The 72,089-nt window shown below is 43.7% G+C and overlaps 1 protein-coding gene across 2 annotated transcripts; it reads right to left on the bottom strand.

Annotated features, from left to right (window-relative positions):
* Positions 1 to 18,402: 18,402 nt before the first annotated feature.
* LOC147632699 (initiation factor 4F subunit (DUF1350)) lies at positions 18,403 to 62,632 on the bottom strand. 2 transcript variants are annotated; one of them, XM_086807526.1, is made up of 10 exons: positions 62,209 to 62,632; positions 52,315 to 52,518; positions 52,171 to 52,228; positions 46,818 to 46,880; positions 46,506 to 46,581; positions 32,795 to 32,907; positions 32,512 to 32,601; positions 32,197 to 32,328; positions 19,207 to 19,356; positions 18,403 to 19,111 (listed from the first exon to the last, which is right to left on the bottom strand). In XM_086807526.1, the coding sequence occupies exons 1-9, from the start codon at positions 62,574 to 62,576 to the stop codon at positions 19,225 to 19,227; spliced, it is 1,236 nt and encodes a 411-aa protein (XP_086663652.1). In that variant the 5' UTR covers positions 62,577 to 62,632; the 3' UTR covers positions 18,403 to 19,111; positions 19,207 to 19,224. The 2 variants fall into 2 exon arrangements, with proteins under 2 accessions (XP_086663652.1, XP_086663653.1); XM_086807527.1 differs by having other exon boundaries at positions 52,315 to 52,438; positions 62,209 to 62,590.
* Positions 62,633 to 72,089: the final 9,457 nt, after the last annotated feature.

Below are 72,089 nucleotides of genomic sequence, written 5' to 3'. Positions count from 1 at the left end.
GCTCTCCTTCGCCAGCTCCTTCACAGCTGCAGCCGCCCGCTGCTTCATCGGCCACCTCCGCGCTCTTGCCTTCTTCACCGCCGTCAACGCTGTAGTCGCCTGCTCACCCCACGTCACAACATTGCAGCCTCCTTCACTTCTACACCCTGCCAGCCGCCGCCGCCTTGGCTTCTTCGCCGGCCACTCTACAGCAGCAGCCGCCCTCCTTGCGGCCACTTAGCGACTGCGCACCTTCTCGTCTCCTTCACACCTCCCTGCTGTGGGTAGTGCATTATGCATTATGTAATATTGCATTAAGCACAAGTTTAATGCACAATAAATAAGCTCACACATAATGCATTGAGCTTAATGTATTATTCAAATTTTGTTTCTAATCTATGAACAAAACATGAACACAATGATGAAAACAACCATGGAAAGCATATACATAAATGAGAAAACATTAGCGGGAGTAGATCTCAACCGCACAAGTAATTACTAATCTACTTTTTCTCTTCTAATCACTAGCTCCGAGATTCCACACTCATGCTAACCCTAAACCTAAAAACAAAAAGAAATAGTGGTAGTAATGCAAGCTTCTCAACCGGTTTTGCGTCTTCTCCCACCCAGCAGTCAGCGGCGCCAATGGAGAGACGGAGAACTCTCTCACTTGTAGCATGAGTAGTATGATCCGTGTGTAGCTCAATCCAATGGGCTTTGCATCCCTTTCGGAGCTAGGGATTCAAACTGTACCGGTGCACAAAAGCTTATCCACGAATGGAGAAAATGCTATGAACACTACTACCTTGACATAGACTTTACACACACAAACGCAATCTTGCCATAACTCATTCACTCATCATCCCACTCATTCATGCATCCAATACAAGAAAAAAGCTAAGCTAATGCATACACAAGCTCAAAGCATCCTTCATTCTCAAGCTCTTACTTCCCTAGCATGCACACAAACCTTGAAGCTTAATGGAACTTGAAATAAACATACATTCTCATTCACTACTCAAGCCATGCTTTGCCCATGGATAAGCTACAAGCTATGGAGAAGCTTAAGCTTGAATCCACTACCACACAAAGCCTAATAGAGAATCCACAAGCATCAACAAAGAAGCATGCACACTAGAGAAGAGAGATGAGAAGAGAGAAAAAACATCATCTCATTGCATTGAATAGAAGAACATTGCTCATACAATAGTGTAGATGGGGAGAGAGAAGAGCTTGCACCTCTATGAACAAGAGGGAGAGCTAGTCTCAAGAGAGCTCAAATATGACTTTAGCCCAATGTGTCCCTAAGCTCTTAAATGAGCCACTTTTTGTACTAAAACTGCTAAAACTCCCAAAACTTCCCATGTGGGATTATTCTTAAGTCCACTCCCACACTCATCTACAACTTGGAACTCTTTACAAGAGCCCTAAATAAGAATGTCAAGTCTCTTGTTTTCCTGCTTGCATCTTTGTGTTGCATCCTTGCATTGATCACCACTCGTCACGCAAGAGAAGGAATTGGAAATTAGGATTTAACTGGATAATTAGAGAATTATGATCAGTAACACTATGGTTTCATTAAATGATTGTTTTAAAGATTGTTGAATCTATGAAAAAGGCAAGTTCATATTGGGTGTGTAACTGGTGTGACTAGTTTTATGTTTGCATGAATATTTGGCTAGGGGGCTTGGGAACTCTTTCCCTGGTACCAGGACAAAACCTAACCAAATTCCTAATTGGATCCCATCACTACAGTGGTTGGGAGGTTGGCTAACCCATCACTACAGTAGTTGGGAGGTTGGCTAACCCATGGGACTGGATGGGGTTAGACTGGACTGATGGATCCGTAAATCGAGACTCAATTTTTTAATAGTACGATAGATGAAGTAAATCTTAGAAAAAAATTGTTCTATGGAAAAGAATCAACAGTTGTGCCTCTCGATGAGGAAAAAAACGTTGGTCTCTATGATCCAAGTACAATCTTTTCCCTGATTTGACTATGGGACTTACGGGTTTGGTCATATCAGTTCAGTTAGTTCAGGCTTTTGACTATGTTAGAGAAAAGTTATCCTAGAGGAATTGCCCGTGCTTTCCGGGCAAGGGAAGTTTTTCCGAGTTCGATTTTGGAAGAACTGATGGATTAGTCTCTTGTTTGGATATCCATGGGTGAGGCCCCGAGTGTGGGACCCTGTCCCGTGCAAGAAGTGTTGCTTCTGCTGCTAGCACCCGTGAATTCGTTGTAAGGTGGGGACAGGGATCTCACATACACAGTAGTAGGTGCCTAAGGGTCAACTTGTAAATCAGCTCTACAAGGACGAGAAGGGCATCAATAAGGAATCAACAAGAAAGGTTTAAAGAGAAGACATGGGACAGAAATGGTCTTCACAGGTAAGTTGGTGGTACTTTAAACAAAATAGCACTCCACGAAGCCTTCATAAGCAATGGGTTTGAAAGGACTTGCTAATGGCACAAGGTTATTACCAGGGCAATAGAACAATATGGGTTTGAAAGGACTTGCTAATGGCACAAGGTTATTACCAAGGCAATAGAACAATATAGCTGCCCAAAATCCACCCAGTGGCCCCCGTTACAAACACCTGCAAATACAAAGAGAGGGGCAATAAAGGCATTCAGAACCAACTCCCAACTAAATGCTAGAAGTGCACAAACACTGGTGTGGAGGAAGAACCCAATCCAATAGGATGGGTTAAATATAACAAAACCGATACATATAACTACCTCGATCAAGGAGTTGGACAAGGACATTAAAAAGAAGAAAAAGAAGGTGCAATAAGCATTAGGAATTTTTTGGACCCAAAGAGGGCCTCTTGGATTAACTTTTGAGGAATGGACCAATTGGAAGAGGGCTGGGTGCACATTTTTTACTTCTTTGACCCTAGGGGGCCTAGGCTTTGGTTTGCTAATGGGCCTAATTACTACTCTTGTCCCCTTGCCTCTTGGGCCCAAACTTAGAGGTCCATCCACCTAGAATCGTGCAGATTAAAAACCCTAAAAATTAAAAAATTTTAATTTTTTTCCCAAAAGTGTGTTTTTCCTCTCAAACTTCCCCCCAACATACTCTAGGTTTGGAAAGCTCATTTTGAACCTCTTTCTTCCTCTTCTAAGCTCTCCATTGCTGCAAAACTCCATCCCTCTCAAGCTCTCCCTCCTTCTCAAGCTCCCTCCCTCTCAATCTCCCTCTCTCTCTCTCTCTCTCTCTCTCTCTCTCTCTCTCTCTCTCTCTCTCTCAAGATCCCTCCCTCTCAAGCTCTCCCTCCTTCTCAAGCTCCCTCCCTCTCAATCTCCCTCCCTCTCTCTCTCTCAAGATCCCTCCCTCTCCACCATTGCTGCAGAAACTCTATCCCTCTTTAGTCTACCCTAGGTTCAGGAAGCGTATTCTCAAACTCTAACCCTCTTTTAAGCTTTCCATTGCTGCACTGAAAACCCTGAACTTTCTCTCCTCTCCACTCTTCTATTGTAAAGCAAGCTTTTCTTTTCCCTTCTTCTCTTTTCTTACCACTATGGCCTCTTCTAGTAATGTGAGAAGACCTCGGGAGAGAAGGTGGAAGAGCTTGTGCTGCATAACACAAGAGATGAGAATGGAGTTTGGGCTCCAACAAGATTCAGGGTTGGGGCTTGGGTCTACATGCAGCCAAGCTCTAAGGGACCACATCAAGTGCGTCAACTGGGGAATATGCTACATCATTGGAAGGGGCAGCTACAAGGCTTCAAGCATACTAAGAAGGAAGGACTGGTTGCCATAGTGCAACATGTGTATATCCTTGGAGACCTGTACATTCAAGGCCAACGACCAAGGTTTCCTTCAAATTATCAGTGTAACATAAACACAGCTTTAACAACATGCTAATATTGGATTTTTTGTTTCAAATTTTCTTATGATTCTCCATTTTCTTATGTCTCTCTGCAGATATTTTCCCCTCTAATTATGTTGAGGAACAACCACTCCAAAGCCTTACTAGAGTTTTCTATGCTATGCATGAAAAACGAGGTTTATTTGGCAAGCTAGAAGAGATCCCCAACCCCTCTCTTAACAATCCCAAATGGCCCAAACCTGATGCTTAAAGTTTAAGATGGTAAGTGATATTAAGACATCACTCAAGTTTTCAAAGGCATCTAGGACAGTAGGGCTAAATTGGTTTTGTCCTTTACATGTTTTTGTGCACATGTTCAATTCCATGCCAATGCACCAAACAAAAACAATGTATATTTGTAAGGAGGTACGGTCTGACCTCATTCAAGGATTACTAGAAGAGGGTTGGGAGGTTAATGAGGGGTCACATCAAGGTGATGTGTACAAGTGCAATGTAGTAGATTCTACAGTGTCTTTCAGGTTCTTGAAGGCACGCTCTATTTTGTACATGCATCTGTACTACCAAAGATGGATGCAAAAGCACGGGACATGGATCCCACTTCAAGCCTCAGAAGAAGAAATTATGCCTATTGAGGTAGCTCTGTGATGATGCAAAATGGATGGATTGAGCGAGTACTACCCACTTTGACAACTTCTGTGAGTTCCTCTCCACCACCCTGTGGGTGGGCAAGAGCGAGCTCTTTGTCATGTTCTCTCGTGAAGTCGACTTTGAAAAGTCGCTCGCCCTTGCGTCCCAACAACATTATGAGATGCAAATTGCATACATGGAGCAATACTTGGCTCCCCACTCCATCTCCTTTCCCCATTGCCCAATGATCAATGGGTGCCTGTTGAGCTGCTTAAGTACATTCAACAATATGCCCGCCCCTACATCTAGCGCCTTGAATGCTTCATCGACGTCTGCATCCCCGCAGGAGTTTACTGTACCTTCAATAAACAGGAGGTGAAGAGGTTGGGGAAGGGAAATTTAGAAACTAGGTTCCTCTCGTGGCTCGCCACTTTTGCGTTCCTCATCAACGACGATGAGGATTCGGATGAGGAGGTAGAGATGCCTGCATTGCAGTTGGCAGGGTATTTGAGGGATGACAAGGAAGTGAAGGCAATAGAAACGAGTGCTGGTGTAGAAGAGCAGCTTGCATCAGAGCACTTTCCAGAGGGTGCACAATCTGCAACTAAACAGCCCACTGTAGTAGAAGATGCGGGGCCATCTTCCCCAGACAAGGAGAGCAAGGTGCTGCCAGAGCTTGAGATCAATCTCTTGAGCACCACTGTGGGAGAAGGTGAAGAATACTTATTTCTTCATGACCTTGAAAAGATAGCTGGCTTTATCTTATAAACTACTGTTTCTCACAATTAGTGTGCTCAACTTCATTATAAATGCATCAGAAATGATCCTGAGTGGCTAGGGGAGAAGTCCTAGAACAGTGCGAATTTTGAGCCTACATCGCCGTTTTGCAGAGGCTAAATTCGCACTGTTTTGGCACAGCTTCCTCAGTCCTCCAAGAGCATTTTTGATGCCTTGGGTGTGACAAACTGGCACATGATAGGCACTTCATATTAAACAAACATGATGACACCAAGACATTGTAAGAGAAACTTAAAATTTTAATTATCAGAAGGTTACAAATGAAAGCCAGATAGGCTTGTTTACAAAGGGGGGTTTGAAACAAAAGAGTTGCTTCAAAAAAAAGGTTAACATCTAAGATCTCTAGATCGTGTCTCACTCGCCTCGAATGCACCGAGCTAGTTGCATGTCCTTGGTGGCAGATATGGTAATCCTCTTTGCATGTATTGCAAGGAGGTTGGTGTCTTCAAAAAGCCCAACAAGGTAAGCCTCGGAGGCTTCTTGCAATGCTTCAAGGGCAATCCCCTACACACGGAACTATGTTCTATATCGTTGGAGAATCTCCTTCACTATGCGAGCGAAAGGGGCTCTTCTTATCAGCAACTCAGTGTTCCTCTGATAAAACTTGATTTCTTGTAGAGCCCTATGCCCTTGGTGCATCCTTCTCCTTGGAGCTCTTTGTGTTGTGTTAGTGCGTTTGGCGAGGTTGCGACTTCCTTGGCTTGAAGATCTTGACCTTTCTACGCTTGCGCGCACTTGCAGGAACCTCCTCTTGGTCTCTCTCATAGTCTGAATCCTCCTCCTCCTGTTGGCTGTGGTACCTGTGTAGTATCAAGTTCCTCCCGGGTAGGTAGGGGACGCTGTCCTGGTAGTAGGGTCTTGCCACCTATGGTGCTGTGCAATGTAGGAATGTTTTCACCAACCCAGTCGAACTGCTCATCATCATCGGCCTCTCTGTCTTGATCTCTGGGGTGGCTGCATTGTGGGGTCTTCTTCACACGCTTGCTCCCACTAGAAGAGCTTGCATGTGTGTACGCTGGTGTTGTTGTGGGAGGAGGGTTGGACTCTGGTGATCCCATTGGGCATGTCCTAGAATTCAAGGGGTCACTCTCTTCCGTGGTGTCGCCAGTATGTGGTCGTTGGGTGCCTTGCACTGTGTTTTGTGAAGGCATGGTAACACGTGCGGTGTTCTTGGTGCGTGCCATATCCATGTACGACTATGCTAACGTGGTGATGTGCTGGTGTCCTTACGTGGGTGTCTACGTAGATCTTGAGCTCAAGCTCTCTAAAAAGTGAAATGAAAATGAAGTGAGAGAAGGAACTATTAATAGTTTTTTTTAAGGGAAAAAAACCTAACTAAACTTATTTTCTTAGCCTTATTACATCTATATTTATTCTGGTGTGTGCACAACCCAACGCCTCCCTTGTCTCCTCATTCGTGCACGCCAAGCACCATGCCTATGGGGAGAATTGGTCTGCAACCATTCAAGCCAAGCATGACTTTTTGCAGAGTTGCGTGCCTCTTATGCAAGCTTAGATTGTTGGGCCCGCTCCCTAACCAATACCCTTCCAAAGGTTGTGCGATAAAACCAATTGAGCATCTCTTGTAGATAGTTTGTACGTGTTCCTCCTGCAGAAACTCCACCTCCATGTCTTGTATTTTTGAAATAAACCCCTCTTGCTTTATAATGTGATTTCTCCATCCCTTGGATACTCCACATGTCGAGCGATCCATACTTGTTCATGAAATACGCACCATGCGCATAAACTATGTGCTGTACACACGACAATAGAATTTATTTAGAAAAAGTCAAGGTTAAAACACAAGTTTATTTTTTTACTGTACAACTTACCATATAGTGTGTTACTTTACTCTCTCCCCAAGCACACTTTTGGTGAATTCTATGATATGTTGTTGGAATGATGCTCGTTCTTGGGCAGTTGTGCTACTTTGATTCATAATGTGAACCATGTTATTGAAATTTATCCAAAGCTGTTTGCGCATATTTACAAGAGCTGGCATTGGGGACAATCTACATTTGTGGTGATTGCACACACAGGTCTCTCTAGAGTCCCCAAGTCTTCTTTGAATTCTCTATGTTTGCTGGCTTCTCCAAAAATCTCCTTGCCTTTGATCTAGTCATGGAGACCTTTTGAGCAACCTCGTATGACATACCAGAGGCCTGCTTATTCACTTCAATTTTCACATTTCTGCCATGGCAGCCCAGAGAATTTAAAAGATTCTCTAATTTACCAAGGGCTGCAACTTTCCTCTCTTGTGTAGGCATTGTGAATGCATAATCGATATGGCACTTAAGCAATCGATCAAAGATTCTCATGAATGCATGAAGTGTGCAAAAGTGAATATTCTTTAGTGAAAAATTAATGATGGGGCTCCAATTTGAATTCCTGTTTAGTTCTCCTAGCATATCACAAGACATGACACCTTCCACCCATCTTGCATTTGGTTGTTCCTCATCTTCATCATCAGTTGACTCGGTTGGATCTACTGCATCTTCTTGTTGATTCTTCTCATTCTTGGGACCTTTCGAGAGGGATCCTTCCCAATAGAACCAACCTTCTGTATACCTTTTTCATTTGTCTTTTTCTGCCTAGGAATATCAATCTGAGCATTGCAGTATGGACAAGGCCATCTTGATGTCGCGCCTTGAGCACAACCCATCATGCATTTAATTGTCTTCAAATCTCCCCCAAGATGCCAATCCACCTTGAACTTTCCTATGTTTTCTACATCTAAAAGTTGATCATCAATTTGCTTTTTTGATTACATCTGTTATCCAGGGAGTCCTTTCAAACATCCATGTCAATACCTCATGTGTCTCCTTCGGTACCTCAAATGCACCAAGCCACCAGACCTCTTTCTCATATTGCACACTAAAACTTGGTTTGGTAGTCTTTTCCCATGCACAGATCATGGCCTCATTCATAAGCATAATGCTCATACGTTCTAGCTTCTGACCTTTCACAATTTGGCACTCATCTAGCTTGAGCACAAATGAAAGTGTGCTCCCCAAAACTGTAAATAAACGGTAGTTTACAATATTCAAAACAAAATAATCATCTTCATTTTTTACTAAAAAACATGAATAGTAGTAATTGCAAGTTCTCACATTCTGGTGATAGATCATAGAACTTCACCATAGCTTGTTGTAGTCTCTCAATATGAACAAAGATGTTATTGTAAACATCATAGTGAAATTTTGTACTTGTTGTCTTGATTTTCTTTCTGCTTGACCCTGTGTCTAATGTTAATGTGCCCTTAACGTGATAAAACTGTCCTATAGCTCGCTGCACATCATCATTATTGTACGCTTGACATTGTGAATCACCTTAAGTGTAGGAAATAAAGTGCCAGTGATTTCTTGTCTTAGAAATGCATCTTTTACAACCTGACCGATTGCTTGGTACCCTTTCATGCTGATTCGAGCCGCATCACAAGCATGTTGAATTAATGAAGAATCGATGGAGGTGGTAATCTTGCTCACTACATTGCTGACAACAGCTTGTCGTATTTTAGGATGATGAGGGTCAGTAATAATTGAGAGAATATCCTTGGTATTCAGAATGGCTTTGACCAAATCCTTCCATCCCTCTTCATTAGAACCACACACCTCTTATTATAGAAAATTCCTAGTAGAACACAAATCATGACTATTTTATTTAAATCATTGAGTGCATAATGAAAGTTTATGTTACTTTGTTGTACGAATCCTTTTCTTCCGTGCTCCACCTTTAAACACAAGAGATTCTAATGTCTTTTTGCATTCATGAGCACCATTTGGCATTGTTTTGAGTCGTTTGATAAGTTCCTCTAGCCTTTGAATCTTTGCATCCTTCTCCACATTCTCTGCGAGGATCTCTTTCATTTTATCTGATGATGTTTTAAGTCCTTTTTGACATTGTAAAAGGCTGAATTGTGATGCTTGCAATTGAGATTGGAGAATATGGGTTTGCCAAGCTCCACTTGTAGTCAATCTTCTGCAGTATCCTAACAAGCCAAGCTCTCCTTCACCAACAAATTGCATAAAAGATGATAAATTGCGGAAAGGAGGGTTTGCTCTTAATGGAGAGCCAACTGGATAGAGATGCCCATCAACCCAAAGATCTACATTTTTCTCCTTAGCTATCTTACGAGCTTGGACAAATTGTGCATCAGTAGGATGGGTTTTTTTAGAGCTGCCATACTCTTCAGGAATACGAATATGTAAATCAACCTTTCATTTTCTAGCTTCACAAGGGGCTACACACACAGCTTGCAAAGGCTCCATAGCTAAGCAAAGGAAGAAGCTAAAGCAGAGAGATCCTCATAGGGGGGAGAGAGAGAGAGAGAGAGAGAGAGAGAGAGAGAGAGAGAGAGAGAGAGAGGGAGGGAGTGAGAGAGACTGTTAAAACTTTGCTGTTTTACAGGTTTAACACAAATCCGTTTTTCTAGGTAGAAAATGATATTTTTGATATACAAATATACTAACATGGATTTTTTCATCAATAAATTACATTTATGAGAAAATTTAAAAAATAATAATTTTTAAGATCCCCACAATTTTGGGATCTAACAGTTAGTTATGTTTATGGGGTTGTGGAGACTTGACAGTTAGTTATGGATGTACTGACTCTCAAATTACAAGCTTTTTGGAGGGAAAATTTTATTTTCATCATACCTATTGGTTGGGTGGTGTTTTTTCACCTCAAAATGTAAAAAAATAAAAAATAAAAAATTTTCACTTTTTGGGGTCCACCTAAATACGAGAATGTTTTGCTGATGTGGAATAGAGATATGGTGGGAGTTAATGAGAAAGGAGATTTCAAACTGATAAGAAAGATTCAATTTATAGAGAGTGAAGATAAAAAATTCAAAAAGTAAGAGAGAAAGTATGAGAAAAGTCAAAAAGTAAGAGAGAGAGTATGACAATATTCTCTTTAAAAAGTGAAACTAGGGAGGTATGGCTGATGTGGCAAGGTAAAAAATAGGGGTCATCATAGTCTTTGTCTCCCTTAAGCCCAACTTTTTAAGCTCTAATCCCTTAAAATTAGGAATCCTTAGGAGGCCCTTTTTGGGTCCAAAAAATTCCTAATGGTAGACATCGATAAAAACCCCAATCTCCACAGGACTCAGTAGAGACACTCCTCAGTTGGGTAGAAGGAAGGATCAAGCACTCTCACATGGAGTTAAAACGCCAACAACACCTGCCTAGAAGTGCTAAAGTACCACCTTGGTTTCCATGGAAATAAAAAGATGAAGATATCCATTACTCAAAAAATGGATACAAGGTAAAAATGAGTATCATTCACTTCATCCAATCTTTGAATGCATGGTTGAGTGTCTGAGCATGAATATAAATATAGGGTATCAATCTTTCACACACATGGTCTAAAAAGGTTCACGTCGTGATACAAAATACTTCACGTCGTGAACTAGTCCTAAAGGCTTCACGCCGTGAACTGTTCTTAAAGGGTTCATGCCGTGAACTGGTCTTAAAGGCATCACACTGTGAACTAGTCCAAAAGGCTTCACGCCGCCATGAAACGGCTACTTTTTCTAGACCAAACGTAGGAAGAAACATGGCATTCTTCATTAAGGCAGCCGCCAGTCCAACGGCTCCGCCATAAAATCAAAATTCCTCCCTTTTTTCGTCATTTTACATTCGCCGTTTCACCGGTTTATCCCACGGGATTACCCTTCGGCCTGCACTTTCACAAAATTCTACCATTTCATGTAACTAACTTTCACGGAACTGAACTTCACGGAACTACCCCAGTTCATGGAACTGAAATTCACGGGTTTATCCCATTTTAATGGGATTACCCTTCACGGGATTCCACCATTTCACGTAACTAACTTTCATGGAACTACCCCAGTTCATGGAACTAAACTTCATGGGTTTATCCCATTTCACGAGATTACCCTTCACGGCTTGCACTTTCACGAAATTCCACCATTTCACGTAACTAACTTTCACGGAACTACCCCAGTTCATGGAATTGAACTTCACGGGTTTATCCCATTTCACGAGACTACCCTTCACGGCCTGCACTTTCACAAATTTCCCCTTCACAGCCTTAACACCTACACTTTCATGGTGCTTAACCCAATCACGAGAATTTGGACCCTATCATGTCACAACACTTGTACCCCGTTAATTGCTCACACCACTAACACACGTCCCATCAAAATTAACCTTGATACTGTCAAAGAAAAAAAAAAGAAAAAGAAAAGAAAAGAAAACAACAAGGCGAGGCACATGCCCCCACCAGTCTAGGGATTGACCTTTTTCTCAATGTACAGATGTCAACCTTAGCAACATTCGACCTGGAAGCTGCAGAGACCCCCACGGTGACATAACCCAGTGCAATGGGATCCCCAATGAGCAGAAAGAAAAGACCAACATGGGGCCTAAAGCTAAGCTACCTGGGTCAATACTCCCAAGCAATCCATGGCACGATAATCATCAAAGAACTCCACACGGTGCATGGAAAGGTGGCATTATAGTACCACAGCCTTGAGCGCCTCCAGATTTTGGAAGATGCCGAAGTCAAGGACAAGCTGGAGAAGGTGGGCCTTGAGCAGATGGCACAGATTCTCCCGCGAAACATAGACACAGAGCTATGTGCAGAGTACATAAAGACATACAACAAGGCCACCAAGAGGGGGACAGTTACTAAAGCAGATGGCACCACGGAGGAGCAAGTATTGATCACAAAGGACTTGATACGTAAGGCTCTGCAGCTACTACCGCACCAGTAAAAATACACCCACAACTATGAAAAGATGCCCCTAGATGCAATGCTGAAGAAGAGCTTGTACAACTCTAATGAAGCAGAATACGAAAATATCAGGGATGAAGTTACAAAAAAAGCATGCAGGGCAATGTCACTAATAATGCAAGTGAAGCCAATGGACAAGTACAATAGGGCACCACTAAACAGAATAGCCAAGGTGCATGAGAAAAAGGAGGATGACTGGGCCTACTACATCCAGAGAGAGATGGAGAGTTATCTAAAGGCCCATCAGTTGAAAATCTGCAACCCGTACCTAATAACACAAGTACTAAGTCAGGTGGCCCAGAGGCAAATCTAGAACCAGAAGAAAGAATGCAACTGGCACTCCTGACATAACAACCAACACTGACTGCTGCAGGGATGTAGGAAGGACAAGCTATGCTCATGGAGACTAAAGAGATAATGAAGGAGATCAAGTGAGGAAGGAAAAAGAAGATTGAAAAAAAGATGAGGGGAATCATACCAGATGTCGCTGAAGAAACACAGAGGATTAAGGTCGAGCTAGCTCAAGAAATAAATTCGTAGCAAGAAGTACTAGGGTAGCAGGAAGAAAATATCAACGAGGCAACACATCAAGAGAGGACGGAAGTACAACACCTCACTCCTCCTCAAAGCTCGGCACAATTAATCTTCAAGAATCTATCTCCCCTAAAGAATTCCGCAATGTCACACACACCTGTGGGGTTGCAAACAGTCTAAACCAGAAGTATTGCCAGCAGTAGAGCCCCAAGGACTCGAAGAAGCTACATCGCTCCTAGTGCAACTCACAGAAGAGCCAGTGGATATAGGAAAACGACCACAAGCTGAAGATACACATAGTCCTAGCAAAAGGAGACGTTTGGAGAATGAGGAGGTGATACCAAAAACATCCTTCCTACATAATTTGGATTATGAAAGATTCTTTCATAATTTGGATTATGAAAGATTCTTTCAAGAAACTGTGGAGGCAATGGACAAGCTCTTGAATTTGCCACAAGCTAGACTAGAAGGGGCCGCACCAACAAGCGCTTTCCTTTGGGAGCAAGAACAACGGGTATAGCAGTGCCATCTCCTCACGACCCACATGCTTCATGATCGCAATGCCACACTATCGAATCAAGTTCATGAGGCAACCAACCAAGTATAGACATTACAAGAACACCTCACACAATGGCAGAAGCAACCCATAAGGATGTCATCCTAAAAAGCTTAAAGGCGACCGATGAGGAGGAGCCGGAAGCCATATACCAAGCACTAGAAACAATAATCTGGTTATAAGCCAAACAATTGTGCAAAGGATTAAAGAGAATATAGATTTGAAAGCGTGGCTGGAGCAACCAACTTTAGAAGGAAGTCACACATAACTAGGAGCAAGCAGCTATCCATGCTCAGCAGCTATAGGAGCTCAAGCACACCTCCCTAGCCAAGGAAGAAGAGCTACAAAGCCAACTCCATACCCTATCCTTAACTCTCAAGAAAGCAGAAAATAGAGTGAGCCAATTACAACAAGAAAGAGAACAGATCAACAAACATTAGAGCACTCAATGACACCATCAACACCAATCAGTCTGATATGCAAAGAATGATGATTACACACCAAGAAACTATGGTGCAAGTCACACAAGAGCTATAAGAAAGTCAAAAATTAGCTGTAGAAAGACTTCAAAGGATTCCAGAGGCTCGGGGAAGAGAGGCTACTGCTAGGCGAGCACAAGAAGAAGCAACAAGGCGCTTTGAGGAGTTGGATGCTGCCAGGTTGGTCAGTGAAACATCTATTTCAAACCTTCTCAGCACCAAGGACTCGCGCATCCAAGAGTTGGAACGCGAACTGGCCATCCAAGAGCGAAGTCAACGACAAGAACCCACAGACGAGATGCGCCCACTCCTTGAGCGAGCCTCGGAGATAGGTCAGTTGTCGCCAGTAAATCGTCAGGCCCCTTCTCAAACTCTGACTCTCTTTTTGTCTACACTAACCCTCTCTTTGCTTTAGTATGATATAAACCTATCTGAGGACCTCAGCCTAGGAAAACTAACACTCATTAAACAAAACACAAAACATGATGCTGATCCCACCATCATCATGGAAATTTTTCGGGGGGACGTAGTACTAATTGATCCTCAAGATATTTACTTTTATCCCTTGCACCCAATTGTACTCAACCTTCGTACTTGGTGTTGGGTGCTATAGAACTCCGAAATCCTAGAAACAGCGTCGATAAATTAGACCTCTTTATTCCAAATGATATTCCTGACACACCGGCCAACTACGAGGTTGCAGTCCAAAGTTATCAAAATGGATCATAAGTCATGGGTGGCTAGAGGTATATAATACTCACCAGCACTTAAATCTATGTGAATCCTCTTTATATCATCCTTTTGGTATTCTAAAACTATATCATAATATCTACAAACATCTAGAAGCAATGTTAATCAGCGTCCTTTATACTTTTGATAAAACACATATTAAGTATCCCAACATAAATCCGGAGGATATAACTGAGCTCCAAGACTTTATGAATCTCCACAAACCTAGCCACCCACCCCCAAGTTCAAGCCATGGTCAGGAAGAAACTTCAAGTTCATCATTTAATCCTACTTACCCCGTATATTCTAATGTCGCCAGTAAATTACTTAATCCATATCCAAATGCTCCGCCTACTAACAAATCTCAAGCGGATTGTATTTTTTCTACTCTTCCTTCTCAACTCTTAGAATTTCCCACTAACACTCTTGCCCCCGCCGAGGAGGTACCGACGCCTGACTTGTCTCCCCTACGGCAAACTTAGGAGGTATGTCACACTCTCCCACAAGACACCATTGAATCTTTTACTAATGATACTATTCTTGAGTCCTTGTCTCTTGCAGAGTACGAAGGATTCATACGAGCTGAAAATCCGTTGCTAAAACCAAAACTCATGTTCAAGGTGCAAATAACCCTTTGAACCAACTCGGTGGATTTTACCAGAAGCATACTCAGATGTCACACCGACGAAGCAACCTATGTACCGTACCCTCTCCGAGCACCTAGACCGGAATTAGAAGAGCTCTTGCCTTTGGCTGGAGAGGGCACTTTATGGTTTAACGTGGCACAATACACCAAGCTAGCAAATCCACAATTGGCCGATCTGTTGGAAATAAGAATTGTGGCATTTATAATCAGTTATTACTACTTCCGCAGGCGGAGGAAGGCTCATCTAGTCCACACAAGGGGGGGTTATACAGCAATTATCACAGATGATGCCAACCCCAAGCTGGAGGATTTCGGGATATAGCCAGATTGGAGAAAAGAGTACCTCACAATTCCGGAATATAGCCATGAATATATGTGTGCGCCACTAACTCAAAGAGTAGATCCCTTATACATGCCACTGAAGAGAAGATGGACACCTTTGGAGTTTCAAGAGGCAAAGCAACGGGATTCACATGTATGTTATAACTTCTCCATCTTCATGCCAGCCACAGTTACAGATATAGGAGAGCAAAGGAAGCATATGCTAAATTGGATACAGGCATGGTGCCGTATCCCGGACCCGATAATTATGGCCAGCAGTCAATTCCCAAAATTGCTCATCGTCCTGATAGATCAACCCAAGGAAAGGTATGATGGATATGGTGCTGATCAGCTACAGTTCGATATGAATCAAGGACCAAGTGACAGAGGCATGATGTTGTATTATCATCACCTAAGGCGTCTACAAGCCTATATGCATGTCACATTCGAAGACATGGTCGACACTGGGTTCTAGAGATCACACGCCGCATTCAGAAGAACCCTAAAAAAGCTTCAGTCACACCATAACTTCAATCGTCAACGAGTTCAACGACCTTGTCTTTTGACCTCGGTAACAGGTTCTGAGGATAGAACCTACATCAGGTAGGGAGGAATGTTAGTCCCATTTTGGATTAACAAATATGCTCCTCCATTTGAGGACATTAATAAGTGTCATGCAAAGGCACTATAAAAGTTATACATTATGAGATATTGGCCACCCAAGGCCTTAGTTAAGTATGTTTTGGACGCTCAAGTGTAAATAAGGACCAATTGTATATAAGACATTTTCTCATAATGAATGAACACAATCCCTCTTTGTGCTATTGAAAGCTCTTGCTTTTGTCTTGAGAGAGAGCATTCGAGCACTTGTGCCTCCTCCATTCTTGTATGTTGCATGCTTATGTTGAGGAGTGAGAGAGAGTGATTGCCTTATGTGGTGGTGAGCAACTCTACGGTGACAGCGTGGAGGTGGAGCTTGGAGACCTCATGGGACACAAGTTCGAAGCATTGGTAAGTGCCGTACGATAGTTGTGTTCTATTGCTCTTCCCTAAGGTGAATGCATTGAGTTCCCTCTTGGAGATGTGGTAGCCCATGACATCAACTGGTCAAGCAAGAAACAACCCACAATTGCACTTTCATTAACAGAAGTTGATTACAAAGGGACAATCAATGTGACATGTGAAATCATATGGTTGAGAAAAATTCTTAAAGACATTGCATTGAAATTACAGATCCCCCTGAAGTCTTGTGATAATTTGTCCAACATTTATCTTGCCAACAATCTAGTTTTGGACGCCATGGAAAAACATATTGAGATTCACTATCATTTCATAAGGGAGAAGATCATGGATAGAGAAGTGGACCTTAGTCATTGCTTTACACACCAACAAGATGCACACATATTCACATAACCCCTCAACCATGACAAATTCAGTATGCTAAAAAAGAAGCTTGGTGTTCAGCAATTACACTATTGTACTTGAGGGGGGGTGTTCAAGTTAAATACTTTCACTAGCCTTTAGCACATGGTAGGATCTTAGATTGAGGTTCAACTCTGACCACATCTTTTTTTCCTTCACATTTACTCACTTGTGGTAACATGGTAAATCACCTATACCTAAATCTGTGGCTAATTAATTGCTCACTAAAATTATAGAAAGGAAACTCCTACATTCCAACAAGCTGCAAACTACACGAACACCCACTTTTAAACAGCTAATCTCTCTCGACTCGTGTCGAATTTGAAGATGGTCAAAACTAGAAAGTTGTAGCCAATGCATGGCAAAGACAAGTTGGATTGACACCCGATGCATGAATCCCATGAAGTGGTTAAATCCAACTGCTGGATTCATATCTATTAACTTATTGTTTAATCCCCTTCAGTTAGCCATGGCTCGATTATGTTGATTGCTTCTTGATGGATTGGTGTACAATTCTCAAACATACACTATTTTTGGGTTTTATATATGTTGATTTGTTTGCTTTTTTTTTTCAATTTTACTAAAGTATTTAGACTTAATGAATTTTCAAATGTTTTGGGAATTGCTTCAGGGTTGGCAAGGCTCAATAAGCACAAGGGTTACTGAGATGCTACTGGCCTGAGTTTTCGAGTACCCTTTCTCCTGAGATGATTGCATGGAGTTGAGGTTCACGTGTGGTGTTTACGCACTTGGGTTCTTCAGTGCTTCAGCCCTTGATGTTTTCTAGTGAAATTCCCACATTCGTGAGAATTGCCAATATTCGTAATCCCATTTGATGTTTCCCTCTCAAGGCACAACCTTATCAAGGAGAGAATCAACTAATTTAGGGATTCCTTCTACCATTCATTTCGAGCCGGCTCCCCTCCTGCTGAAGGAAGGGTGGGATGATTCCTCATGAGTTTGAGGAGCACCCTTTGTGAGGCTGACGACGAGGACAAGCTCTAGCGAGGTGCCCCATCTGTCTGCAAATGAAGCACTATCCTTGGAGACATGATTACTCACCCCACCACAAAAACAAACCCCCATGGAGAGGCTTGGGAGTGCAACGACTTGTGGGAGAGCCTCCCCGGAGGCTATGCATACCCAGATAGACCAACTGCCATGGCTACCACTGAGATGGCAATCTCAAGGGACTTCAAAACTTGTTCAATCGACTGAATGAGGGGGTGGCCTTTCGGAGGCCTGGACTGTGACAGGGAAGCCGGATGCACCTGCAAGGGGTTGGATGCAGGATCGAAGCCATAGTGCCATCAACCAAAAAACGCTAGCCCTTCGTATTGCAATGGGGCTTTGTTGCAACACACCATCAACTGCTTTGGGTGAATCAAACTCCACCTGCGAGTAGCCGTGCCCAAGAAAATGAATGTTGGTGATTTTTTCAGGCTCGCCAATGAGGACTGCCTAGAGCTATCCCTTAACCTTGTCTTCAGCAGAAGGCAGGCCAAAAAATTGTACTTCTTTCCTGCCTTCTCTTTTCTTTCCACTATCTTCACTAATAGAACAGTTTACTCTTGAAGATATATGAAAGAGATCCATTTACAAAGTGCTTCTAGTGTTGGTGACAAAACACCTCCATGGCCATTATATTCCCCTTTTATGGCAATGAAGCATGCATATAATCACACCCCATGCACAGACACATGCAAAGACTCGAGATTTCATCAATCATAAAATCAATTATCTTTTTTTTGAAGGGGAAATTTGAAGTACAAGTGCACTTTGAAACATGCACACATCCACTATCCTATCTCACATCATAAATGATAAGATCATCTTGTGGCCCTGCTTTTGTCAAATGGCTTGGGACTCTTCATCCTCACCATACAAAGAAAAAGAGCTTATGGATACAACTGATCTGAGGGGGGTTAGATGAATCCAAATTCAGCCATCGTGCTCCATAGACTATCCCAGAAAATCATAAGAAATGTCTTCTTGAAAACAGCAAAGCAACAATTTGGTCCTAATTTTGTAGTCTTTGCTCTTCCATAAACATCCACAGGGCTACCAAATCATCAAGGCCAGTATTATTATAGCGAGGAAGTTTAAATGCTAAAAAAGGATGGCTGAATGATATGCTTGCTTTGTTGCAAGGCCAATGATTTTCTGCATAGGCTGCTAAACACATCAAGTTAACTTGAGAATAAAATACATTTACTTTGCACAAATATTATTCAGGCGGGGCCTTCACTTACCAGACCCTTCATGTCACGTGTTTGATACAGCGAAGGTCTATGACCCATCATTTTGCATGTCTAGACTCTACTCTGAAATAAGTACACACGGCCCTCGTGCAATTTACTTTAATTCAGATCTCTTTTATCAACAAGAGAGGCCAGCACCCCTGCCATTTTTCAAGACATCATATCTGAGAAGAACAATACAAGGGATGGTTAACGTTAGATCACTCCACAGACAGTACTATCTGGTATATACAAGACCTGTTTTCTCAGACATCGGTACCTCTATTTCAGCTCAGCTCTATAGAAAGGTTTCAAACCAGCTCGATACACTGGCTACCGTTTCACGAATTTCGGACAATGCAATGTTTCGAAAAACCTGGCCAGCGGCATCAAATGGGGTATACACTTTCCCAGCCTCCCATTTTATATCCTGCACAACAATAACACGTACATGTGTTTGAGTCAGACGGTGCTAGATATTTTTAAAAAAAATTGCACAAAGCAAAGAAAGATCCTTGAGATCTCCACTCTGATCCTACAGGCTACCATATGTAGCAGCAGATTGCACTCACAGATCCTTACAGGAGAACCCTACTCAGCAGCTAGAGAAAAATCTGAGCAAAGGATTTGGATCCATGTACCAAAGCTTGTTACGGCACCTATGAAGGCAACCCTGGACTTGATTAGATCTTGAGAGAGCTAGTCACGCCTTGCCCAAGGGGAGGATGATTTTGTTGGATATTCGGTGTTGTATGTGTGTGAACACTCACTCATGTGTGAGAGTGAGTGTATGAACCCACTCTTAGTGTGGTTAGGATAATATCTAGATATTATCATAAGCAGTGATGTCATTCAGATGAGCCTCTAAGGCTATTAAAGTATTGTACTTGATGAAGCTTTATATCAATCAACCATCATTGAGTCGTGCAGTACTTTCTCTCACTTGACCTTGTCATATCTTCTCTCTCTACAGTCGCCATAGTTCTCTCTCTTTCTCTTGTGCACAGCTTGTGACCACCATGTAAAATAACAGCTTCGATACTCAATACTATTATTGCACGTATGGTCTTCCTTGGAACAGACATCACAAGAACCTTCCAAGAGATCTGGAATACAAGAGACATGCCTTCCTCGGTTTCTGCTTGCCTTATTCACCTAATTCCTAAAGGGGAAGACAGTATCTGTGCTAGAAAGGCCTTTAAAGGCCATCTGTGCATTAGTGTAGCTGGATGGATCTCTGTCCCACATGCTCATCACAAATAAAATCATTCCACAAAAAGGGCTGTCTATCAATCTCTGTCTGTGTTGCATGACTCCCAATCCTAGTTGGAGCGTGTGGGTTCAGACACTAGAGGCCAAGAACAGAGAGGAGGGCATCTTGTTATTTGCCTTAGTGAAGGCTCACCTGGTTTGCCTTAGTGAAGACCCACCTGGTTCTCCCTCAACATGCTTCATCACATATGCTGATATATTAGGAGGTCGTCCCAAGGTGGACCCCATGGAAGAAGGTGGCCTTCGCCTATGTGGATCAGTACACCCCACACCACCCTTGAGCTTTAGGAGTGTGCTTTAGGAGTATCAGTCTTCCAAGCAACACAAGTTTTGGAAGCAGATCAATGATAATTGGGAATCAGCCTCCTGAGATGTCTTACGCATGACGGCGAGTAGCATCAGCAAGAAGCTCTGCACCCAATCTGTGGCGAGCACTTGATTCAAACAACCATGTTAAAAAGCCAAACAAGTTTGGTAGAAGTTCGACAGAGCAGTTTCTTCTGAATGCTCTCCAGTAGTGGTGCAAACTGCTGCATAAGAGTGAAATGCACACCCACTTGGTAACCCAAGTACCTGGTGGTAGTGATCTTACGAATCTAAGTCTAGGGTGGCTGTTCAGCATCTGAGATAAAAAATCGAATGGATTTGTCGCTTGAATGATAGCATTGGGAACAAGCGAGAAGATGTCAGCAGCCAAGTGCAGGCCTGCAATGGTAAAGATTTCTGCATGTAGTTCATCTGCAAACTCACAATCCATCAGCTCGTGCTTTCCCTGATAGACTAACCAAGGCCAGCATTACCCACCTTAGTTGCACCTTGTAGGCAATCTCTTGGTGGCTCTAGTGATGCCCTATGTACCATGGTATGTGTTTTGTAGGGCTAGATATAGTCATTTAGGACTATAGTACTTTCAGTGTTTGTTCCACTTGGGACACGTGGCACTACTAGTACACTATGTACTAGGGTTCCTATATCTTGTATTTTGGTTCATTCTTTTCTCACTTCAGTACATTGACATTTTCAGCTCACTAGTGTTCTCACACTCTCTTCTTCCGGTTCTCCGATCCTACAGTGGTATTAGAGCAGGCTTTGCCTACCTCTCCCCGCCAGTTTCAGCCTTCCCGAGCCTCACCATTGCTCATTGGAGCTGATTTCAGCTGGTTTTCTTGCTTGCTGCTGCTCGAAATTCAGATTTCTCGACTCCCTCGGCCATTTTGAGCTCTTTTGTCGCGGGAAATCTCATTTTTCAGTCAGTTTCCAGCTGGGCGACTACTCTTGGAGCTGTTTCCAGCAGTTTCAACCACTATTCTTGGCATTTCTCGGCATTCAGTGGCTGTTCCAACCCGGCATAACTCTCTAGAACAGGCGCCTACAAATCGCGACTACTCTAGAGGCATTTCCCGGCAATTTTGAGCTTGTTTTCAGCAGTTCTTGGCATTTGAAGCTTGCTCCAGCCAGCCGCCAGCCATTTCCAGCCTTGTGACAGCTCGAAACTGCTCTTTCAGTCCTTCAAAACAGTCGCCTACCTCCTCCTCAGCTGGGCGACTCATTTTGGCACCTGAATCGGGAAGAAATCAGCTGAAATTGCAATTTCTCGGTGATTTTCTGCAATTTTAACAGTTTCTGCCTGTCAAACCCTAATTTTCAGACAGGAAATTTGGGGCTTTTACAGTTTTGACAGTTTCTGACTGTCAAACCCTAATTTTCAGACAGGAAATTTGGGGCTTTTACAGTTTTGACAGTTTCTGATTGCCAAACCCTAATTTTCAGACAGAAAACTTGGGGCTTTTGCCACATTTGCTGTTTTTTGCAGTGAACATTGCCTTTCACAGTCATATTTGGGTCAGATCTGCATTTGCCCTTTGATTTGGGTCAGAAATTTGCAGATATTTGCTGTCTTTTTGGGACAGCTAGCTTTTTGCAGTGATAGCCTTGAAGTTTTTTGGGTTTTTCAAGTCTTTTACAGGTTATTACATTTGCAATGGCTAGGAACACTCAAGAATTATTTGGAGTTCTTCGTGAAGAAGATAAGTTGGATGGCACCAACTATCCGATGTGGTCTTATCTCATGAAACATATTCTTGTTGCAAAGCATTTGTGGAATATTGTTTCTGGGGCTGATCTGAGGCCAGCCAATGCTTCAGTTGTTTCTACTTCTGGTCCTTCTGCAGGTGGTACTCCTCTTGATGCCTCTTCCTCTAGCACTCCTGTTGCTCCACTTCCAACTCAAGAACAGTCTAGATGGGATGCCAGAGATGCAAATGCACATTCATGCATTGCTTTATCATGCAAGAGACTCATTATTCCACATATCCGGTCCTGCAGGACAGCCAAGGATGCTTGGGATAAATTGGCTTCTCTCTATCAGATACGCAATGAAGCTCGTGTTGCATATTTGAGAAGGCAATTGCAGGAGGTAAATATGAATGAAGGTGAGTCAATGGATGCATATTTGACTAAGGTTCAGGACCTCATGGAACAGCTTGTCAACATTGATGAGGTGGTGCCAAATTCACAGCTTGTCAATACTACATTGAATGGGCTGCCAGATACTTATCAAGGGTTTGCTACAACCCTTCGATTAGTGGCCATGGGTAATCCAGACCACTACTCTTTTGATCAGCTAGTTACTTTGCTTTTGCAGGAAGAGCAAAGTAGAGCTAACAGACAAGCCATTATTCCTGATCATGCATTTGCTTCACAGCAGACAGGAAGAGGCAAGGCTTCCAAGCCCATGGGCAAGCCAAAATCTGCACCAAGCAGCTGTAATTCCTCTCATGCATCTACAAATACAGCAGATAAGGGAAAGAAGAAAAGATGCAACTATTGTCGCAAGCCTGGACATGATATTTCAGAATGCAGGAAGCGCATTGCTTCGGAGAAAAAGAAAGCAGGATTGACAGTTAAATCCCATGAGCCAGCAGATGCTTCACATGCACATGCTCTTCAGGATGATTGGGCATGGGCGACATGTCCATTGCTCTTTTGATCCATCCAAAGCTGATGCACTTTTTACTACCAATGATGCTCAGTCCTGGTATTTTGATAGTGGTGCTTCCAAGCATGTCACATCTTGCAGACAGTTGTTTCATTCTCTTGCTGATGCACCTCGAGGGGGGACTGTTACATGTGCCAATAATGCTTCATATGCTGTAAAAGGAGTTGGAAATGTACAGCTTACATCTATTTCCAGCCATCCTGTCACTCTGACAAATGTTCTTTTTGTGCCTGGCATTGAAGTCAACTTGATTTCAATTTCAGCAATTGCTACTTCAGGTTTCAGAGTAATTTTTGATGGCTACAGATGCTTAGTATATGATCTTCGAGATGACAATGCCATAGTTCTCACTGGCACTTTGCAAAAGGGGCTTTATCACCTTGATCATCATTCAGCTGCACTTTCAATTGAAGCATTGGCTATTTCAGATTCACAACTTGCTGAAACTCATCTTTGGCATGAGAGAATGGGCCATCTCAATTATAGGGCTCTTGCAAAGCTCCATTCACAACAGATGGCAAATGATGTACCTCAGACTCACACAGTTTCCAAACATGTGTGTGAGGGCTGTCTTTTGGGTAAGATGCATAGATTTCCTTTTCAAAAGAATTGTCCAAAACTCTCACAAAGGACATTGCAGCTAGTGCACAGTGATGTCTGTGGCCCAATGAGGACAAATGCCATTGGAGGATACAAGTACTTCATGACTCTCATTGATGATTTCACAAGGTATTGCTGGGTATATCCTTTAAAGGTCAAATCTGAAGTTTTCTCATGCTTTCAGAGATGGCTGCATATGGTTGAGAATGAATCAAGATGCAAGCTTGTCACCCTCAACACAGATAGGGGGGGTGAGTATATGTCAAAGGAGTTTGATGCATTTCTATCCTCACGGGGTATTATTCATTCATGCACTACTCCTTACACTCCTCAGCATAATCCTGTTTCTGAAAGGAAAAACAGGTCCACAATGGAGATGGCCAGATGCATGCTTAAGGCCAAGTCTTTGCCCAATAAGTTTTGGCTTGATGCAGTAATGTGTGCCAACTATGTGCTGAATAGATCACCTACACGGGCATTGCAGACAGTTACACCTTATGAAGCATGGAAAGGCAGGAAGCCTTCACTTTCACACATGAGAGTTTTTGGGTCTCTTGCATATGTTCATGTACCGTCTCAGCTTAGACATAAGCTTGATGACAAGGCAATCAAATGCATATTCATTGGCTACAGCCAGGAGAGCAGAGGGTATCGGTTATATCAACCAACTACTGGGAAGATTCTTGTCAGTAGAGATGTGATCTTTAATGAACATTCAGCCTCTCCTCTTGTGGACTGCAAAGCAAAACCAGAAATTGACATGTTTGATGCCTTTGACACTTGGTTTCCTCTACCATTATCAGATCAGGATTTTGACCAGCAACATGAGCCTCCTGTAGGCCTCCCACTCAGCAATAATCAGCCACCATCTCATGCTGATTTGCAGGTTACTCTTCCACCCCAAAATGATCCTATTACTCATGATGCAGTCCTTGAAGAAAGAGCTGTCAATAGACAGCAAAAACAAGTTCCCAGATGGCTTCTGGACACATTAAGGGACAGCAAACAAGATCAGCCCCTTGCTGCCCGGACCAGATCAGGGAATAGACAGCTTGGTCACTTTCTTGAGTATGCACTCCTTGCTACAGCTTGCAATGAAGAGCCTTTGTGCCATAAAGATGCTTTTGACAGCAAAGAGTGGATGGATGCAATGAAAGCTGAGTTAAAATCTATTGCCAAAAATGACACATGGGAATTAGTAGATCTCCCCCCTGGCAAGCATGCCATTGGAACACGGTGGGTCTACAAATTAAAAAGGAAATCTGATGGCAGCATAGATCGATACAAAGCCCGTCTTGTTGCAAAAGGGTATGCCCAACAACAAGGCATTGACTTTGAGGAGACATTTGCCCCCACCTCCAGGATTACTACCATTCGGTGTGTCATTGCCATTGCAGCCCATCGTCATTGGCAAGTGCATCAACTTGACATCAAGACCGCTTTTCTTCATGGGGATTTGCAGAAAGAAGTCTATGTCACACAACCTCCTGGCTTTGAGGTTGTCAATTCTGAAAATAAGGTATGCCAGCTTAGAAAAGCTCTTTATGGTTTGAAGCAGGCACCCAGGGCATGGTATGCCAAAATTCATGCACACTTACTATCCCTTGGTTTTCAGAATAGTCCCACAGAGCCCACTCTTTATTTCCGTGGGAGTGGATCTGATTTTTTAGTGCTGGTTTTATATATGCTTATCCCGGGCCCAGATACTCAGCAAATTTCAGCTTTCAAGGCTGATTTACAACAGATTTCGACATGTCAGACATGGGACTGCTCCATTATTATTTGGGCATTCAGTTTGCTCATGTTGAGGGGGGTATCATGATGTCTCAATCCAAATATATTGGACAGCTCCTTGATCGTTTCCAGTTTGAGGATTGCAAGCCAATCTCTACTCCAGTGGACCCTGGCTTCAAATTCTCAGCTCATGATGGAAACCCACCATGTGATATCACTCTTTATCAGTAGGCTGTTGGATGCCTCATTTATTTATGTCACACCAGACCTGACTTGCAGTATGCAGTATCTCAGCTCAGCAGATTCATGCACATGCCCAGTTCACAGCATTGGCAGGCAGTGAAGAGAGTCTTCAGATATCTCAGAGGCACTCAGGATTTAGCCCTTTTCTATGGTGATCAGGGTTCACTTACCATGCATGCTTACACGGATAGTGACTGGGCAGGATGTTCGGACACCAGAGTGTCACATACTAGCAATTGTTTTTTGCTTGGCAATTCATGCATTTCTTGGCTCAGCAAGAAGCAACCGACAGTTGCCACATCTAGCTGTGAAGCTGAGTACAGGGCAGCTTTCACTGCTACAATAGAGTGTGTTTGGCTAGGAGAACCAGAATATTATTGGCATCCAAGATCACACATATGCAGCTATGGAGGATGAAAGATATCCATGATAGGTGTGTAGGAGTAGAGTGCAAGTAAAAAGATGAGATGGAAGCTGACTGAGGGTTTCATCCATTTGATTCCCAAGGAGGGTGGAGACAAATTGGAGATTCAGCAGTAGAGACCCATCACCCTCCTCCTAGGGACCGCCTACAAAATTCTCGCCAAGTCCATTAGCCGGTGCTTGCAGCCTTTCCTCCCCGACATGATTCATGGCACACAGACAAGTTTTGTTCAAGATCCGAGTATTTTGGACATCATCTTCACTTTTTGCGAGGCAACAACCTCGGGTTGTCTGAGGCATCAAGATTTGATAGTTCTCCTCCTCAATTTTGAGGCGGCCTATGAGGGCTTTCTGGAGGGGACTATTCTTGGGAATCAAGGTCTTACCTGTGTGTGTACCCACTCATATAATTGTGGTAGTATGTTTCTATGTAAGGCTATTAAGCATGGTCTTGCGTGTGAATGGATATTAAGCCTGAATATCTCTACGCTTGTGAACATCCTCTAGCAAAGGAGTAAATACCCATGTATGTGTTTTTTGTGTGAAAATGGCATTTTATCCAGCCCTATACTGGATTTATTAGACTTTATTCATCTTTTTTGTGTCTTGCTGCTGGCCGACAGCCCTTGGCCTGGCCGACCAGCAGCCCCACATATTATATATAGTTTTGCCTCATCACCACATCAAGTGTACCACTTCATAGACACATCCGGTACCACATCATCTATCTGTTGCTGCTGCTGCTGCTGGCATAGTAGTAGGGAAGCCCGTTTCCCCCCATGGGGAACAGTGGAACGCGTTCCCCCATGGCCAACATGAAGGGAACGATGGAAACGGCGCTTAGGAACGTCCAGGTGGCGGAACGGCCGTGGAACGCCGAACAGAACATTGGACTGCCATCCCCCCCGTGGGAACGATGACGTGGATTTTTTTTTATAAAAAAAATACAGCCCGACGCCCGAACTGCTTCGCCTGCCGCTTTTCTAAAGTTCGCCCGTACTTGCAGCCTGCCCGTACTGCTGTCACCGACCTGCCCGAGCCCCGTAGTGCTGTCGCCTGCCTGCCCGGCCTGCCTGCCCGTAGTACGTACTGCTGTGTACCAAGTAGTACGTCTAGCCGACCTGCACAGTGCAGCCTGCTGCTGCAGCTGCCAGAGAGTCCTGACTCCTGAGTCGCCCCAGCCTCCAGAGTCCAAGCCCCCAGTCCTTGCAAGTTGCCGTGTACAATGTACACTGGTGACTATACACTACAATCTACTACGACTTACAAGCCTACAACAGTAGTACATACTACACTCAGCACGGTGCCTGGTACCAGCTTGCAAGCAGCAACAATGCACACTGCAACTTGCCTGGGCCCTATGCAACAGAGTGATCAAGACTCAAGTTCAACAGTTTACATCTTTACAAGGCAAGGCAGCAAGCTTTCCTCTTTCTTCTCTCTCTCTTTCTCTATTTGAAGTTTGAATTTTTGGTCCTTTAAAAATTACCTATGTCACTGTTCAAACTTCACAGTCTGGACTGCACAGTGCAATCTCTCCCCATTAAACAATAGACAGAAAAAGGACTCATTTCTATGTAATGGTTAACTTTGAAAGTCTATTCAACTTTTTGCCTGAATTTGCAAAAATCATGGCTTACTCGGATTCAAAGCAATCGGCTTCGAATGCTACTTGGTGGGACGAAGTTGAAAGGCTAGAAAGGTATTCATCAAAGGGAGGTGCAACACGATGGAAATGCAAGCAATGTGACAAAGAAAAGTCAGGAGGAGCAAACCATGTGAGAGCACATCTATGCCATGTAAACAATGAAAAAGCACAAGTGAACAAATGCCCAGGGACAACACTTGAAATGCGTAGAGAGCTTTTGGCAAAGTATCCAAGTGAAGAGGAGAAAGCATGTGCACGACAGAAAACGGCAATTGATGCATCTTACTTCAGTAGACATGGGGAAGAAGTACACTTGGGAGATGGACAGCAGTATGGAGGACTTGGGAGCTTTGCATTTTCCCAAGATTTGCAGCCTATGGGTGCAAGCTCCAGCAAGCAGCAAACCTTGGGAGCAGCTTGGGATCCCCGCAAGAAAGAGAGGGTAGATGCAACTGTTGCAAGGTTCTTTTATTATGATCATGTAGCATTCAATGTTGCCAGGTCTCCATATTTCATTGAAATGGTCTAGGAGAATGCACGGTATGGCCCAACATACAAGCCTCCTTCGTATGAGACACTACGCACCACCTTGTTGCAAAAGGAGAAAGCTGCAATTGAATGTGCTTTAGAGTCTGTGCATGAAAGTTGGGCAAAGAATGGTGTGTCACTTATTGCAGATGGCTGGAGTGACACTCGGAAAAGGTCCATTCATGGCATGGTTGCTTATTCTCGAGGAAGAATGCAATTCATTTCCTCACATGATGCTTCTGGGACTGGAAAAACTGCAGATCAACTTGTGGAAGAGTGGACCAAAGGTATTGAGAAAGTTGGACCAGAGAATGTTATTCAGTTCTTAGCTGATGGTGAGGCAACAAATAGAGCAGTTGGTCTTAAGCTTGAAGATAGGTATCCACATATCACATTTAGTCCATGCTTTGCTCATTGTTTGAGCAACTTATTGAAGGCTGTTGGTAGCTTGCCATGGGTTGATCCACACATTCAAAAAGGCAAGGAGATAATAAGCTTCATTCAAAACCATCAGTTTATTTTGAATGAATTCCGCAAGAGATCGCCCAAAAAGGATCTCTTGAAGTACTCAGAGACACGCATTGGTTATAACTTTCTCATGATGAAGAGGTTATCCAAAGTGCACTTGCCTTTGAAGCAGTTGGTTGTATAAAATGAGTGGATGGGATGGGCTCTTTCTCGGTCAAGAGCCGGCATAGAGGTTGCAAGAACCATACAAGACTTCACATTTTGGGATGAAGTCAACACTATCAATGCTATGATGAAGCCGATCATGTGCTTGATGCGGATTGCAGATGGACGGGAGCCATGCATTGGCAAGGTTTATGACCGAATGATTGAGAAAATAGGGAAAATGGGCTTGTCTGATGAGAAATATGTAGAGGTTCGAGAATTATGTGAAGCACGATGGAATGGTTATCATTCTCCTATGCATGCTGCTGCGTATGTCTTGGATCCCGAGTTCCAAGGATGTGGACAAGAGGCCAATGATGAGGTGATGGATGGTTGGGAGACAGTGCTTTCTAGGCTGGTTCGTGATGCAGATAAACGAAGGTTGGTGAAAGACCAACTTGGATTTTATTGCAGTAAGTTGGGAAGGTTTGGATCGGCTAATGCATAGAGAGATAGGTTTAAGATAGGGACTGCTTTATGGTGGGAGGATTATGGGGCTCGTACACCACAGCTTCAATCATTGGCAGTAAGGATCTTGTCTCAAGGTGCAAGCTCCTCTCCGATTGAGCACTATGGAGTGTGTTCGGCCATGTTGCATCCAAGAAGAGGAACAAATTTGGGACAAAACAAGTCAATGACTTGATTTTTGTAAGTGCTAATTTGCGCTGGCTTGGGGATATGGCTTCTCCCAAACCAAAGAAGTTTATATAGCTTGATGATGAGGAGTCCTTGGATGATGAGGAGACACATGGACTTGCAGATCTTGGTCAGGCTAGGATTGAAGATTTGGATACTGCAGATGTTGGTCTTGATAATTTGGCTTTCTTGGATGACATAGATGATAGTCTCCTTGATGGCGTCACTGGTAGTAGCCATGCATGATATCTCCTTACTATTTGCATGTCACCTTAAGACTTGGACTCTGGACTTCGGTTGTTTCTTTTATCTAGGCCGTGGGCCACATTTTGTGCTTTTTGTCACTTATGTCATATATGATGTCACATGTGGGCTATTATTTTGACTCGTGAGATCTGTTCAGTGTTAGTATCTAGCCATGCAAATTGTGTGGTGTTTGGTTATATAAATGAGCATTGTATGTTAAGATTTATTGTCATTTCTAGGAATTATCTAGGTCGTCCCTGTTTCCGTTCCCCCTCATTCCCATTCTCGTTCCCCTGGTGGTGCTTTCATTCCGTTCCCGTTCCCGTTCCCATTCCCGTTCCGTTGCTACTATGCAACTGGCACAGGTTGTGTGGTTTTTGGGTTGGCTCATCGCCCACCCCACCTTGGAGGCCAATTGAGGATTTTCAGTGGAACCCGTGTGGTACTCATGTTCGTTATCTTGGATGCCAGGTTGGCATTGACATTTCCACGAAGCAAAGCAACTAGCCCCTCTTCTTTTGAGCATTCAGAGAAAGTTGTTATATTGGAGTTAAGCTAGGCTTTCCTTAGCTTGTTGAGTTGTGGTGGCAAACCACTTTCTTCTCGCCACCATGTGGTACATCACTTCGAGTTGGGCCTTCTCCTAGGTATGCATTGGTCCGGTTCAGTGGTTGATCCGCAACTTCCTCTGAACTAGTAGTGATGGGAAGTCTGCATGGGCCAAAGTGGCCTGGAGAGCGATCATTCAACCTCGCCATTGGGGGGGCCTTGGCATCATTGATCCCTCTATTCAAAGCTGGCCCCTGTTGGGCGAGTTGATCGTTCGTGGAATCCTTTCGGGTGATGAACCCTGGAAGGACTTTCTTCTAGCTCGGATCTCAATCTGCACCCCTGTTTTGGCTGGTCCCTAGCCCCAGAATCCGGATGGATCTTCGCAAAGATGTGGGCCAGTGGCTTTAGCCTCTGGCTCCACATCATTCACACTCTCTGTGGACACGGGAGGAAACTCCACGGTGGCTCTAATCGCATCATGCGGAAGCGCCATGAGACCTTCTTGCGGACTTCGCGGCATGGCCCGTTTCTCACTATCAATATTGGTAAGCCCATCTAGCATTATAGATCACCAATTTCGTTGTCCCCCCCCCAATTGTATGAGCTAGCCCCCTTCCCCTAGAGCGGCCAGCCTGGGGAGGAGAACACCACCCCCTTTTCTCATGCTGATTATCGCCTCCTTTATGGAGTCGAGGTTGTACTTGGCCCAAGTGGCTGCTTTTTGGCAGCTACTCTTTTCCAGAGGAAAAAAAACTACCAAGTCAAAAAAACAAGGAGATCCCAGATTCAGTCCAAACAGTGTTAACCCTTGGGCCTCTACACAATAGCACTGAAAGATTTTTGATAACACACTGGACATGCAGAGATGCTTCTAGAGATTGTGGAAATCCCTAAAATATAGAAAGATCTCTTTATTTTTCTTGCTTTCCATCTGTAGGGAGATTCCGATTAATATATGGAGGGCAATTTTTGGAGCCAGCCCTTCTTTCCCACCTTTGACTCACCACATTGAAAACTAATCCATTCAAGCCCCGCAAACCGACGACAATGTGTCCCGGGAAGATCTCCCTCTTCCCTTAGTGCAGTCTGATATGGTTATATCATCATGCACTTACATGCAACCTACTTGGCATGATACCAAGTCTACCTAACCATCCAGCCGCATATGGCCTCACCTTGGTGGTGTCCAAACAAGGCTCTGCCAGGCATCCGAGCAGGAAAGGGAGCCTTACAAACATCAACTTGCTGAGCTTGCTGGTACCCATGCACTTAAGAGTACATGGTGGAGCATTGATTTCCAAGGTAAACAGAAGTTAATGCCTAGGGACTCACCTCGGATGTGTTAAAAGGTAAAAGGAGTGAGAAACCTAAGGCTATGATTGGCAACTCATTGGGCAAGAGGGAACGCATTATAGGCATGGGATGTGCAAGCCTTTAGAAGAAATACCAAAAGAAGGCAAAAAAAAGACGATGCACATCATGCAGATCATGGCTGGGAGGTTAAGAAATCCCTCTATACTGTTCCGAGTTGTTTTGTACAAGCAATCAATGGTTTTGGCTGAAATTACGGTTTTGTGAGAGAAAATTATGGGCACTCAAGAAAGCTAAATCTTAACATACCATCTTAATGCCTCCTAGATGCAAATAACCATGACATCGCTAGAACTCTATAGAAGTCACAGCTGTAGAGTTTAAAATGGAACAAGTAGTAGAATCACCTGCACACAAGGTGTGATGTGGTTTCCATTGACCGTTATCTTTTTGAGACTTCCGCTAAAGTTTTGAACCCGAGGATTTAAGACATCCTCTACAATGTCACTTTCATCAATAGCATCAACCTTGTACTTCACCTGCTCCCACGCGAAAAAAAGAAAAACCCACCACTATCAGATAAAAAGCCAATGCACCTCAACATGAATAGAAACTATATAATATTTTAAATTGTTATTTAAAAAAACATTCAAACCAAAGAAATGAGAATAAATTTGCAAACCAAACTCCTAGAAAGAAAGCACTGAGAATTGTCAAGTTACCAGCAAAGTGTCTTGGACACTGTACTCGCTCCCGATGGTCTTCCGATTTTCCAATGGAGCTGGTGTAAACTCTGAAATCCCTCTGGTTACCTATGACATGAAAAAGCTAAGTAGCATATAACCACTCTAAAACACAGATGCACTGGCCCTACTACAGGCACAAGTTCCTATTAGTTTTTCATCAAACCTACTCCCAGCCAGCACACACCCCAAGGGCACCGAGTGCAAGGAAGCAACAAAAGTTTCTCTTAAAGAAAGGCTTGTTGACGCAAGAGGTAAACACCTGATCAAGAACCAATGGAATTTGCTCCATGAAGTTTTGCAGAGACTGTAAACTCTCCTTGTCATACTGGGGAAGAATGGGTGATGCTGCATCCAGTAGACCTTTTAGGGAGTCTGCAGAATAGCAATAAAAATAGAAAAATTAGAAAACATGGGCTCTTCTCCTCAATTCACACTATCACACTAATTACTCTCATGGGTCCTCAAGCTTATATGCTAGGCCTGAACCTACTAGCACAGTATCTAAAAAGGGTATAACCAAACATAGCTGTCTCTTTTATTAGAACATGCTTATCCTTCGAGGCATTCAATTGACTAGTAGATAGTTGATTCCCTTGCCCTTGGGCACATAGTTTGCTCATGGGTTAAATATGTGTGTGGCATAATATCCTTCCACTTCAATTTATGACCTCATAAATTAGGATTGTAGATAAGCTTTAGTAATTCTTTCTTTTTTTTTCTTTTTTTTTTCGTGAAATGGTGTTTTATATTATATGTAAAAATGTACATCAGCCACATGGCTCACACAGAACCTATGGCCCCAAAAAACCCCCACAAAAGATCCTCTAAAGGATCATGACCATGCAAACCTGTACACTAATAAGAAAGCCTCCTAGCCAAATAAGCATCCCAAATAAAAGCATCAAAGATGAGCCAGCCGAGCCGCCGTAGACCATAACGAAATAACATCTGCATCCAGTAGCTAAGCTGAGAGAAGAGAAGAAAACTGCCAAAGCAGCAAACCGCGGATACGTAGAATGTGCCCATGTATTCCAGACAAGGAATCAAAGATGAACCCATTCCGTGTAGTCCAAATATGCCAAAGTCCTGTCCATCTAAGGAAATGGAATATCACAAGGTGACTGTCCGAAGTAATGACTTGAGGACAAATTAGTAATTCTTTCTCTCATTTCCACATTGAATCTTCCTCTCTTCCAATTGATATGAAGTCCATCTAAAGCTGGAAAGCTCCAGTATGCCAAGGTTTGAAAACAAGTCAGTACATAAAGTTTTACAATCTCTTGCTACATTGAGAAACACACACTGGATATTTCAAGAAGTCAATAATAAGACAGCATATAACTTGACCTTAAGCACTTTGTAAAGGCTAATTTGCCACTCACCACCACCACAGAGATACGGCTCCGAATGAAGATTTTTAATGACCTCTACTACACCAAGGTCCCCAACCCTGTTATAGTGGCCACATGCCGGTTCTTCTCTAGCTCATCATCCTCATCCTTGAAGAGGTGCCTAAGAACCAATGGAGAAGCGAAGAGTGTCTGGTCTTCGACCTCGACGGAGGTCCCAACTTCCACCAGCAGATAGATCTTTACAACATGATCAAATAATTCTACGGCCACAGAGTGGTCACTTTCGAAGACATGCCAAATAATAGCGGGTTTTGGAAACCCTTTGATATCATGCGGTGGTCCGGTAGTTGGCTTTCCCGCAAGCCCTTCTTCATGTCCTTCTACAAGACCGGCAGTATCTTTGGAACCAATGTGGGTTGGTAAGTCACACCCTCATGCATGGCCCCATCTACTACCTTCCAATTGTTAATGGGCCTGAAGTCAGTACAAAACCCTCATCCAAGGATGCGGCAAATGCACGCTACATGGTAAGAGTTGAAGAAAGCAGAAAAATAAGAATTGAAGAAAGCAATGTGTTGGAGTTTTCATCGGAAGAAGCTTCTACACGGGGACACCTTTAGGCCTATGCCCATGCATGACACTTGCAATATACACACACACTCTGCGTTTAGTAGACACATCTAGCACGAATAGGCACTGACAATCTCTAGCACCTGCACTAAGCCTCATCGTCGACAACTGTCTAGGTATATTACAAAACATGAGTATTTACAATGATGAACTTTGATCTTGGATGAGATCCTTGATCCTCATAATGCATACCTATCTAGTGATGCATAGATAACTTGCTGATTCAGTGCCTTTGATAATGATCTCAAGATGTTGCTTGTGTTAAGGGCATAGTCACAAGAAATGTTTCAAGGGTTTTGGGTTTTGTTTTGAAATGCTTCGTCCTGAAATAAAAAAACGATACATTTTGAATAAATCAAAAGATAAATTACTATTTTTAAATATGATTAGAGCATTTAGAGACCATTATATACAATGCACAGTGCATAAGGATGACCAATGAACAGAATGCTTCAAAAATTTAAAAGCTTAAAACTTTGAAACTTCAAAACTTTAAACCATAAAATTCAAATCCGGATTCCATATGTATTGGGATTTCGGCGAGAGGGAGAAATTAAACTAGGGACCAGAATTGCTGAAGAATTTAAAGAGATGGGACTCTGTAGATAAAACATGGAGCTTCAAAGGAATGAGAAGACTTTTCTAGAAGGGGGGACCGTGTGGTAGGCGCAAGCGTGGCCCATGGTATGACCCATCACTTGGACCTTCCTCAAATCAACAAGAAACTTCCGTGGCCTCTTGTACAACCACACCAATCATTGCTTCAAATACACTATATCCCCAATGCTCAATAACACCAAATCACCCGAGCAAGAGAGGCTGCCCAGGTCCATTGTAGCTTTGGGCAAAGTCCGCTGCCACGAATCAACATGTCACGATCTTTACTCCCCAAGAAAAGGGATAATTCAACACCGCCACACCTCCCCTTGGCCAATGCATCAACCACGAAGAGCTCCAATCTCTAATCATCAAGTTGTGAGGTCTGGGCATAATATCCAATCATGCGGCATAATATCCAATCGTGCCATGAAGGTTCAAAACACCATCTACCCATGCAAATCATTCATTGGCAGTCTTGGCACTCATTCCGCGGCCCGCCAATCAAAAGGTGTGGGTTGCTTCTACCAACTGCCTCAATTTAAAGGACTCACACCATTTCTACACTAGAAGGAGGCCTTGCATGAAGAACTTCTACATCGCATATACCTTTTCATGCTACCTTTTGCTGTTGTCGGCTGTTTTTGGGCTGGCCGACCAGCAACATAGGGTGGTATAAATACTAACCTTGCCCCTACACTCCATTTTGTACCGGATCTTTATGTATATAGCTGAGTTTAAACAGCTTCTATCTCTGTACACTTCTGCGTTTTCTTTCTCACAGCAATTGTCTCATTTTCCGTTGTGCATTTCGACATGGTATAAGAGCCCCAGGTGGCTTGCCGCTTGAAGCTTGGAGACACTATGAGCTTGAGGGTTTGTTGTTCTTTAGTGCTGATTGGAGATTTCTTGGGTTGTTCGGGACTTGGAGAACGGGTAGAAGGCGGCCATCACTGTTGGACAGCCACCTTGCATAGTGTTTGCAGCTTCTTCTTCATTTTTTTTCCCACCCACCCTCCCTTCACAAGACCTTGTCAACCCTTGAGATGGCAGATTTGCTTGAGATGGCTGAGAAGCACGTGAAGATCCCCACATTCCCAATGGATCAACTGTTGGACAGGAGCAACTATGGCATCTGGAAGGTAATGATGGAGTCTGTCTTGGAGTCTTATGACTTGGCTGATTTCATTGTGGTTGGTGTTCCATGGCCAGAGTCCCATGTGCATTCTTTCATCTTCCTTAATTGCACACCCCAGGTGATTAATCATATCAAACACATGACACTGGCCGGAGGGATTTGGCAGCACTTGGCTTCTCTGTATAACAAGGTATCACCCATGAAGCAAATTTCCTTGGAAGTGCAAATGCGAGTGATGAATCCTGCAAAGTCTTTGACAATGTGGGAGCATGTCAACAAACTCCAGGCTCTTCAGCAAGAGGTTCTTCAAGCTAGGAAGGAGATATCTTCAGAGGACATGGCCATCACTTTGCTGTCTCATCTGACCTCTTAGGAGTCAGTATTCAGCTTTCTACTCCTCTTTGATCACCATTGGGAGGCTCAGCACCATCACATGAGAGGAGCTTGTGCCTATGGTTTTGGACTAGGAAAAGCGTTTTACGAACCCTCCACAGGGCGAAGGTTTTGAGGCCTTGATTGGCCAACATTCGAAAGGCCGCAACAACAACAACAATAAGGGCAAAGGGAAGTCTTCATCCGAGAAGTCTTCTGAGAAGAAGCGCGACTCAGAGCGTGATGCTCTGAAGGACGTGTAACCATTGTGGCCAGAAGGGTCACTATCGGAGGAAGTGTCCCCAGTGGAGTACTGAGAAGAGTACTGATTCTTCAGTTTTGCAGCTACAAATACTCCGACTTTTGTGCACTTGGAGATTATGGGCACAAATGCTTCATCTTCTTCGAGCAGGGAGGCAGTTGGTCTCACCGCCAGGGATACTCAGGAGTGGATTCTTGATAGTGGTGCTTCCAGGCACATGACTCCTTCCCAAGAGTTATTCCAGGATCTTGGCATCAAGCGGAGGCTAGCCAATACAAGTTTGCCTTCAGAGAATGGAGTAGTTGAGCGTAAGAACCGGACTGTGGTGGAGATGGCGAGGACAATGTTGGAGCATTGTGATCTTCCTCGTCCACTTTGGGGAGAGGTTGTGGCTACGGTTGTCCGCATCCTCAACCGATCTCCGACTACTTCAGTACCAAAGATGACTCCATATGAGGCTTATTTTGGCAGGAAACCAGATGTCTCCCATTTTCGTGTGTTTGGGAGTGATGCCTATGTTACATTCCAAAGAAGCAAAGGGGGAAGCTTGACTCGAAGTCCCAGAAGCTTGTATTTGTGGCATATAATTCTCTTTCCAAAGGCTACAAGTTATATAACCCAAAGCGGCACAAGGTTGTTGTCAACAGGGATGTTGTCTTTGATGAGCATGTTCCAACTTCCACTGTTGATGATGAGCCACCACTTCTTGGAGAACCAGATGAGTCTCACGATGACTCCTAGGCTATTGTTCCAGCTAGACAACCTCAATCAGTCGTAGAGGTTGAGCCCAAGGCTGGAGATGAGCCCCAGCAACAGCAAGTGGCTCCGCATTCTGTTCGGGTGCCAAAGTAGTTATTGGACACCATTCGGGAGTCAGGTGTTACAAAGTATCCCTTGGATCTCAAAGATCGCATAGAGTTTGTGATAAAAGTCAATCAGAGGAGCTGTTACAGGTGAACTATGCTTTGATGTCTCATATCATTCAGGACAAAGAGCCCACTTCCGTTAAGGAAGCGCTTTCCCAGGAGACTTGGAGGAAAGTCATGCAAGTGGAACTTGATGCCATAGAGAAGAATAAGACTTGGGAGGTGGTTCCGAGGCCATCAAAACGGTCAGTCATTGGTGTCAAGTGGGTCTTTAAGACCAAGTATACGTCTAATGGGTCGGTGGACGAGCACAAGGCCAAACTTGTGGCTAAGGGCTATGCTCAGTGACCTGGCATCGACTATGAGGATACCTTTGCACCGACAGTGAGGATGACCACGATTCGGACAGTTCTTGCCCTTGCCTCTTCTCAGCGGTGGCCGGTGTATCAGATGGATGTCAAATCTGCGTTCCTTGATGGTGACTTGCAGGAGGAGGTGTATGTTGAGAAACCTCTAGGCTTTGAGGTTCTAGGATCAAAGGGGATGGTTTATAGGTTACGGAAGGCCTTGTATGGTCTTAAGCACGCTCCCAGGGCTTGGAATCAGAAGATTGTTCCTTCTTTCTACCGATAGGTTTTCAAAGATCAGTTGCAGATCCTAACTTGTCTCTCTTTCGAGAACGCAGTATGGTCACGTTGATTATCCTTTATGTGGATGATCTCATTCTCACTAGCGGTCATGTGGAGCACATAGCTGTGACGAAGGCTACCTTGTCAAAGGAGTTTGAGATGACCGACTTAGGCTTACTCCACTTCATTTTAGGATTGGAGATTTGGCAGACCCAGAGGGGGTTCTTTGTTTCTCAGCAGCGGTATGTTCATGAGTTGCTGGAGACCTTTGGGATGGAGACTTGCAAGCCTATTTCTTCACCGATGGACCCGAGCACCAAACTTACAGTTAAGGATCCTTGTGAGCAGGTTGATGCCTCCTTGTATCGGAAGCTTGTTGGTTCATTGATTTGGTTGCTGAACACCAGATTGGACTTGAGCTTTCCAGTGGGGCTATTGAGCTCATTCACGCAGACACCTTTGAAGACTCATTGGGACACAGGATTGCAGATCTTGCGCTATCTGTAGGGTACGAAGGATCTTGGACTCTTCTATGACACTAGGAGGGAACGACAGAATGAGTTAGACTCCAAGGTTGGAGTGACTCAGATTGGGGAGGAGATCCAGACATGAGGAGATCTACATCAGACTACGGATTCACCCTTGGCTCAGGAGCTATTTCTTGGAGCAGCAAGAGGCAGCCAACTATTGCCTTGTCTTCTACTACAGAGGTAGAGTACCGGGCTGCTTGTGGTGCTGCTTGCGAGGTTGTGTGGTTGCAGAGGTTACTTGGCGAGGTTGGGTTTCCACAAGAGGAACTCACGGTCATCCAAAGTCACTTTGTTCATGAGAAGATCTTGGCTCATGACATCTTGCTAGAGTTTTGTTCGACGGAGGACAATGCGGCGGACCTCTTCACGAAGTCTCTACCTCACACGATGCTCTGGTAGCACTCAAGCTCACTAGGGTTGGTTCCACATCCAGGAGCTGAGAGGGGGTGTTAGCAGTCATCGCCTGTCTGTACATATTACTCAGTGAGAGCCTCTGTTGTGGGTGTGCCCACCCAGGAGTTCTCTCCATTTTTCCCCATTTTTTCCATGTTTTTTACCCTGTTTTTGGTCGTGGGGGCTATCTGGTTCTAGCCGACTATCTCTGTCCTGGCCGACTCAGGTTTTTGTCTTGGCCAACTAGCTTTATCCCAGTCGTGGACGTGATTTGCTGATGTCAACTGTTTTTGGGGTGGCCGACTAGCAGCATAGGGTGGTATAAATACCACCCTTGCCCCCACGTTCCATTTTGTAACGGATCTTTGTATATATAGCAAAGTTTATACAGCTTCTCTCTCTCTACACTTCTACGTTTTCTTTTTCACAACAGTTGTCTCATTTTCCGCTGTGCATTCCGACACAATGACCCCTGTCTCTCTGATAGTTTACTAAGCTCCATCTCAAGTACTTACCAATAATATGAATGGAGATGTGATAGGTGCACGTGGGCGTCTCTCTCGGATTTTCTTCCGGCACTTGTTACAATTCACACCTTTGAGAGATTGGTATAAGTCCTTGTATTAGCCCTTAGCATGTGCTTGTTTCTTACGTCTGGTTGTGTATTGGTTAATCCTTTGAGCATCCTGCTCTTAAATTTGGCCAGTTGCAACCTCATGTAAGAGACACTCACGTGTTGCGCTGCATTCCTTGTCATACCAATCGTTCTGGGACATGGTGCTGGTAGGTCTCGCAATGGATCGGCTAGTGGATGGAAATGCGGCTATCGTGGAGGGGTGTAAGATTGTGTGAGCTGAGAGGTGAGATCGACTAGTGGGAGATTGGGGTCTACACATGTTAGATGTCAGTAGAGATGGACGGAGTACTCGTACGGATTTTTTCAAGAAAAAAAAATTCCCCAAAAATTTTACTTTTTTTGGTAGTTATTGGTCTTTCTTTTGCTTATCTATGGTTGTTTGAGCTTCCTCTGTACTATGATGCTTCCCTCCTTTCTAAAATACTCCATATCTAGACTTGGAAATACCTAAGTTTATAAATATTCTTTTAAAACACCGTATTCTATCGTACGATAAGAAAAAAATATATATATCGTATCGTATTTTCCCGTACGATATCGTATCGTACGAACCGTATGGTATCGTACCTGACAACTATGGAGTAACTTGTAAGTCGAGTCCCCATCATGGTGGTAGCGAATCTGGGTGTAGTGAGAGATGGGTAATGGTGGTGAGGATGGTGTGGAAAAGCTGAGGTTGAAGGAGAGATAGGCATGGTCGGCTCCAAGGGGGGGGGGGGGGGGTAGGAATGGTGAAGGCATGTATGGATGTGACTAAAGCCGGAGATCCCATCACATAATCCATTGTACTCAAGCCACTGCCCTGCATGGTCGGCTCTCCCTGGTCATAGACAGATGCCTGCTCGCTCTGAGTCTTGATGTTGAAGTCCCCTAAAAGGAGAACTTCACCCAAGCGTGCGAATTGCAATCCAAAAATGCCAACTCTAGGTGTGTGGCCCCTCAGACTTTGCGCCCCTATTTGGGACACTGCTATGTGATGATGATTCGCCCGTCCCTATATATTGCCCACTTCCTACCTTGTGGGCCACGTGCACCTTGGGCATTTGTTTGCTCGTCTGTGCTCTACCAGGGTTTGGTTAAGATCATCCCCTAGGTATATCTTCTCCCCTCGGAGAGTCGTCCATGTATCCATGACGGCCTCTCACCTAGCAAGGTCCAAGAATTCAAGATGGGGAGTAAATCGTGCTTATTAGTATGGTAGCTTTGTATGTAAGCTTTGTCACAAAGAATTCCGCCTGTTTTACTTAAACTGTTGAACCAACTCTCATGGTCATAGTTATGATCATTGACAAGTTTTAATCTCTCGCGATCAGTGCAAGAATTCGTATTTTTGGTGCCACTTGCTTCGAAAAGTTCTAAATCATCCCATGTGTTGTCCCACATCATTAACATCATTAAACACTTGACCTAGAGCATAGATTGTCAGTATTTCAACTGTATACACATCGAGTGTAGCTAGAATTAGTTATTTGCAGATTATCCTTGCAGAGCGAAATCGGTTTGTCTCCCATGTTCTCTGATCTGTTATTGGTCAGTCAATTCAAAAGCTCATTCGAGCTTTTATAGATTGTCCTCTCGCCCAATAATAGGGTAGAATTCTCAATCTTGTTTTGTAGGTTATTCAAGATTTCTTTTTCTTTTTTCGCTATCATCAATTGCAAAATTAGGTCTTGGCTACCCAATATTACCCTAATATTAAGTACGGCTCTTGTATCTTCGAGATGTTTACATACGGTTAGGATGTAGACATTCCTTTAAGATTCATAATCTTTTTTTCTAATGATCTCAAAAACTTTGCCTTTGATTTTTGCAACTGTATCATCATTCATCAATTTCTTGTGAAGCACCAACTCATGCTCTTCTTGATCATCCGGTTCGAGGTCTATAAAATCCTTCTCCTCTTCTGGCAGAAACTCCAACACACTACTTGATTCTAGTGTGCCGAATGTTATGTCCCGTGTTATGTGAACATAATGTGGCTAGTGTTAGAGGTCCGTCGGACAATTCTTATAGCAGTGTGAACTAGTCATGTGGCTATATAATTGGGGTTATGACTCATTTGTGAGCAATTTCAATTGTGGAGTTGGCCCCCAATAATGTTGGTGTCTTCAATAACCTTGGAACCTTATACCATTTGGTCCTCGCCACTTTGGTGCCTACACATTACAAGTTGAGAGGACATAATGAAATATTAAATTAAGGGCTTGTTTTTATACTCACTCTGTGCAAAACCCATAAGAATCTAAGATGCTTATGAATGCACAAATTGAACCATACTGTGAGATTCACACCCATCCTAGGATTTTTGGGCATCCACCAGCCCGAGGACATCCACATGCAATAAATCCATGATATGTCCACGTCCAAAAACAGTTCCCAGACTTCTCTGACAGCCCACAATGTGTTGCACATGCATTGCAAATGATCAGTGGTTTTTACCACAAGATGGCCTTATAGAGGAGACAGGAGATTATTGATCATGAGAGGGCTATCAAATGCAGGTTATCAGCCTTGTAGAGGGAGCATGAAAAGCATCATGATGCCCTTTGGAGTGCAGATACTCTTTGCACTGTCAAGATTGAGTTGCAGCAGAAGGCAGAGTATCAATAGCATGCTCAGGAATCATTTTGGATCCAGATGGGTGGCAAATATAATAAACGCTTCTTTGCTACTCATGATCCATCTTTTAGCAAAGAAAGTGTTCGACAGTTGCAAGATGCTCACAGTACTATTCACTCAGATCCTACTATGGTGACAAAGATTGCATCCGACTTTTATTGCCAACTACTCTCTGTTGAGCCTCATTCTCCTATGAGAGAGAGCACAACAGAAGTAGGACACCATACCACAGCTAATCACGGAAGCGATGAGGATATCTCTTGATGCTTCATTTTCGGCTCATAAGGTGAGACAGGCACTCCTTCCACTACCCCGTGGTAAGTATCCAGAAGAAGATGGTTTATCGACCTTCTTTCAATTGCCTCACATGCGGACTTACCTGCCATGCGTGAATTGTACCATACAGATGCTGATTTTGGGCATATATGGACTGATTTAGTGGAGCTAGACATGTACATGCCTCTTATGTGATCAAAGAGGGGTATCTCATGAAGGATAACTGGCTATGTGTTGTGTCAAACATGAGGCAAAAGGTTATGGATGAGTGCCATGCTCCTCCATATGCAGGACATAGAGGTATCATGCCTACTACGCACATGATTGAGCGCTATTTCTTTTGGCCAAGTATGCACAAGGATATTGAGGCATATGTACGTGCATGTCTCACATGCCAGAGGGTCAAGTTTGACAGGCAAAGGCTCCATTTGCTTCAACCGTTCATAGTCACCAGAAACAAGAAACGAGAACGGAAATAATCGAGGAATGGAAACGGTGAAACGAGTTTTTAGGGGTGGAAACGGCCTGTGACAATAGCACTTGGGAAACGAGAAACGGCCATAGAAACGGATGGGGCCCTGAAACAGAGAAACACGTTTCTAGGGACTGAAACGGCCGTTTCCTGTGACTATGCAACCATTGCCTATCTCCTCACAGCCATGGGGGAAAGTATTGCAATGGACTTTATCATGGATTTGCCTCACACTCAGCAAGGCAATAATGCTATTCAGACCATTGTTGACAGGTTTAGCAAGTAGGCACGCTCCTTGCCGGTCAGAAAGACCATTATGCTTGAGTATATGGTCAAGATATTTGTGGCACAAGTGTTCAACACCATGGTACGCCTAAGTCCATTGTGGGGGATAGAGATCCCAGGACTACGAGCCTCTTTCGGAGAGCTCTGCTTGGCAATATGGGCGCTAAGCTGAACTTTTCGTCAGCTTTTCACCCCAAAACAGATGGGCAAAGTGAGGCTGAAAATTCAGCTGTGTTGGATCTCCTCAAATGTTATGTTGTAGATCAGAAAACAGCTTGGGAGAAGTAGCTACCACTACTAGAGTTTGCATACAACACAGTGCATGCCTCCACGGGAAAGACCCCATTTGAGATTGTACATGGCAAAGTGATATTGCCACCCATCCTACGCACTAAGAATGAGATCTTTGTAGCTGATGAGTATGTCAGAGATCTTGAAATTGCCTTTGCACAAGTGCGAACAGCCATTGCTTGTTCATGGGATGAGCATAAGAGGGTTGCTGACAAGCACAGAAGAGAGGTGAACATCAAAAAGAATGATTGGTATTGCTGAAATTTGAGAAAGCAAGACTCCGTAAGAAGCCAGGAAAGGAGGAAGCATGTCCTAAGGTCTCTACCAAGTATTACGGTCGTTTTAAGGTGATCAAGCAGATCAATGAGGCTGATTTCCGGCTTGCATTGCCTGATCATTGGAAGATTCACAATGCCTTTCATGTGAGTCTATTGTGGAAGTAAGTGGGACCAGAGCCAAAAGAGCTTGTCAAACAGAAGACCACCAGAGGTTGATAAGCAAGAAGTTCTTCAACTTGAGCAGATTGTGTTTCACAAGGAGAGAAAGCTACCTGCTGGTGAGTTTTCCAGGCGATACCTTGTGAAGTTCAAGAACTATTTGCCTATCGATGCAAAATGGGTTGATGAAGACTACTTCAAAGATTACCCACAACTTCTTCACGCATATTTGGAGGCTTTTCAATTGAGGTCAACTGTTTAGAGGGGGGGGGGTTCACCATTTGGCCGCCCGTCTTCTCTATTTCGTGCCAAGGTACGAGAGGCTGGCTAGGCCTCATGTCACCCGTTGTGTGGTCAGGACATGGAACCCACTATCAAGGATCCTAGTTTAGGCTTCCCACTGAGCAAGTTCCGTGCTCAGGAAGACCTCCTATCTGCAGGTTCCAAGAACGGTAGATGTATCCATTGCATGATGCATACGCACACATCTCTGCTTGTTTGAAACTGATTTCTCTTGTTTGCATGTGACTACCTGCTATGACGTGTCCAGTTCGTGGGTAGGGGACGTCCTCCATGAACCGTGCGAGTGCCCTATATTTTGACATGATTTGTGGCATGCGAACAGGTGGTAAGTATTCACTTAACCTTTGTTTATTCTTGTAAAGGTTTTACAACCTTTACTGTTTACACTTCATTCACACCTTGGAGTAGAGGTGGACTTTATTCATGAAAGCATCATATCCATGAGATATCCAAAGATTTCTTCTCTATAAACTCGAATGGGCACTGCCCATCACTGGCCAGTGCCCGGGGCCAAGGTCAGCCCAAACTGTGGACACCTCCCTAGACCATTTAAGCCCCATGTGGCCCTCTTTAATGGGGGGGGGGGGTGGTTTATAAAGGTGGGCACTGCCACATGTCAAAGGGGGGTTGGAACCCCTTCCACCCCATTCCATCAACCTCTCCCACAACTGCTTCTCTTTTTCTCTCACATTGGAAAGGAAGAACATCACTCTTGGGGCTCTCTCTGCAAATCAACACCTAAAAAGAAAAACTCTCCTGACTGCCCTGTACTTGCTGTCAACTGCACCTGCTCTCAAAGGTGCTGTACTAGCCGTACCATCAGCTGTACCCCTGTTCTTGCATCTGCACTTGCTGAAACAGCTTCTGTGTATACAGCTACTATACCTGCAGAACCTGTTGGAAACCCTATTGTACCTGCAATACCTGCTAGAAAACCCTGCAGTACCTTCTGGAAAAACCCTATTATACCTACAATACCTGTTCGAAACCCTATTGTACCTACAGTAGCCTACTGTACCTGCAGTACCTACTGGAAAACCCTACTGTACCTGCTGAAAACCCTACTGTGTAGCCTTCTGTACCTGCAATACTTGCTGGAAACCCTGCTGTACCTGCTGTGCGTACAATAGTACCTGTTGCACTAGATGTATTGGTTGTGAACCGACTCTGCGTATATCTGTTTGAATACCTGCTATTGGAAACCACATACTACTACCTGTTTGTGTACTTGTACTTGTTCCTATTTGTGTACTTGCACCAGGGAAGCTTGCACCACAGTCTCTGCGAGGGTGTGAGCGAGGCTCTAGTACAAGAGCACCCATTTGTGTGTGGTCTCGGGATGACAGTTTTGCGTTCACTCCCCTCCAGGCGTATGAGATTGGTGGCTAGGCTACTTCGACTGATTACGAGTCCAACATCGACAATCTACTCCAACACACTTTTGTTTGGGTAACTTGTCTTCATATTTGCATTGCATTGGATTATCTCACTGGCAAGCCCTTGGAACTTTGTACATATTAAAATACTCAATAATATACTTCAATATTGAGGGGGGGGGGGGGGGGGCGCTGGGGCGCGGGGGCGCGGGGTCGGCCCATTTGGCCCCATAGTGGTGGTGCACTATGCAATGCTTGTCTTTTGCATATTATCTTGTGCAATGATGTATCTTTCAATTGTTTTGTGCATTGTGGTTATTACATTTTAAGTGTCTGCGTGCGCATTGTTCACGAGATGGTGCCCAAGGACGTTCACACCTAGCTGGTGTCATTAAAGGGAGGGAGGGCGCCGGGAGAAGGAGGGGGGGGGGGGTGCTGTAAGGCAAGGAGCCTCCAACTCTTGATCTTTAATTGGGAAATTTTTTGCTCTTATTGGGAACGTTACCTGGAAAACTTTTTGAAAGATTGAGAAGAGGCGATGTTGCAATGATGGGGGCTATTTGTACTGTGATTGGACCTAGCTGCATGGACAGAAAAAAATAAAAAACAAACAAGAAGAAAACTCATTAAACAGATACAGCCATGCTTGTAAGCATGGCATGTGTCGCCAAATAGAATAAAGTCTACCTAAGATGCATAAATCGATGAGAAAGGGTTAGCAATTTCCTCATCCTAGACAACCTAAACCTCAATCAAAAGTAACTTGTAATCTGAAACTACAATTGACGTAACCTCATAGACTCAAAGAAATGTAAACCTGTTCAAAATAAGGGACTGCATCCGCTGCCGGTTTGTTATTAAAAGCAATGACAGCATTCGCCTAAATGCAATCCCCCCACCCCACCCCCCCCCCCAAAAAAAACAAACAAACAAACAAACAAACAAATAAACAAAGATTAGTGTTTTCAAAATTTCAAGCAAAAGGTTCTTATAAGGTTTGAGAAAACTCTTTTGGTAACGAGCTTATACATTACTATGCTACATCAAAAGGGTTTCTTTCAAATCATTTATTCTACTCAGTTGCTTGCTCTCAATAACCATACAAAAGAAGTGGTTTTGGTTATTTGGTCTTAACCCCTTTAATACTAGCTTGTGATCGATAAAAATCAGCCACTCACAACTGATATATAAATGAGAAGCCAAATCGATTAAAAAAGATGTGCAATTACTTGAGGAAAAATCCATGTACCTTAAAAAATTGCAATTTTAGAAAGCATTAAAAATGGCCTAAAAATCTTGTTAGCATTTCTTTGAAAGAAAAGTAAGAAGAACAAAAAACTTCAATTGATGGACAGTACATGCCAAAGATATATATACATATGAAATAAATTCGTAGCAGGCTTTGTTTATTTATTTTTTGTGGGAAATATTTTAAAATTTGTTTCAGCACCCAATGGGGGAAGGTCCCCTGCACGAGTACAGCCCCTCTTTCAAAGACATGTTTGGATTCTTTTGCCCAGCCTTGCTTCAGTCCCTCCTGCATCGGAGGAGGATCATGGAGCAGCAACTTCTAGCCTGGAACTCCCTTTCTCGCATACAGTCGGGACACTTGGTGGAGGCCCGATCTCTCTTGGGGCAGGCTCTGTACTGGACCTGCCCAAACCTTTGGCTCCTGGAAGAGCTTCCAACGACTCGCAGAGCAAACCCAGATGGCACGCCTCCAGCGCTTGAGGAGAGCCTCATCCATGAACCTCGACATGGATTCAGCCATTCTTCTAGATTGGCTTCTTCCACCAAAGGAACATCCCCACCCCCCCCCCCCCCTCTTCCACTTGGATGGCTTCATTTTCCTAGACACGGGCGCACGGATTCACCGTGCTCACATTGGAGGTGGGCCCCCATGGGCAGCTCACCCATTCTAAGTGGACACTCAGAAATGAGCTTCCCCCCCCCCCCCCCCCCCCCCCCCCCCCCCCCGAAATGGGTTCAAGTTGTGGGATCATAAGAGGAGGAAGAGGTCCACCGATCCTACCCCTCCTGAGGTCAGGGCCGTCACAACCTTGCACCTGTGGCTTTGGAAGAACATACCCCTTGCACATGTTCAGTTGAGTGGCAGTGGCACGACCCTGATACTCCTCTCTGTCGACCACAATGTACCATTCTTCGTGTACTCCGTCCGACTGGGCAAACGAATCTTTCTGCAAACAGTTGATGGTACCCTAGCAGCCCTTCCCCATTGGCAGGCACACGGAGTACCTCACCCTTTATAGACGATTTCTGGCAGCGCCTCAAAAATAGTTTCAGGCCCCGACTTGTAGTGGCTGTACCATCATTTGTACCTACGGTTCCATCATTTGTACCAACTATACTGCCATTTTTACAGCTGAGGTTATGTAGATTTTCTATCTTGGTTACTATTTGGCTTTCTCCTCAGTTGATTAATTGCAAACTTGGCCAATGTGCATTGAGGGAAAGTGTTTGTACCTACACAAGATATTGGCCAGGTTTAACGGGATCATGTTTCATTGAAATCATTTGTATATCATTATGATGATCGAAACATATTGTATGTGGATAATATGGCAAGACCCCCATTGATTGGGTGACGAGTCACACGCCCGGACATTTCTGGGTATGAAAGGAGTCTGCTGGATTCTAAGATGTCTAAATGTTTGCAAAGGACAAGTTTTGGGAATGGGAGGTTATCCAGTATCTCCCACGCAACTCTCTCCCAAGTGTCAACCAAGTGTACCATCCAAAACTGACCATAGAAAATTGTGGATCAATCTCCACAACTACCCAATGCATCCATGAGAGAAACCCCAACATGAGGCAATGAACCAAGCCAAGGCAAGCAATACTTGATTGTCACGTACACGCTCGTGCCATGTCTAATCCTCGGCATGAACAGCATTAATCCCTAATTAAGTCAGCATTTAGCATCAACTTCATTACCATCAGTAGAATCAGCATTAGCATCATCAGCAGAACCATCAGCATCATCATCATCAACATCAGAAACATCACCATCAACAGCATTACCATCATCATTGGAGGGTGTAGGAGACCAGTCAGCAGCCATACAGGCCACTGGGCAGCAGTCCGCAGCCAGCAGATCAGGAACCCTCACAGCAGGCGGCCAGGTCATACGCAATGGCCATCATGTGTTTGGGCACCAACAGTTCAAAACGCGGCATTCAAGGAATATTATTATGAATAATACTTGTCCAAACCTGGCCGACAGCACTTGTGCTGGCCAACCAGCTTCCTCCACACATATATAAGTAATAGGCATCATTTTCCAGAAGTCAAGCAGATCATTCAGTTCATAATATAAGTCATAGTACTTGATTAAGCATGAAGGCTCTGGAGTCCAATCTCCTAGAACTCCAACAAAGAAGTTTCTTCCTTGTGTTTAGAACTACTGGTGCAAAGTGTTGTGCAGATGCCAATATATCAACCCCAACTTGACACCCAAATATCTAGCAGTACAGCCGCTATCAATCCAAGCAAATCCGAGCTGTACACACCAATTGACTCTTTGCAAGTCACTAATCCAAAAACCAACAGGTTTGAGCCAGATAATGAGAGCCCCTACATAGGCAAAACTCCTCCAATGCAATCCAAAAGGAACATAAACATGTGTGAGGCCTCGAGGAACATAACAGTTTCACATTTTCTGCAATTTTCGAAATAAGTAAGGCATCATATGTTTTCCACGGTAATAGTTTGTTGGAACAGCTGAAGCTGCAGCTCCCCCCGTTCACGACTACACCTCTGCGCACCCCCCTTTTTGCTGTGCGCAGCCCCCCCTCCTTCGCCACGCCTACCTCCTCCCTGTGGCGCTTCTTCCCGCCTTGCTACCCTCCGCCTGAGCCCTTCTCCCTTAGCGCCACCCTGCCCTCTGCCTCCCCCGTGGCGCCTCCCAACTGTGCTCTCCCCCTCCGCCATCCCTTCGCACCACCCAGCCTCCTAACCCCCTTCTTCCATTCGTGCAGCCCTGCCTCCTGCCCACCTGCTCGCCTTCCCTTGCACCGCCGCCGCCTCCTTTCTGAGCGCCACCCAGCTCCTCCCCTTGCATTCCGTGCTTCCGCCTCTCCAGCCTTTCGCTCCCCCCTTCCATCCACCCCTCCCTATCCTCATCTTCATTTCCCTAAGAGGTGCTTTCAGCTTTCGGGCAGTTTTGTGTTTAAGGCAAGTTTCAGCAACTTCTGGTCTTCGAACCTACAGGAGGACTCCATGGCAACAGCTCCATCATCCCCGACTGAGGCTGCCGTCCCTTGCCTTTCTTTCTGAGAAGCGGATCTCCCACCTCCTCGCTTCGACAGTCGCATCTCTAGAGGCCTCTACCTTGGTCTGCAAGATTGTGGGTAGCCACCTGGCACATGGACAGCTCAGGGATCTGTTAGGCAAGCCTTCTTGGCGAGCCTAAAAAGATCTCTGATATTCATCCCTTGTGGCATGGTTACCACCACGTTGAGTTTGATTCACCTCCATCATCGGATAGAGTCATGCAGCTGAGCCCCGTCACACTGCCTACAGCCCAAGCCTTCTTTGCAAGGTGGCAGCATGGATTCGACCCAACATCCGACCCTCAAGCTAGCATATCAGGCTTTCCAATGATAGTTTGCTTTCCTAGTCTCAGGAAGGAATACCTTCCTCTCCTCCCGGTGATAAGTGGTGGTATTGGGAGAGATGGAATTCCCTCCACAGCCACTTCGGTTCTAGCTCGGACGGCCGGGGTTCCATCCCTTCGTATCTGCATAGCCTCTCCGAAGTCAGTTCATCATGCCATATCTATTCCTTGCCTCCTAGGAGATCCTATTCTGCAAAGAGTTGAGTACTCCAACCTCCCAAGCCAATGCTTCATTTACTAGCAGATGGGACACCTTACTAGAGCTTGTCCTCCAAGATGGCGCCTCTTGTGGTCCGCCCCCCCCCCGGTGTATGGGTGGGGACTTCAACATGTCAACAGAGGATAGACTCGGAGGTGGCATGGTGACTATAGTTTCAAGCACAGAGTACTCAGCTTGGGAGGAGTTCATTTTGGCTTTGAGGGAACACGACCCTTGGCATTTACCAGAGTTTGGTCATAGCCCCGGCCCCCGGGAGTCATGGCTACTCGAGACCCAATAGGATGAGTATAGACCCTAACCTGTCCAGATTAGATCGGTTCTATGTAGATGAGTGGGCTTGTGGACGTGGTGGCATGATTGGTATTCTAGAAGGCACCACTTTCTCCGATCATGCACCAGTTATTCTATTCCTAGAGGCACGCCAGACATTTGAATTTTGAGCACCCAGATCCCTAACAGCCTCATTCAAGACTCCAACATATACAACAAGAGAGAGGAGATTTGGGAGAGGTTGGATTTTCACTCATGATCAGCCGTAGGTGCCTTGGATGCAGGCCTTGGAGAGGTTGGATTTTCACTCATGATCAGCCGTAGGTGCCTTGGATGCAGGCCTTGGAGAGATCAGCAGTTTATTACAGGAGGCAGCACAAAGTAGATTGGTTGGCTTCCAAGAGCAAGAGAGGACCATCTGTTAGAGCCTCGCTTCCTTGCAGCAACTTCAGTAAGCTCACCAGATAGCCCATGGATTGAGGCCAAGTTGGCTACCGCCCATACATAGCTCGGTTCCATCGAGGAGTGGAGGGTGGAGAACAAATACCATGCCAGAGCCTCCTTTTGGACCCACGTAGGAGACAGGGACATCACCAGGGATTTCTTTGAGATACCAGGCCCACACAGACGGAGGGATGGTATCCGCAAGTTGTGAGCCCAAGATGGATCCATTGTTGCAAATTTCCCCCATGTGAGAGCCATTGCCACATATTTCTTATGCTCTCCCCCCCCCCAAAAAAAAAAAAACTTGAGAAAAAAATTCCAAATGCTAAAAAAATATAGAAATCTTGCTTAACGAAAATCCCAAATGCCCGCAATACTTCGCAACTTTCGTGTCCACTTAGTATTCCATATGGGGTTGCTGAGAGACCTAAAAAATCTGGCAAGGTACATCTATTACATGACAACAAGAAAAGCCCATGTGAATTGAGATTGTCTACAGCTCAACAGTCCACTAATAACATTGTAAACACTTAAGGAGAAGACTGAAACTCTTAGCTACGTCCTAATGCAGGGACAAGAAAACAAAAAAGGGGGGCTGACCTTCGGAAGACCCTCCTGTGTGATGCATCCTATCAGAAGCTGCAATAAAGCTCCATTACTGAAAACGCAATAGTTGGACTCAACACAATACATCAAGGGTAAAGGCATGATTATTAGCACATTCTTTTCTAGGTCCACACACACCTATGCCCGATACTGAAAACTGGAAGCCTTCTGATGTCTTCGGGACTGAGACTGCCAAGTGAGAATCCACCATTCACAAGAGCTTCCCTGCAATACTGGAACTTGTAGTGCACCATTTCAGCAGCTACAACATGTTCAAACGTCACATTATATGGAGTTGCTATGACCAGAAAATCCTGCCGCGTCAAAAGTTCGATAAACAAGCTGTCAAAAAACATGCGAATCAGTGCAGGAATTTGGTCAAAAACATACAGCTTAGAGGACCTCATTTGCTTTATCATCTACTACAAATCTTTATATGTATTAGAATGACATAGTCGGGCAGTGACGAATTTTTTGCCATGTGGCATGCAGTTCTCAAATTATCTTTATATTTACATAAATTTTGATAGGCATTTGACACGTGTCATGGTATTTCCCAATCTTCTCAATGTGATACCATATTAAAAGATAAAATCCAATAGTCATTGAGTGTTGGTTATATAAATTATGTAAGAAGCTCATTGTCTTCATCTTTTGTATTTGGTTCATCATTCTCAAAATCTTGCATTTGGGATCATCAAGAGGTACATCGTGGCAAACTGTTCATTGTGTCTCAACTAGTTTCTTCTTGCTTACCTTTAGCTTAGCTTTAGACTGTTTTCCAGTGCCTTCTTGACATCTTTAATGCAATTGAAAATGTGAACTGATAGATTATCTATTATCAACAGCTCCCAAAGCCTATGAGAAAGTCCTTGTGGACTGAGCATGTATACACAGTAGAAGCTGGAGCTTCCACGTTCCTATCCGTGCCCCTCCCAGCCCGGTGCGTGTTTTGCTTCCCTGCCAGCATGCACCAGCCTCCGTCCCCCTCCTCTCTTTGCTGCCTAGCGACCCAGCTCACTCCCCTCCACCCTCGCTCTGAGGCGCCCACCCTTCCCCCCTTTTTTCTGATTGCTCCCATCACCACCCTCTGCTGCTCCCACAAACACCCTGTCCCCTCCCCCTTCAATTTTAATGGTTGCACTAATTTTATTTTGCATTCCATGATGAGATATGTCATGGACATTATTGTATCACTTTGGTCTCATAGGCCCATTGGGTCTTTAGTAGACGCTTAATATATCTCTTTCTTTCTTTCTTTCTCTCTCTCACACAGAGCAAACCTTCCCACGCCCGGCGGATCTCCAAAGCCTTTATAGGCTAACCCCATGCTCGATATCCTTGATGGCCCCCTCCCCCTACCGGGGCTTTAGCTCCATAGATTGCATGATGATGATCAGATGATGGTCCCACTTTGTAAGAGAAGACGCTGTATTGTGTGAACCCTGTAGGCGACTAAAGGAAGTCAAAACACAACCTGCTGTGGACCAGCCTGTAAACGACCAGCAGAAAACTGCTCAAATGACTGTCGCCCTCGCAAGGATGCTTCTCACGTGTGCTCATGAAGTTTTTCTGTACAGCTGTATGTGTGGCCTGCAGGTGGCAAGTTTTTGAAGGCGGCCAACAGAGGAGGAAAGCTGCTCAGCAGTGGTCGGCCTGCTGTCCACTACTAGCGGGCAGCCCCAGAACACGCGAAAGGAGAAGGCTGTTGGCCAGTGCACATATGAGCCGCCTGAGAGAGAGAGAGAGAGAGAGATATCCTTTCACTTTTGCATCTCACCACACCGCCCCCACCCCCCCCCTCCCCCCCAGAAAGAGGCCGAGTCCCGACTTCCTATGTATAGCATGGCGGACTTTTTCTTTTATGAATGGTTTATAAGGTTATCTGTTCACACTGATTTAAGTGGAGGATATTTTTATGGGCTTTGAGCATACACAAATGGGTGGACCTGAATTTTACCTTTGGACACACACATAGTTGGTCAATTTATGCTTATGGTGGACCTGAATTTTACCTTTGGACACACACATAGTTGGTCAATTTATGCTTATGGTGGCTGTTTTCTTCTCCACGTTTTGGGAAAACGTGAGCAACACATTACAAGTGTGTCAGAGTATGTGTTTATCATGGAGTACAGGCTAGTGTGAGACATGCCGAGCATCTACGTGTAACGTGTGCGACCTTCTGTGCAACCACGTGCACGTGTGCATGTGCATTGTGTGAGCCCTTCGCCCTTGCAAGGTCTTGCTCTTCCTGTGCTAACCGCCCATCTCTTTCTAGCGTGCACGTGCGTGTGTCCGCGCCCGCACGCGCATGCGTGTGTTCCGGGCAGTGACTGCTTCTGCATGCTGCTCACCAAGGCCTGTGCACGCGCTAGAGTAAAGGCCTTCGCTTGTGTGTATAGCCGCTATTTCGGTCCTGCTCACCATTGGTTCGTCTCTTCCCCTGGTTCGCCTATATGTAGGCGAGTGTTCCTTGTTCTTAGTCGCTTCCACCTAGCCTTAAGGCTTCTCTGTGTGCGTGCGTGCGTGCATGCGTGTGTGTGTGTGTGTGTGTGTGTGTGTGTGTGTGATTCTCTGTGTTTGAATTGAAGTGGGGTGTGTTTGCAGGTGCTTGTTTTGCCTGTCATCACAAGTTTGGGCATCTAGCCTCTGAATGCCCAATGGTCCTGCATCAGCCCCCCCCAAATGCTTTCCCACCCCAGACCCGGGAAAAGAATGATAATTTGCAAGTCAAGACAGCAAATACAAATGGAGCAAAGAATGCAAAATCAGTCAATCAGGTGCCCGCACTTGCAGGAAAAGGAAAAGATAAAGGGAAAGAGAAGATGAAGGAAACTGTGGGGATTGATCAGGACGGTTTTAAACAACCCAAGAAGGTGGTTGTATTGAACCAACGCCCCCTTCAATCTCGTCAATGGGATGCTTCTTCTCCCTCACCAGGACAAACTTCTACTTCAGCCTCTGCTCCTATCCTTCAAAATTGGGTGGGCGTACTGAAGAAGGGCATCCCCATATGTAATTCAGAAGAAGAGGAAAATGCTATGTCTTTCATGGGCAATGAAGACATGCAGCCTATGCAGGCAGAGGCCTAGCCTTTCTGATGTCTGGTTCTTATCCTCACACTCTGCTGTACATACCTTTTCATGCTTCAAACACTTAAGTGCTTTACATACAATGTACAGAGCCTTTGCAATGTCTCAAAGTGGAGGCTATTATGGATATATGTACATAAAATGCAGCCAGATATTGTTTGTTTGCAAGAGCATAATCAACACTCCATGGCTGGACAACATGGTTTTTTGCACGGCTATGATATATATTATGCTAGTACTGCTACCTATTCAGGTGTATGCATACTGGTTAGACATGAGTTGCAGCCTCAGTTGGCCTTCAATGACAATAGTGGCAGATGGATAGTAATACAATGCAATGTTAATGGTGATATTTTTGAGTTTGCATCAGTCTATGCCTCCCAAACCTCTGCCATGAGGGCTTCTTTGTGGGATTCTTTATGCAGATATCCATGGAGATCCAATGCATTCATCTGTGGGGATTTTAATAATTCCCCTCTGCCTAGAGATAATACCACTTCACGATCTCATATGCTATCATTGGAAAGGCACAAATGGGATGACATGCTTCTTTCTGTGCAGGCTGAAGATTTATGGATACTTCTCCAAGGGTCAGTCCCTGGATATACTTTTCATCATAATGCACTTACTACGTATTGGGCAAGGCTTGACAGATGGTATTTGTTTTATCCACAACAATTTGTAAATTTTAGCCCTCATCTCCTTATAGATTTCTCATTGGGCTTGTCAGATCATGCTCCATTGTGGATGAATTTGCAGCTTGGCATGCCTCTGGATGATTTGCCATTTCTCTCCAGTAGATTATTGCATGTTAATCGGGCTTATTTCCAACATCACAACTTTCAGCAAATGATCAGATTTGCCATTCATCCTTTGCCAGTTCATGCCCAGGAGGACATGAATTATGCTTGGGACAGCTTCGTCTCTCGTATTCAGAATGTCATTAAGGAGTATGGCAAATGGCATATGACAAAATGGAGGAATGAAGTTAAATGGGCAAAAAGGACAGCACAACATTTGACTGAATTTTCTCAGTCGAGGCCACTCTCTGATTCAGAAAAGGATTCCCTTTCACATGCACAATTTAAACTTACTGTTAATGATCAGAGGAAATTGCACAAATGGCAGATTAGGGCAAGAATGAAGCCCCTCATGGATAAGGGCTGCTCTTCAAAATCCTTTTTCCAGGGCTTGCATGCTACTCGAAATAAAAATTCATGTCTAAGGGTTAGGATACTGGATGGCTCTTGGACTCACTCTTTCTCAAATCTCCAAGACAAATGCCATAATTATTTCCAGAAATTGTTTTCTGCTCCTGGTTCCCCATCAAATCAAGTGACTGATGCCAGGACTGAATTTCTTCAATATGTTTCTGGAATAGTTGAAATGGATGATGCTCTTACTTTGGAGAGGCCTTTTACTGACACAGAACTTGATAATGCGTTGTTCCACCTCAGCAAATACAAGTCCCCTGGCTGGGATGGCCTTACAGTGGAATTTTATATTTCTTTTTGGGATGATTTGAAAGAGGTCCTTTTGTGAATGATCAATGTGGCCTGGCAAGAAAATCAGTTGCCGCACTCTTGGAAGCATGGTATAGTCAAGCTTGTCCCCAAAAAACATCTGTGTGATCATATATCAGATTGGAGGCCTATTACTTTGATGCCTGTACTTTACAAACTTATTGCCAAAATGATTGTACATAGGCTTCACAGGATACTGCATGCAGGACTTCATCCTCATCAGTATGGTTTTGTGCCGCAAAGACAAATCCATGACAATATATCCAATGCCTTGACTACAATTGAATATGCTAAGTATTCGCATCAAGATGTGCAGGTGGATATTGCTAAGGCATTTGACAATGTTCAATGGGATTTCATCTCTCAGATCATGACAAAGTTGGGCTTTGGTCCCAAGATGGCAAATGCTGTTTACTGGCTTTATTCTGGCTCTACTGCTCAGTGCATTCTTGGGCGCGCCATCTGTCTCGGTCATGGATATTGGGTCGATCAGTTAGACAGGGCTGCCCTCTCAGTGCTCTCTTCTATGTCATTGCGACCCATCCTCTTTTGATGTATCTTGATCATCTTACAAACACAGGACAGATGACTGGTCTCAAAATCCCAGGGGCTACATCTTTTTTGGCACAAGCATATGCTGATGATTCCTTCTTCATGCCACACAATTCTCCTCAGGAACTTCGCATGCTTATGGCCACTCTTTCTTTATATGGGTTGGCAGCGGGATTGCATGTCAATTTTGACAAATCTAAATTACTCTCCCTGAAACAATATGACTGGCATTCTATTCTTTGGCCGGGTTAGGTGGTGCATTCCAGAGATATTGTCAGGCATTTGGGATATCCCATAGGATGGCATATCACCAGAAAGCAGCAGTTAAAATGGATTTTCCAGAGACTTCAACATAAACTGGAATACTGGAAGATTTCTACTTGACATCTTCATGTCAGGCTCAGAATAGTACAATCCATTGTGATGTCCTATGTCCAGTTCTATTTGCCCTTGCTGCATTGGTCCTCCAGGGATATTTCAGCTTTTATGTCTCAAGCTATGGAGATATTATGGAAGACAAAAACTGCTGTAAAAGCATTGAGACTGATGAAGATGGAAATGGTGTGCTCCCCAAGGATGCATGGTGGACTTAATGTCCTCAATATAAAATATCATGTACTTGCAAGGAAGGCTACAATGTTGCATACTTTCTTCCGTCAACAGCAGCCATGGACTTGTATGTTAGCATCCATGTGTGTCAACATGAGGACTTGTGCTTATGGTCATTGGATTACGGATCATTGGGAGGTTGTGATTGGGAGATTTGTAGGGAGGATACCTGGTTGTCCTTTCTCTACTGCCCTCATACTTGACTGGAAACAAGTTCTCTCTAAGGTCAAATGGGCTCCTGATAATTGCTTGGAGACAAACTCGATGAGGAAAGAAAGTATTCATTGGAGTGCCATCTTTGACACTCCACTTGCTTTACAGGAACCTGTTCGGGCATACAATCTTATGAAATTGGGAATTAGGTACATACATGATGTGGTAGATGATCGGGGATATGTCTTATCCTTTCCCCGGGCCACTGCTATCTATGCATTGGGAATGCATCATAGGTTGATATGGAAGAAAATTGCTGATTTATTGCATCCCTTTTTACCTATTCCACCCGTGGCTGACACAGACAGGCTTATGGATTGGCAATTGCAGCCATCTACTACATGCATTCATCCTATTCCCCTTCCTGCCTTAACCTCCATCAAAGCCTACAGGCTTCTTCAGCCTGCCCCATGGATTCATCAACATGCTAATTCTCTGTGGCATATAAGGAAGCCCCTCTCATGGTGGCGGAAGAATCTCCGGATGTTGTGGAAGTGTAAAATGCCATTGAAACAAAGACTTTTTCTTTGGAGATGTTTGACAGGCACATTGTCAGTGGGGGTCATACTTGCTAAACGTCACATTGCACCTTCCACATGTCTAAGATGTCAGGCTCCCTCAGAGACTGTTCTTCATCTGCTTTGGCACTGCCCTTGTTCCAGGATCCTCTTGGGAGAATTTCAGATTTTCTTCGGCTCCGTTTCCCTAGTCACAGATTTGGGAAACATTTCTGGCTTTTTGGCAGATATATGCGGTCCTTGTCCCAATACTCACTATTTCTCTCTCGGGTGAGATATTGGGCTCTTTGGACAATTTGGAGTGAGCATAATTTGGCATACTTGGGTCGGCAGAATCACCAGTCATATGAATCCTTCAGAGCCTCATTGCGGCAATCCTTATATGATGCCTGCCATGAGGGTGATATGGATGCTTCTTGTTTAGAGCTTTTCTCTTTATGTTTCTGACATTTGGGATACTCTCCGCTTCGGAGACTTCCCATCTTGTAAATTTATGAGCATATAAATACTGCACAGGATATTACCAAAAAAAAAAAGTGTGTGATGCTCTGTGTGTTTGTGTGAATATGCCAAGGATACACAGCAAGATATTCTCATCATGAAAGTAGACATAGCCAAGGCCTTTGACACAGTGCATTGGAACCTTATAGCTCAAGTAATGGACAGAATGGGCTTTGGGCCTAGAATGAAAAATGTCATTTTCTGGCTTTACCATGTGTTACACAAGTGGTGGTGGAGTGAGCCCCTAGCGTCTTCACATCGAGAAGTTGACCCTCATTAGGGTTGGCTAAGTGCTTGTGTTCCCGAACCGACCCTTGGGTAGTCTCTCTTCACATCGAGGAGTTGACCCTCATTAGGATTGGCTAAGTGCTTGTTCCCGAACCGACCCTTGCATAATCTCTCTTCTCTTCTCTCCCACTTCTTTCATGCAAGGAAGTATGCTCATTTTGGTGAACACCCACGGATAAAAAACCCACACAACGTTGTGGCATCCATGTGTGCCGCTTGGGACTGCAACTCTCTGAATCTCTGCAACTACATGCGAAAGACAAGTTCTTCGTGTCCAAGTCCATAAACTTGGCCACTATATTAAACTCACTCTCCGCTTGGAGAAACTCATCACGAAACATTGTCTCAAAATATGCCCAAGTACTCGGTTTATTCCTATCACCATGCCACGGCTTCTCTCTTTAGGAGACCCCGAACCATCTGAATCTTCTAGGCTTCCAGGAACGGGTTAAACTCAAAGTGTACGATCCAACGGTTGAGCCAAGAGTCAAGCACCTCCTAGGTCTTCTCCTTTTTCTCACCCGCAAAAGCCTCGCGTGCGAACGAAGAAGCAACTGATGCCACTCCTGCAGGAGCCGCTACACTGATCATCGCCTGAAGTATAACTATCTAATCCCGCAAAAGCTCGATCTCTTCCCGAAACTCTGCCCAAATTTGAGCCATCTACTCTTTGAAGTAAGCTTTCTCAACCCCCTTGACCACCTCCTACTGGACCTCCACGTGTTCCCATGACCCCAAAGGACGATCTTCTTCATGGTCAGAAACATCATCAACAAAGTGGAGTCGTGCCACCATGGTAAAGGGAGAAGAAAGGTCTGCTGTTACAAGATACCTACATGATCGTTTCTGAAAATTCACAAAAGCCGCGGAAACAACATATGTTCCACGTGAGAAACCAAAGAAAAGCATGCAAAATAAGGTGACCCACCTGTACACCATGCATGAGAGATGAAGATCCGGCTGCGAATTGTCGCAACGGGCTTATCTTCACTCGATTTCATAATGGGCTGAGTAGAAAGGGCCTAAGGCCTTCCCTTTTATGGCTTTAAAAACACCCAAGTGCTTTTTTCCAAAAAAAAGGGCCTTTTTAAAGATAGATGTGCACTAAAACGGACTCCTCCCAACAAGGATCACCTAATATACAAGCATAAATAAGGTTAGAGAAACCAAATAAAAGGGGGTGCAGGCAAGCTCACCACCCAACCATAGATTCGTGCCGCAAACTTCCCCCGAGCTGGGAGCTAAGGTTCCACCCCCACGAGTCCATGCCAATCAACCCTCGCATCCCATACCACCAATGCCTGCCCATAGGGGCCCTCAGCAAGACTACCCGTGATCCGACATGTCCATGGCAAGAGTAAGCCTCTCGGTCCAGGTCTAGACCACAGTGAATCAATAATAACCCAAGACTCACTTATATAGTGCTTATTGCTACTATAAATAACAGTCCACTCATAAATAGCCAATAACCTTGGATTTATTCACCTGAATCCACCTGCTTTCCCTAGTCCCAGGGCTCCCCTAACCCTATTGGATTAGTCCCTAACCCCAAGGGTTAGTGCTAAGTACATAACATCAAGGTGGCATTGATTGGGTAGCTGCATGTCGATGCGGAGCAGTGGCTACACACATGGTCGCGTGGCATTGAGGAGGTGTAGTTGTTAGAGGCATGGGTAGCGCTAATCAAAGGCAGCTCTTGGCAGTTGTTGAAGTCGAGTAAGGTTCCGCTGATCAGGACACAGCTTTGAAAGGTGCCACAGGCACTATCAATGAAGCTAAGGAAGGCGATGTAGATTGGCAAACAGGGGGTCGATGGTGGAAGCAAACAGCCGATGGGAGAAGCGTTGCAAGTGGCTCACCCGCCAATTGTCAACAATGGTCCTGCTCTGATACCAACTGTTAAAACTAGAGCTGCACCTATGGACGGTCGAAGAGGTACATGGCTATGGCCTTGGAGTAAAGAGAGAGAGAGAGAGAGAGAGAGAGAGAGAGTGAAGTACACGACTAAATGAAGTGATTGTTGTATTTCTTCAAACAAGTACTAGACCTTTATAGGTCAAAGGTTCACCTTCTGACATCATTGCTTATGTCAAAGCACACACAAGTATCTAGATATAATTCTTGCCCCTCTAAGAGGTGGTCCACACATAAACACACAGTTACACACTGCCACACTCATAAGAGTGGGTTCACACACAAGTGAGACCTTGATTCCCAACAAGGCACACCTTGTACTATCTTTCAGCAATGTTGTACTTCCTTAACGGTCAGAAAGGAAATATTTTGCAGAAGAAGGGAGGAGGGGGGGGGTGGTGGATGGGGAGGGGGAGGGGGGCATTGAGACCAAGCACCTATTTACTATGTATAATTCTCTGTGTCACCCTATGTATGTGGTGGGAATTCTACATCATTTCCTTAACATCATACTGCTTTCCTAGGAGGGTTTATTTGCTAAATTTCTTGAAAGCATAGAATTTTATGTTAAGATTGTTAACACAAAAGCAACATGTTCCATAGTTTATAAGAAAGTTCATCTGCAAATGTGCTAATAGGAAGGATTAAGCATCCTAAGGCAAAACCGCATTTGGAATTTTAACCTCTAAAGCACTAATCCATGCCTCTGTGGGCATTCCTCTTCACATACTATAGACTGTAGCTCCCCTAAGAGGCAAATGACACAACAAGAAAAGCCAAATACAAGAGCAAATAATTAATGGATTGCATTGTAATCACCTGTAAGTGACTTCAGGCACGGCTCCAATGAAAGCACCTCCGATAAAATGGATAAGGGCACGAGGCTTTCTGCGTCTTGGGAGGGCGGGGAAGACAAGGCAGTCTGCCACTCTCTTGTAGGCTGTGTTGACCTTGGGGACACCAGAAAGGCTGTCAAATGAGGAGGCTGCAGCAGAAATCCTCCATCTTTGAGCTTTTTCATCCAAAAGGGTTGATGGCCTCCTTTGCGCTTGTGCCCATGGATTTCCGAACTCAGAAAATGGGTGCCCCTTACTGTTGTTAGCTTGGCCTTCTCCACGCTTCCATTGCATAAGAGAAGCATTTGATAAAGAGAGAAGGCTTAATGGGTTGAGCTGCAATGAGAACATGCTTGCTCCCTTGTCACTTCTTGTGAATTTTTCTTTAAAAATTTATCAAAAGTATAATTGAACAATAATAATGAGATATTTAGATTATTTATATTTGTGAATTCTTCTTTAAAATTTTATCAAAAGTACAATATTGATTGGATAGAGAGGCCTCATGAAAGGATTCAATACCCCCACCATAGCCTATTATTTATTAAGCTATACCAATATATTTAAAAACGTCTACAAGCTATGCTTACAACTTAATGATTTTGCCTTGTAGAGGGCCCAATTAGAGTCCTTTTTTTATTCAAAGAAGCCACCACCTGATTAGGGGGGGAATGCCTTCATTAACATACTAAGTACATAGTCCTCTAACCATTAGATCGATACCATCACAACCCACTCTTGGTTATCCCATATGCAAAAACATGGGAAGTCGAAGACTTGTATAGATGCTAGAGTGGCAACTTGTCATAGTCATCTCCTCTAATGCTTATGGTGGTTGCCTCCTAGTGGTGTGTTGCATGGTTGTCTGATGTACAGTTTTTGCCACAAAGGCAATGGGTGTAATGCTAAGTTGTGGCATGCACGCTTTGGCACTTGAACTTTGGCAGTTTGTTCCATTTACATAAACATGACATGGTGTCTACACTACCACATCTTGAAGCCCCTATCAAACATATTTGTGAGGGCTATATTCTTGGGAAAATGCAGCACGGGCATCAATTCCCAAAGATGGTTCAGTTAGAGGTGTCCAAAAATTGTAGCTTATACATAATGATATATGTGGTCCTATGATGAGGACACCATCTATTAAGGCCTACCTCTATTTTGTCACATTCATTGATGATTATTCTAGACATACCTAGGTATATCCATTGAAACACAAAGCAGAGGTTTTTATGTGCTTTAGGCACTTTGATGCTATGGTCTAAAATGCTTTTGCATATAAGATAGGTACCCTCCGTACTGCTCGAGAGGGGGAATATATGCCTAAGGAGTTTCATGCATACATAGCTGATCATGGGATAAAACACCAATGTATTGTGCCCAATACACCTTAGCAAAACGATGTAGCTAAACGTAAAAATAGGTCTCTCATGCATACTATCAAACATATTTGTGAGGTCTGTATTCTTAGAAAAATGCAGCGAGCATTATTTCCCAAAGATGGTTCAGTTAGAGCTGTCCAAAAATTGTAACTTATACACAGTGATGTATGTGGTCCTATGAGGACACTATTTATTAGGGGCTACCTCTATTTTGTCACATTCATTGATGATTATTCCAAACATACCTGGGTATATCCATTGAAACAGAAATCATAGCTTTTTATGTACTTTAGGCACTTTGCTGCTATGGTTCGCATGTAAGATTGGTGCCCTGCATACTAATCGAGGGGGGAAATATATGTCCAAGGAGTTTCATGCATACATAGCTAATCATAGGATAAAACACCAATGTACTATGCCCTATACACCTTAGCAAAATGGTGTAGCTGAATGTAAAAATAAGTCTCTCATGGAGATGGCACGTGGCACGTTGTATAGTCAAAAGTCAGGAGTTACCTCATGGTTTCTGGCTAGAAGCAGTCATGTGTGCAACATATGTTTTGAATAGGTGTCCTACAAAGGCTTTACATACAATTACACCTTTTGAAGCTTGGAATGGCAGAAAGCCCTCTGTGGCTCACTTATGCATTTTTGGCTGTCTTGCGTACCCACTTATGCCTGAGCAAATTCGCAGAGCAATCTTGACAATAAAGGCTGTTAAATGTACTTTTGTGGGATACATCTGGGAGAGTAAGGGTTATCGTCTCTATCATCCTGCTACCAAGTGGATTCTTATGAGTAGAGATGTTGTATTTGTGGAAGATGCAATTCAGCTTGCTTTCATATAAAAAATAGCAAAATGTATGTTCACATAACATATTTGACACTCTCCTTCCATTATTCAATGCAGGACACATTGATGCAGAGCATTTGGGTAATCAAAGAAATGTTGAAAATCAGCCCACACAAGTTACAAATTAGCATATTTTTCAGCCCACAAATAAGCATATTGATGAGACAAATGTGGATGAGGAAAGAAGGGAAATTGAGGAGTCTAAAAGTATGCCAAAATAGCTAGTGCAAATAATACGTGATAGCAAATTGGCCACTCCTTTGCCTAGCAAAACACATGCAGGCTCTCATCATGCATCTCTTGTTGATGCAAGTTATGCTCTTATACCAGTTTATGTGATGAAGAGGAATCTATCTCCTTTGATGAAGCAAAGGAATTTGAAAATTGGATGAGTGTTATGCAATCTGAGTATGATTTGATACTCAAAAATGATACATGGGATTTGGTAGGCATGCCTCGTGGCAAGGAGGCCATTAGTACGAAATGGGTTTACAAGCTCAAACATAGAGTGGATGGTAGTGTTGGCGATACAACGCTAGGCTTATTGTTACAAAGGGTTATGCACAAGAGAAAGGCATTGACTATGGTGAAACCTTTGCACCACATGTCATATGACTACTATGCGGACTATCATTGCATTTGCAACACATAAAGGTTGGAATGTATGTCAGTTGGATATCAAAACTGCTTTCTTGAATGGAGATTTGCATGAGGAGGTCTATGTATCTCAGCCTTCTGGTTTTGTTTAGAAAAATCAGGAAGCAAAAATATACAAATTGAAGAAAGCTTTATATGGTGTTAAGCAGGCTCCCAGAGCATGGTACGAAAAGATACATGCATACTTGGTTACACAGGGTTTTTGCAAGCCCCACTGACAATGCCCTCTATATGAAGGGGACTAAGGATGTTTTATTGGTCATCGCGTTATACATTGATGACATGCTTCTCTCGGGTTCTAATGATGATCATATCTCAGCTTTTGAGATGTCATATCTTCGACCACTGCACTATTATTTGGGCATTGAGTTTTGGCAACGTAATGATGGCATTGCTATGTTGCACATAATGCATTGTTGAAGAGGTTCAATCTTGAAGACTGTAAACCTATGGCTACACCTATGGAGCCAGGTTTACGACTAAGTCTTGAAGATGTATGTGACCCTTTTGATGCTGGCTTGTATCAAGAAGCTGTTGGATGCCTTATCTTTTTATGTAACAGCAGGCTTGACATTCAGTATGTGGTCTCAATATTGATCATATTTATACATAGCCTAGGCACAAAGCATTGACAGTCTATCAAAGGGATATTCCATTACCTAAAAGGCACCAAGAACTTTGGGCTATTTTATCCCAAGGGGGGTAAATCACAACTATGTACATTTGCAGACTTAGACTGGGTTGGATGTTATGACACATGAGTGTCCACGAGTAGTTTTTGCTTTCGCCTTGGTGATTCATGTATACCATGGCTCAACAAGAAGAAACTCATTGTGGCCACTTCTAGCTATCAATCTCGGTACAAGGCAGTGTTTACAGCTACAATTGAGTGTGTTTGGCTCGAGTGCCTTGCTAATTTGGGCATTGGCCAGTCCTCAACCACTACCATCCTCACTGACAGCCAGAGTGCTATGGTACAAAAGAAATCCGCTTTTTCATGCTCGCACAAAGCACATTGAGGTGCACTATCATTATGTTGAGGAGAGATGCTTTGCAGGGGAAATCACAGTACCTCATATGCCAACACGAGGCAACTTGGTAGATTTATTTATGAAGGCTCTTCCCACGAGAGAAGTTTGAAGCTTTTTGCAAAAATTTAAACTTACTTCCCTTTGGGGACTAGTATGGGCTCCCTATCATAGTCCAAAGAGCCTTGCACATCTTTGTACTTCTAGTGCCAGCTCACCCCTTATTCACACCATCACTCCCAAGGGGGATTTGTAGCAATATTTGGTAGTGATGTGTGTGAACACACTCAGCCGGGGCACTTTTTCCCTCCTTAGGAGGTTTTTTCCCTCGTGCTAGTATACAACCATCTTGGGGTATACTTATCATCTTTTGTACATCACACATTCATTATCTATCTATCATCTCATTGTGTGCACCCTTGAGCTTCTCCACTATGTGTGTGTGTGTGTGTGTGGATTCCTACAATCTTATTTCCAACAATCACTAATCAACCACAGAATGTGGTGCCTATTCAAACCGTTATACCTTAGCCGATCATATCAATTCAACTAATGGCAATCGTGGTGGATGTAGTAGCCCCGACTCCTTGTCATCGACCATTTGGTCAAGGCAGGGAGAATCCACCACTGGAAGGATATCAGTGTTTTTATTGCCCATGGGGCAGGGACAGCACAAGACAAAATGCCCTATCTGGATCAAACACCAATAGGAGATACAAACTCCTCCGCTAGTAGTAGCATATGAGTTTATATCAACCTGCCAGCTGTTGAAATGTAGAGAGAAAGAGATGAGACAAGAGACACATCATGTACGCTCCCAAAGACTGATTCATATTGAGGACAAGATACATATATATAGGTGAGACCAAGTTAGGTAGAGTGAGCCATATATAGAGCTCCAACACCCCCACTCAAACAAGGGTCTCTAGCTATGGATGAAAAAACCCTTGGGGAGTACAAGGGAAAAACCCAAGCCCCTATACAAATGTGAAAATATGAACCAGAAGTAATGATGTGAAAGTGCATTGTGCATCTATGTACAAATATACAAAAGGACCAAGAGGTCATAGTGTGCAATTGTGAAATGTGCAAAGTGCATGGTGTCTAGAAGATTACAACGATATATGTACAAAGCTACCATAAGAGTAAAGAGCCTAATCTAGAAAGAGTGAGCCCGAGGCAACTCCAAGCTCTGAGCGTAAGAGAATGAAGCGTGACTCATTGAGACCTTTGGTAAGAATATCTGCAATCATCTGGTCACTTGGACAATGTTCAATCATGATAGTGCCTTTGCGTACTTCGTATCGAACATAATGGTAATGCACAACAATATGTTTTGACTTGTTATGTTGGACATAGTTTTTTGCAAGACTAATAGCACTCTGATTATCACACCGCAAGGGTGTACTAGAAAGAGGAGAATGGCCAATATCTGTCAACACTTGTCGAAGCCAAATGAGTTCACGAGTTGCAAGTGATGCCGCAACATATTCAGATTCGGTTGTAGAAACTGCAACACAACGTTGTTTCTTGCTGGTCCAAGAAATAAGACAACCATTAATGAAGAAACAATTGCCACTAGTAGATCGCATAGATAAATGTGAGCTGGCCCAATCTGCATCTGTGTAACCCAAAAGAGAAAGAGATGGAATGGAGTCGGATGTGAATTGTCGTTGATAAACCAAACCATAATCTGCAATGCCTTTCAAGTATTTCAACACGCGCTTTGCTGAAGACCAATGCTTAAGAGAAGGACATGCAAGATGTTGCCCGAGATAGTTAGCAATAAACAAAATGTCAGGACGAGTGTTCAAACCAACAACTTGAAGACATCCAACCAAATTAGCATATGGTTGATTTGTAACAAGCTGGCCACCACCATCAGAAGTATTTTTCATGGAACTCGCAAGACAAGGAGTAGTTGCTGAATGTGCAGATTCCAAACCAAACTTCTTAATAGTATCTTCAATAAACTTTGACTGTTGAAGTAATAAAATACCTTTGCTGCGATCCCTTTGAATCTGAATGCCAAGACACGAGTGAAGCTCTCCAAGATCCACCATATCAAATGCTGAAGATAACAACTGCTTATTTTGGTGTAAAAATCCCAAATCATTGGAAACAAGAATTGTATCATCCACAGGGCAAGGATTACAAAACTACCATTTTGGTGTTTGGTAAATAAGTTGGGATCAGAAGAGCAAGAGAGAAAGCCATGGGAGGTAAGAAAAAGATCAAACTTGATGTACCAGGCCCGTGAAGCTTGTTTAAGACCGTATAAGGCCCTATGAAGACGAGCAACAGGATCTTCCTTACCTGCAATAACAAATCCTTCTGGCTGCTCCATGTAAATTTCTTCATTCAAATCTCCATTCAAGAAAGCTGTGCGCACGTCCATCTGATGAATTTCTAAGTCGAATTGAACAGCAAATGCCAATAAAACCCGAATACTAGTAATGCGAACAACTAGTGAAAAGGTTTCATGATAATCAACGCCAGCAACTTGAGAATAACCTTTGGCAAAACGTGCCTTGAATTTGTCAAAGGATCCATCTGCTTTAAATTTTGTCTTATATACCCACTTACACTTAATGGCAGTACGGCCAGGAGGCAGCTCAGTGAGTATCCATGTACCTTTAGAGATAAGAGAATCGTACTCTGCTTCCATAGCCTCTTGCCATTGATCCTTTTGTGGAGAACATATAGCATCACTGTACGTGGCAGGATCTTCAGAAGTAGAGAAAACATCAGCATCAAAATCTTCATCAGGGCCATGACAAGAACCATGCTCAAAATCAATAGGCAGATCAATAAAAATGTCAACATCATCAATGACAGCATTCGGAATCAATGGTTGTGAAGAGGAAAGTTGCTCTTTAGATGGTTGTGAAGAGGAAAGTTGCTCTATAGAAGAAGATTCATCATCACACAAGAATGGAAAAGCTTGAAGCAAAGATTTAGTATCATCAGAATCATCCATGGACCATGTACCGCCCATAAGCTGTTCATTGAAAATAGCATCATGATTCACAAGCACTTTCTTGGAGGACGGGTCATAGAATTTGTAGCCTTTGGAAGTGTCAGAATACCCAATAAAAATAACTTTAAGCCCAGGAGCATCAAGCTTTGCTCGTGTTTCTTTAGGAACATGAATATAAGCAATACATCCAAAGGTTCGAAAATGAGATACAGAAGGAATTTCACCTGTCCATGCTGTGATGGGTATCTTACCAGAAGGAGCAGTAGTAGGAAGATGATTCTGAACAAAGACTACTGTCAAGAGAGCTTCACTCCAGAAAACACAAGATAACCCAGAATGAATCAGCATACATCGTATAGCATTGATAATAGTGCGATTCTTACGTTCAGCAACACCGTTCTGTTGAGGTGAATATGGAATAGTATGTTCATGATGAATACCATGGTCCGTACAATAACTCTCAAACTCACGAGACACATTCTCCACCATTATCGCTGCGAAGTTTCTTGAGGCGACGACCAGTTTGAAGTTCGGCAGCCTTGTGAAATTGCTTAAAAACAGATAACGCCTCAGATTTTTGTCGAAGCAAGAAAACAACTGTATACTGTGAGTAATCATCAATAAATGTAATTAAATAACGATGTTGTGTTCTCGATGGAGGCAAAGGTCCATAAATGTCGGTATGAACAAGATCCAATAAATCATGAGAATGGACTGAATTCGAGAGAGGAAAGGGTTTACGATTGTGTTTGCCAAGAGCACAAAACTCACAGATTCCCATATGAGGATGAGCTTTAAGATCCATGCCACGTACAAGACCTTAACGATGAAGATCAAGAAGCTTTGAGAAATCAGCATGAACAAAGCGATGATGCCATATCTTGCAATCATGATCACCTAGAGCAGTGACAACATTTGCTACAGCATCATTGAGAGAGAGCTCAAACAAATTACCATTACGAGAAGCAGTTGCAATAATCTGTCCATCTTTCTCAATGCGACATTTGGTGTGGTCGAATCCAACAAACAAACCAAGATCAACAAGTCTTGCAACTGAAAGAAGATTACGTTGAAGTTCCGGGACATGTAAAACCCCTCGTAAAACTCGAGTTGAAGAAGATAAGGTGCCAAGATATAAATCTCCAATGCCCTTGACTTGACAAGTTGTATCATCAGCAAGATAAACAACACGCTTAACAGGTAAAGAATGATAGTTATGTAGCCACTTAGATTCATATGTCATATTTCATGTAGCACCAGAATCAATAATGAAAAGTGAACCATCACGTACATGAAGTATTCTGTCTGGGGGAACTGAACATAAAACACAACTTGTTTCAGGCACATCATTATCATGATGCTCGGCTGCATATGCTCGATTTCGATCTACATCAAATCGACGCTTAAAGCACATGGAAGAGGGATGATCAGATTTTCCACAATAATCACAAGAAGAAGAATCTCTAGATAAACGTGGTTGTTTTATGGTAATGTTGTGTTCTTCATCATATTGACGTGCCCAACAGTCATCTTCAGTATGACCATTCCTATTGCAGTAAGAACAATGCTTGTTAGGAAATTTGAGATGAGAGAAACTACCACCACGACGACCACCTCTGCGGTTTCCTCGTTGAAAAGGACGCTTTCGCACATAAAAGGCCCGTTCCAACTGTTGGGACTCAGGCTCCTCTTGTTGTGAAAACATAGCTGCATCATGACCAACGCTACGTCGTTGTTGACGTTGAGAATACTCAATCAAAGATATGCAAGTTTGGTCAAAATCAAGACCGTCCTTGTTAGAAAGAATGGTAACAATGTTGTCATAAGATGGATCCTTTATCGTATCAAGAAGAATTGTAATAAGTTGCTTTCGTGGAACAGGATCACCCGCAGCAGCAAGTTGATTAATAATAGATTTGAAAGAATCAATATGCCCCGTCATAGCAGTACCAACTTCATACTGTAACTTTGAAAGCAAACCTCTCAAATAAAGTGTTTCTGTAACAGACTTTTTCTGAAAATTTGCTATAAGATACTCCCATACGTCATGGGAAGTAGGAAAGTCATACACATCAAGCATGAGAGAATCACTAAGAGCAGAAAAAATGTACCGACGAGCTGCTTTATCGCGCCTCTGCCAATCCATATAAGCAAGACGCCATGCATCAAAAACAGGGCCTTCCGTGAACGTTGTCAGAATCCGGAATAATAGGAGACGGACATAGAGAATCGCCAATAACAACATTTGAAAGCTCATTGCCTTCAAGAATTAACAGCATCTTTGCTTTCCAACCGGGAAACCTTGGCCTTGAAAAGAAGGAATAGAACGTTGGCCAGAAGGAAAACCATTGACGAGAACAGTCATAGCCATATCTATCTCTGCGAGAAGACGTATAAGATAAAATCACAAAATCTGCACACCATAGACAAGGATGACCGCAAGAGATAAGAGACATCAATAAGAAAAGAGTCCTCAAAATAGCGAGACGTGGGACGCAAGATTCATTGATAGACGCTTGATGAAAAAGCTATATTGGTCGTTTTGCTAAAAATAGCAAAATAATAAGAGACGCTTGACGAAAAAGCTAGATTTGGCAGTTTGCTAAAAACGCTTGACGAAGAAGCTAGATTTGGCGGTTTGCTAAAGACGAAACCTGTTTGCTCACAAAGACGCTTGACGAAGACGAAACCTGTGTGCTCACACAAAGAACCTATTTGCTTATTCAAAGAACCTGTTTTGCTGTTACAGATACAGTTTGCCTGAACTGTCATAACTTTTGACTCACAACTCCGTTTGACAAACTTTTTTGATAGGATTCACTAGCACAATACAATCTACGCACCTGCACACCTGGTTTTGGTTTTAAGGATGCGATTAAGAAACAACTCTAATTATAACAAGTTAAGCTATAAAATCATGTAGACAACACATAATCAAAGAACAATCTTGTAAGACATGAA

Source organism: Cibotium barometz, chromosome 13, assembly GCF_041138505.1.
Source record: "Cibotium barometz isolate CiBa-2024 chromosome 13, ASM4113850v1, whole genome shotgun sequence".
Taxonomy (NCBI): Eukaryota; Viridiplantae; Streptophyta; class Polypodiopsida; order Cyatheales; family Cibotiaceae; genus Cibotium; species Cibotium barometz.
The sequence above is the reverse complement of the archived record's forward strand: the minus strand, read 5'-3'. Positions and strand labels throughout refer to the sequence as shown.

Coding starts and splice junctions, on each gene's coding strand:
- LOC147632699 (XM_086807526.1), bottom strand. CDS start 62,576: ATGTTCTCATTGCAGCTCAACCCATTAAGCCTTCTCTCTTTATCAAAT. Junction 32,908..46,505: donor TCTTTCAAAAAGTTTTCCAG/GTAACGTTCCCA, acceptor GCTATTCTGCAG/ACTCCCTAAAAGGTCTACTG. Junction 19,357..32,196: donor ACATCACACCTTGTGTGCAG/GTGATTCTACTA, acceptor ATTGTTGTGCAG/GATATAAAATGGGAGGCTGG.